This window comes from Apium graveolens, chromosome 6 (assembly GCF_009905375.1).
Source record: "Apium graveolens cultivar Ventura chromosome 6, ASM990537v1, whole genome shotgun sequence".
Lineage (NCBI taxonomy): Eukaryota > Viridiplantae > Streptophyta > Magnoliopsida > Apiales > Apiaceae > Apium > Apium graveolens.
In genome coordinates, this window is record NC_133652.1 from 294,364,964 (window position 1) to 294,437,052 (window position 72,089).

The following is a 72,089-nucleotide window of genomic DNA, read 5'->3' on the forward strand; positions in this document are numbered from 1 at the left end:
AATTTTTCCTTGAATAGAATACTTCAAATCAATATTTGTCAATGGATTGATTTCCAGGTAGTGAAGGAGACACAATGGTCTCGCTTAAGATCCACAACCTTACAAGTTCGATGAACTTGCTTTTGATAAAATCACCCCATATCGGAAATAAAGAAATTTCATATTTTATTGCATGTTTTGTAAACAGGAGAATCTCATAATCGTTTGTTCATTTTAAAATCTTTAATGGTTACAGGTTTTATCTTGTTTAGCAGGCATGGCATAAGTGTCGTATCTAATACATAAATCCTTAATCTAGTTAAGCATGCATCACAAAAACTACTCTACACATACATTCACCATATGAGCATATATATGTAAAGTGTAATAAAGTAAACATGGTTGGTTATGGCTCCATCCTATGTGATCTTCATCAAGCTAATAATGAAGATCTAGGTCACTCTAAGGTGGTAAAATAAATACAAGCTAACTATTACATGCCATCTTTTCTTGAGTTGCCTCCTTGTATTGCTTCCATGGATGACCTCCATGAAATTTTCCTTTCTTGATCTTGAAGTATTCATGTCTCCATGAAGCATTCAAATCAATGGTAGTTAGGATAGGTACCTCATATTTTGATGCAAATGATTTTCCTTCATTTAAGGGCATGAGAGCATAGTTTCTATATTCTTCACTATCATCATCATTGGTGTCATCCCAACTCTTTTCCTCAGCAGTATCAGCTTTTTCTTATTACTTCTTTAGAAGTGCTTCATACTTAACCTTATGCTCCAAGTATGATTTATTTTTCTTCACCTTTTTTGTATTTCTGCCTTATATGGCAAAGTGATCAAGCTCATCACAGTTATATCATGTAATCTTATATTTGTCCACATATATTGATTTATAGCCACCTTTGCCATTTGCATTTGTCTGAGTTTTTCCCTTCCAGTTATTGTTGTAGGATGTTTGACCTTTACCCTTGAAGTACCTGGGATTTTTAACTCTTATGTTTAAAAACTTCCTTGTCAGGTAGGCCATACACTGGTCCATCTCATCCAACTCAACAAGAGTGTAAAATTCATCCTTTTCCAACTCCAGAATGACTTGCTTTTGAGGTTCCTTGTTCTTCTTCTCAACAAGTTGTATAACTTGAATCTAAGATTCAGTTTCATCTTGAGTTATTTTCTAATCATTAGCCATCAAGGCACTTGATACATCCACAACATGTCCTTGACTTAACTTTATTGATTTTCTCTCCATCATCTCCAGCTCATAGGTTTTAAGAATACCATATAAAACCATTAAAGTTATTCTACCTAGATCTTTCCCTTCTCTTATTAAAGAGATCTTTTGTTCTAAATTATCAAGAAGAGTGAGCAAGAATTTTAGATTGACCTCCTCAGCTTTATAGAACTTGTCATGGAGCTGCAAGTCATTTATCAGTTTCTTGAACCTTTTCAAAAACCTCTGTAATACCTTCTTTAGTTTTAGCCATGAAACCCTCATATTGTGAGATCAGAATTCTTCTTTGGTTTAACCTCACTTCCTCAGTACCTTTACACAAAATCTTTATCTTCTCCCAGATCTGCTTGGATGACTCACAGTTGATAATGTTGTTGTACATAATATTATCAAGAGATTCAATGAGAATGAGTTACAAGCTACTGTCAAGTGAAACTTTCTCCTTTTCTGGTTCAGTGTATCTAGATGGATCTTTAGGATCAAAGTGACTATGAATGATCATATCACCTTCAGTTGCTTCCGATACCCTCACAATAGGAATGGATGGTCCATGCTTGAAAATTTTAAGATATAATGAATTAGCCATCCTGATGAACAACATAATTTTCTTCTTCTATAGAGTGTAGTTCACTGTTAGGGCTAGATCATGTGCTAATATTCACGCAAGTATACGTGATCGCAAGTAATATAAAATTAATTCTAGTTCATTCCCACAAGGACTGGTTTAGGTTAATTTTAATCAATGTACTTATGCAACAATGGTATGGTTATTATCCAATGCTAAGATGATTAACAAATTGAGGTTGTTTTAACTATAATTAACTAAGAGATGATACTAAATAACATAAACTAAGAGAATAAAGTGAGTTGAATACTATATGACACAAACATGGGATTCTAACTTTATTAAATACTTTATTCAATGACCTTTTCATTCTTAACCTTAGCATGTAATGCTGATGAAACTAATCAGATAACACGACACTAATAAACGCTAATTTTCATTGTACGAATGCCATACTACCAGACATCCATAATAGAGATAGAAGCTGAATAGACACCAATTATATTGAGACCCTATATGTCTATAGAATTTGACAATATAACGGTTTAATGCACAAGTTATTTATCGTGATTACATAGGGAAAGTAAGATGGTTAAAATTAACTACGAATCTTGCATATCAAATACATGAACCTATGCTAGCATGGCAAGTTTTAAACCCCAAAATTCACTTTCGATTCATTAGAGATGAACACGTTATCTTATAAGTTCACGACGCTCGTAAGACGAATAAGCACAACCAATAATAGGATATCATACAATCACCACACACTAAGGCATCGAAACAAATTAACTAAAGAAACCCATAAATAAATCCGCTAGAAGCCCACAATAATGATTAGCCCCATAATCAGACTCATCATCAATGTGGGTTTCGATAAAAGCATGGTACAATAAACTTAGTCTTTATACTGAATAAATAATAAAACCAAGTATGAAATAAGGGTATAGGTTCATGAATAAGAAAACTAGCATTAAAAGTTACAACATAAAACAAAGAATCACAAGAATAAACTGATCCTCTTCGCCTTGCTTGAATTTTGCTCTACGGTCTTCTTATGCCTTCTCCTTAAGCTCTGGTACGTCTTGTTATGAAAAATGAACATAAGTTATGTTTATATAGTAGCTCATGCAGATTAGAAGTCTTTCAGATCAAAATTAGAGTAGAAACAAGATTCTTTAAATTCGACCAGGCGCGGCCGCGCGCTTCACCAGCGCGGGCGCACTGTACTTCTGCGCGCGGCCGCGCTGACTCTCTGGAGAAAATCCCGAATTCTTCATTTCTTACTGGTTTGAGTTGGTCTTTTCACGGGCAATCTTCTTGACACCATTCTAACACCATAAACACTACAAAACACGTTAAAAAACACCAACAACTTGAGTACAAAACACCAATTCAAAGCTTTACGGAGCGTTATAAGATGACATAAATGTCACTCATTATTCACTATGTCAAAGACAGGAAACTTGATACTGCTTAGTTTCTGTGCACTCATACTTCCAAAATCTAATCTGTTTATTTTCATATTTTGCTCTGATACCACTTGTTAGGTATGAAGTGCAACACAGAGGGGGTGAATTTATTTTTTTGATTTTCTTGATAGTTTAGTATCTTAGAAATCAAGTTTTGTATAGGCTGTGGAACTTAAACAACTAGATATGAATTTGTAATGATAAGTAACTCAAATGTGTTGTTATTGAAAGAAGACACCATATGTGCTGTTAGGTTTGAACTCCAACATAGAGGAGGGTGAATGTGTTTCCTTATTTTTCCTAATTTTTTACTATCCTAAATATCAATTTATGTTTAGGCTGTGGAACTTAAATACCTAGAAATGAATGCTATAAATGAATTTGTAGTGATGAATAAATCAATGTAAAAGAAACAAGCAATTATCAACACTCACTTAATTTATATTAAATCAAATTTGTTGTTCTAAAAATATGTGTTCTTGAATAATAAGAACTCAGCTACTTCTCTCGAGAGAATACAAAATTTCTAGATCTATTTTTGTTACACCTAAAAAAGGGACATGTGACATATTTTATAGAAAAAACATGCACAGTTTATAGGAATTGCACTGAAATAGACTAACACATTTTCTAAAGCTAATTTGTCTATTTATATTTTAAGTGCAGTGAATCTGTATATAATCTTCAAGGTCTGTGACCCTCCTTTGTTCAGTTTATCTTGGCCTTTGATCTTGCACTCCTCAAGCTGCATTTATAGACTTTCTATTTCAATGATAAAATAGTGTATTAGCTGATAATCTTCAATCTCCAAGTTGTTTGCATTCTATAAATGTGAGCTATTATCGAGATCTTCATTACTGTGTAGAGATGTCTCTTGTCGATATATAGAATTACTTATCGATATCTCTAGCTCTCTCCATGCAATTTTGACTTGTCAACATCTCTACTTGTCTATATATAGTTTTTACTTGTCGACATCCCCACTTCTCTACATGCAGTTTTGACTTATCGACATCTTCACTTCTTTATATGCAAGTTTGACGTGTCAATATCTCTACATCTCTACATGCCTTGGACTTCTCTACAAGTAGAATAACATCTCTATAAGTATAATGACTTCTTTATAAGTATAATAACATCTCTATAAGTAGAATTTCTTCTCTATAAGTTATTCTCACTTCCCGATAGACATCTCTGTACATCTTGACGTGTGACTTGTCGATATATGACTTATAACATTTTTCCAAAAAGACTATTATTCAATTCCAAACTTTTACACTTCTCTTTGAGGCATGCTCAGTCTTGATCTTCTTTCAGAGTTTTTTCTTAGCCTTATGGATGTTTATTGAAAAATCTCCCAATCTAATCTCATTATCATATTTAGAGACTCAAAAGATCCAATTACAAAATACAAAATGATCATCATACAAATAATCGTAGTTGGAAGACAATATAATAAAGATCTCTATATAAAATTTAATACCTTAAGAGGGGCATATGTGATGCCCTCAATCTTAGGGTTAGGTATGAGGAACCACAACATCATTATGCTAAATAAACTATGCTATAAAAATAATACAATAAATACCGAAAATCTACAAGGTTCGAGACAGGATAAAGTATGAGATAAGATTATACAATCAATCAGAATAATCATACTTTTGGAGGTTAGGACAAAACTTTAACAAAGGTTTTGAATTTGTTTCGATGCATCAAGCATTACTTCTTAAATTAAATAATTAAGTAAAGATATTTGACTTAAAAAATATTTTATTATATTAACATTTTTTTGATTTTCAATTTAATAAAGGTATTTTATTTTTATAAAAAATATAAATTTTAACGAGTTTGACTTTAAAAATTCTAGACTTATTTTTAAAATGTTAGATATCTGAAATAATACTATTATGCTATTAGACACCAATAATAGTAGTTAAAATTATTATAATTCTATAATAATTATTTTAAGGATTTAGTGAAGGAGAAAATGAAAAAAATTAAGTTAAAAATAAATTATTATTTTTATCAATTATGAACCTCGTAAATGTTTTCCTTATTTTATATTTTTAATTAACAAAATATTTTTAAAAAATCATGTATTTAAAGAATAAACATACGAGTAATTAAATAATAACTTGACCTTGATAATAACTTAGTAGAATTCTATTGTAATACTATGTATTACTTAAATGACCCTGAGGAACCTTTGTTCTCAATCAAGTTTCACAATCTTGGTTCTCAATGTAATTTCACAAGAAATTCTCTTTGTAATCAAGCAAGTGAAAGAAGAATGTTTGTTGTTGGAGGATTTTGATAAAAAGACGATTATCAGAGATTTATTGGATCTTGTAAGATGGTGTGTTTGGTGGGTGGTTTTTCTATGATGATTGATGGCTGAATCCGAGATTGTGTGAATTGTGGCTAGCCCATATTATCATATCCCCTCGAACTTTCTATGTATCCTCTTACAAAATAATCAAGCCATTTACGTAGTTCTTAGATCTGGGACTCCTTTCTTGATAAGCCAAACCAGTTCCCACAGTTAATCCAATTTCTTCCAAGTGAGCTTCTAGTATCCTAACTCGACTGTACACTAAAAGTCCATGTTAATCCATAATTCCATGTAAATATCCATTAAACCGTGTAGTTATCCTTTAATTGTAATTTTTTATCACATTTTTAGTGATAGAAACCGATTAGGATGCCATTCCATGAAGATAAGAGTTGTTCACCTTAATTTTAGGTAGTATAGTCCAAGTTGAATACTGATTCTACCAGCAGAGGTACGCTGATGCTCCTGCATCAGTTCCTTTTTATCTAGTTCAACCTTTCTTGTGCTTCCAGAATCTCACATGTCCATTAAGGGCTGCTACCGATGCCTCTCAGCACAAGTTATAACCATGCCTGCCTACTCAAAACCAGATGAACCTCTATTGGGTAGCTTCCACTTCCTAAGGTACTCTGCACCATAGTATAAGCACCTCCAAAACCATTAATTTTTGGGCAAAACTTCCACCAAACCACATCTTAATCCATTCAAATTAAGTCGAATCTCTTTATGGACCATAAATCAAGCCCACACGAGATTTCGGGCAAAAAAACTACCCCCCTGTTCCTTGCAGCATAAAATGCAAAAAGAATATAAGAAAGACATGGTTCAATCTTCCTTTATTTATTTCAGAGAAAGTCATAGTTTCCAATATCGTGCTTTCAAGTGTACATGAGTAACTCAGCATAAGAAACATGAACCATGCTTCTTCAATAAACAACATTATTTCTGAGACCTTTGTTTGTTCACATCGTTTTCCATTGTTCCTTGATATTTCCTTTTCCTTTACGATATTGATACTCATGTAGGAATCCCTTATGTGTAACACCTGAAGTTTCAGCTGTTTATCTCTTCGAAAACGTGTACTTATCAAAATAAAAAGAAGATGTGATTTGAAGAATGAGCTAAGTAGCTCACTCAATTAACATATGTAGCTCAAACATATACAACGCATAGATACGAGTATGAATATACATGTGTAAATGAATTTGTATGTTTATATACATATAAAATCAATGATGGCTTAGCAATCAAACAGAACCATGTCGAACAAACTCTTCCTGACATAATGTCACAACTTTCAGAAATATCCAACTTCCCATCTCGATATACCTCTAAAGGTGTTATATAATTTTCCAGGGACTTTTTGAATGATGCCCATAAATTATGGGGCTTTTCCAAACCGTGCCCATATATCATTCGGCTTTTCCAAATCATGCCCACAGGGCTTGTCCAAATCTGTATGAAAGATCATAGGAAGGTTATGGGGACCACCTCAAGTTGCTGATATGTCTTTATGAGTGGTTATATTAACGGGGCATATAGCATGCCAAGGTATCTACTGACAGCCTCAGCTAGCACCTTAGAAAATATATTTTTAAAACTCAAGTATAAGACAAGTGATATTCATCGTTCAAAAATCCACTTCATGTAAATCTATGTAAGTTTTCTACCTTAAAATCATATAAAATTTGTATTGTAATAAACATGTGTGCATGTAAGATGAATAAGGAAGTTTAAGAAAAGGTGAGGTTCGCACTAAGAAACCTTTACCAAAATAATATAACAACTTTATGTATGCACAATAACCATGCTTGATAGAGTATATGTAAAAATTTGAGAGTAAAACTTGTCTCCTTTTTGTGGCATTTTTTATTCTCACGTTTGGGTACATCACTGAACCCTACATTGGAAATCCTTTTGTGGGAGCAGTTATATTCCATAACGTCTAATATCCTTCCGTACCTGTTAATCTGCTTCTTTGTTATCCTTCAGGATTCATGCTCTTGTTTGAACCTGCAATGTTACTAGTCCACATACATAGTTAATCCCACAGGTTGGGTAGCCTAACAGATAATAAAACACATTAAATGCTTAATAAACCAATCATGTTAGATTTGAGAACATGTTAGATTTCACAAATTTACATATATAAGTAATCACTATAAATATGCTACAATGTAACTAATGTATTGTATACATGCATATATAAGTTATCACATGTGTAGAGATGTTAGACATTTAATTTGTAAGAGAGTTTAATAACCTATTTTAAGAAAAAAATCACAATTCTTATCATAAAGCAATTTAAGCCATTCTACCCAAAGATAAATCAAAGATACGTATATGAATCTAAACCTCATGATTCTCTTAATTATTTTCTAGTTTTGAATAACCTAAGCCCAAACTTTGCTCTACCTACTCTACCCATTACATTAGGTTTTATCTTATAGCGTAAAATATTTTCTTATTAGCTGAACTAGGTTCCGACCTTATTCCTAGGTCTTGATTAGTCAATCACTTTTATTATTCTTAATTGTTTATCCCTGAACTATATGAATAGGTTTGTTAATATTTTTTGGTACTTACTCATTAGAATCCATGACAATTATTAACCTACAAAATTCTATTGGTACATGCTTCCTTGGAATATCGCACTCTAGCCCCATGACTTTATATTTTAAACTAAAGTTGGTTCAAACTTCTTAGGATGGCATCTATCCCCGAGTTAAATGGGTTCTAATAAGATACAGTTTTTTATAATTGTTCCAGGATCCTTTACCTTTTACACACATGTACCTAAACCTTATTAGACTAGTTGTGGTCATAACTCTGGTTTTTATTCTGCTCATTTCCTTATTGTTTAATTATCCTTAATTCAATTACTTAATATTTCTCAAATCAAAATTAGAACCTACTTGATATGTTTTTTATGCTTACAAGAGTTTAGTTACTATTTTGTAAGTTCACATATTTCCTTCTATTCCAACACATAATGTTAAGAACAGAGTTAACATCTTTTTGCAAGCTATAGCTTCCTTATATAAAACCAAAACTGTAATTTGGTTATGCTTAAATATCCATACTACAAGGTCGATTCCTCAATCTAAGTTAACCAACAAAAGTAGAATAACTATGAAGTTTTGCTCTAAGGTATAGATGCACACCTGTGACCTTATTACAACTTATACAATATTATTTTTCTTTAGAAATAACCTATTAAATGAAAATTAATATCTCAACTCTCATGTGAATATTTCAACCTAGAATGCATTTTCCAAATGAAAATAACTTTCTAACTTGTACATTTTTTTTCAAGCTAGTTACAGCTGCTAATGTTCAGGTTCTAGCACCTAAAAATACCTAACACAACTCTACCAAAAACCCTTTTAATAGTGTAAATAAAATTTAATAAGGTTAACTAAGTACTTTCAAAACTCTTTATTTTATGCACACCAATTTAACACTAATCTTATTTTGAAAAGATGCTAAGTCAAAAAGAGGTTCATACTCTGAGCTTCATATTCGAGGTACCTCATCGCGAAAATACCTCCAACTAAAGCTACAATATGATCCAAACATATAATATTAAATCTAAGCTTGCTTACTCACCATCACTTATAAAGATTTGCTCAAAAATACCTAAAAGATCTTTTTATTTTTTTTAAAATCAATTATAAGGTTCTATGGTGATTAATCACCTTATTAAATCTACTATACCCATGCAAGCAAACAATATTCAATGAAACAACTTGAGAAATAGAAAAGACCATCATTACCTCTTATCTTTTTCCGCTATCTTCTATAGTCCTATGACAACCTCTAACTCCAATTCCAATTCCAATTCTAATTCCAATTCCAATTCATATTTTATGGTTCATATTTCAACCTGAACTTACATCCTCGTAAGCCCTTGAACTTAGCAGCATTCCAGCAAGCCCCTTATCCGTTTGCAATTACCTCGCACTCTGACCATACTTATGCAAAACTTCACAGGATCTACACTAGCTCAACTTCCCTGAGATCGACATGCACCTGTGGAATTCTTATAGACCCGTATTTTCATACGAACCTATCCATCCAGGTTCACAGACCCAAGCAAACCTAATCCAGAAATCGAGTATTTACTTATATTCAGCCTTTTCCCACATATCAACATACATGGTTTTGCATAAGTAATGCCTTACTACCCAAAGGGAATCACATAGGCTAAAATATTTTAGTTCATCCCATGTATAAACCATACATCCTATATATAAACCATACACTTTTGGTATATCAATCATAAACCATTCCGTCAAGGTATGCAATTCCTTGCGTGCATCCTTCCTGATCCAAAAATTATATTCTTTCCAAATTTCCATTGTACTTCCATATCATTTATTTGACACACCATAATCATTTTTAGGTATGTATCATTAGACATACCTCCATATATTATCCATATCCAAAGTAAATTTTTTTTATCCTTTATAACATGCATTCATACAAGTAATATATCCAAGAATCCAAGAATAATTACCAAAACCTAAAATTCTACCATATTTTCATAGCCTAAACCATATATTCCATAAATAAGATTTCTATAAACCAGTTCATATATCCATGAGGTACGTTCCCATGCACTCTTCACATATAATCCATATGTGATTGTAAATCCAGGTACACAATCCTTTGCGTATATCCCAGAGGTACATTTATTCCTACTATCCACATATAATCCATATGTGGATTTAAATCCAAGTACGCAAGCCTTTGCGTACATCATCATGTATAGTCCAAACATGATATAATCCATCTATAAACTAAACCACATTACGTGATTCCAATTCCGGGCTGCAACCAAGTTGTAACCAATTCCAATTTCAAGCTACACCTATAGCTGTTTTTGAATCTAAGCTACACCCGTAGCTAAATTCCTAGCTATGTCTGTAGCTATCTTCCACGCTATACTTGTAGCTATCTTTATTTCCAAGTTATTAAAATTTGTATAATTCCTTTTGGGTGTTAAGCAAGTGAAAGCTGACATTCACTTCCCATCCAATATAAAACATGATCACCAACGTTTTATATTTTTGAGATACCAGTATGCATATGCACCTGCCAAATATAGTAGATTTTATTTTCAAATACTAATACATACATATGTGTAATCATTATGAGTGATAACAATCCAAGCCATGCATTATGTTAATACATTATTTTAAAATTTTCCATTTTAACAACATTGTCACAGGATGTGCGCATACCCACTACCTCACAGTTCCTTAACAACATGGTAACGAATTTTTACTTATTTTAGCCTGATAACTATCCATGTGCTATACCTCCTACCTGAGATGCCAACGCATGCTCGTAGCTAAAGCTGAAGTTACACTATATTTTTTTCTTGTACCATTAAATCTAAGTTAGCTTACTTATCATTTCTTACAAAGGTTACACAACTCAACTCACTAGTCTTATCCCCCCATGTCCCTCTTAACTATGAGATTTCCATATAGTCCCGAATTAAACATGTTAGAATCCAACTTATCCAAACCCGTTATGTTAATTGATAATATATAATATGCAAGCGACCGAATTATCATTATATCAGTGAGCAATCTTTTTTAATATTACTTAATAATAATCTTACTAACTAAAGGTGATGTACTACCCCCTGGGTGTAATAATAGTAATAAACCTGACCTTTTCCATTAATCCTAAGATTTTCTTATATGCAGAAAAAATAAGCATAATAAGTAATATTTAAAAGCATGAAAGTATGACTTATCTCTGCCTCTTCCATGTCGATTAAATTAAGGTTCAACCATTAAGCGTATAATGTTAAAGCTCCCTTTAGTTTTAGCTTCAGGTGAGGACCTCCTTCCAATGACTCAAGTTCCTCCATGACAGAATATTGGGAAACCTAGTTACCCCCCGAGCATCCGACTTTCCTTTGATAGGGTGTGTAAACTCCCTCTCTTAGCTGAGAACCCTCAGATTTAGGTGAAAACCATAAGCTCTAGCTTAACATCATTGAACCTATTTACCATGGGTGAATGTCGAATATCTTTTCAAAGAAGTAACTTGCTAAGGTACGACCTCTCCTAGTTTGCACCAGATGCAACATAGTTAATGGTGTTTGTGGCTTCACTTATATGTGAAGCGTCCGTTAACCGCTTCATAGAAACCATCCTTTGAGTTCTCTACTTACAATAACCAGATTTAGCTTTGAGTTGGCTCGAACCTCCAATTATCTTACAAGTGCCTCCCCTCCTCATTGTACGTTCATGTACTTCTTTTTCTTCATCTTTTATAGGTGAAGCTGCCACCAATCACACCGTCAGGGAAGGTACCCCTTGAACAACAACAACCTCTTTTAAAATGATTTAAATGTCTCCTTCCTGATTTTTTTCTCGTCATATTCAAAATCCGAGTCTATTTCAAATGAGATTCTTTGTTTGCTCCATTATTTCCCTAAATCTTTCGCATCTCATACTCTTTCCTTGAATGAGTTCATAAATTAACTTCACACCAACCTTGCCATTTACCTAGAGGTCATTTTATACCTCTTTCTTTCTGAACCTTAAGCGCATTACGAAGCTCCTAAGTCATTACCTGAAACAGTCAGCTTCAACTTAAACCTAATTTCAATGAACATGCAGACATGAAGCTGCAAGGTACATAATTCATGGGTGAACATGGGGGCTATTATCTCTATGTAACTAGCCAAAATGTAGGGGATCTGCAAGATGTTAGTGACATGTATTTTTTACATATCAAGTAGAAGATGAATGAATCCTCATCCATTAGTATATGCCATTGAACCTGTTAAGCTCAAGTGAGCTTTACCAAAACCTGTGAGATAACTATGAATGCCACTGAACTTGTGGATCGTATCCCGATTTCAATGCTCCTGTTATGATAGAGATTCACATGCACATCTGAACACACATATATTTTTCTAGTTGCTTTCACATGTTTGCACAACCAGTTAGATAGTATACAAATGAGAAAATACCATAATATCATTTTACACTTATTCTAGCAAGCATGCCTCTAAAGATAGGTATAGTTATCCAAATGAAGATATTCAATACCCACATTCATGTGTTAGGGCAAAAACACGCGCTAATATTCACGCAAGTATACGCGTTCACAAGTAATATAGAATTAATTCTAGTTCGTTCCCACATAGACTGGTTTAGGTTATTTTCAATTAATGTACTTATGCAACAATGGTATGGTTATTATTCAATGCTAAGATGATAACAAGTTGAGATTGTTTATAACTACGATTAGCTAAGAGATTATACTAACTAATATTAACTAAGAGAATTAAGGTTGATTTCCTTATATAACAGAAATATGGAATTCTAACTTCATTACTACTTCATTCAATAGCCTTTTGTTCTTAAGCTTAGCATGAAATGGTGATGACAACTAATCAGATAACATGACACTAGTAAATGCCAACTTTCATTGTGGTAATACCCTACTATCAGACAACCACAAAAGAGATAGAAGCTGAATAGACCCCAATTATATTAAGACCCTATATGTCTATAGAATTTGACAACATAACGGTTTAATGCACAAGTTATCTATCGTGATTACAAATAAGATGGTTAAAAATATCTACAAATCATGCATAACAAATACATGAACCTATGCTAGCATGACAAGTTCTAAACCCCTATATTCACTTTCACTTCAATAGAGATTAACACGCTATATTACAAGTTCACCACGTTCATTAGGCGAATAACCACAACCAATACTAGGATATCATACAATCACCACACACTAAGGTATCGAAATATATTAACTATTGAAATCTATAAGTAAATCCGCTAGGACCCCACGATAACGATTAGCCCATAACCGAACTCATCATCACCGCGGGTTTCGATGAAAGAATGGTATAATAAACTAAGTCTTTATTAAATTGAATAATGAACAAAGTACATTAAACAAGAGTAATAGGTTCAATAATAAGAAAACTAGTATCCAGGATTACAACTTAAAATAAAGAATCAAAAGGAATAAACTAAATCCTCTTCGCCTTGGTTGTATTTGTGCTCCTAGGTCTTCTTCTTAAGCTCCGTTATGAAAAATGTCTTTAAGTTGTCTTTATATAGCAGCCTCAATTAGCATAAAAGTCCAGAAATCAGTCTTCTATTCAAATCATGATTCTTCAGTTTTTGACCCAGCACGGCCGCGCGCTGTCCCAGCATGGGCGCGCTGACTTTTTGTTTCTTTGGCGCGGGCGCGCTGACCTACTGGAAAAACTTTTGATCTTTATTTTCTTTGCTGGTTCTTGACGGAGATCCATGAGCAAACATTCCTAGTACCAATTTAGCACCAAAGCAATGCTAAATCTCTTTGATCCTTTATTTATGCCTGAAATGCAAAACACTACAAAAATGAATCAAATACACAAAATACTTGAGTATAAAAAACCAATTCAAGCATTTATAGGACGTTCTAAGTGGACATAAATGCGACTTAACACACCCCCAAACTTGAACCGACGCTTGTCCTCAAGAATAAACAGATTCAAAGAACAAGAAATAAAAATGTATGAATGTAACTACATGAATGCAACAATCCCCTCAGAATAGCTAAACCAACAAATAAGCAACATCTCAAAAAATGTAGCTATTCACATAAAGATCAATTAAATCCCATAAATCAACTCACAAGCCAGAAATGTGTGTGTGTGCAAATGCTTAACAGATATACTATCACAACTAGATCAATATTAATCATGACTCACTACTCACCAAGGCAATCACAAGGTTATAGATAGAATAAATGCTAAACTCAAAATGACTAACAACACTTCAATTTTATTAGAGTAATACATGGATTCATGCTTTTATTCATAACATGTAATCAATACAAATATGCTTATTTGACCGTGCAATAAGTGGGGTCCACCAAAGACTTATGCAATAATACCCATGTAGCGAGCGTTCGGTTAGTGGATCCCAGACCATAAAACCCTTAGGTCACTAGGCACAAATTCTCCTAAGAACTTAATAACTTGAATATTAAAGAGCCCACTCGTGATCAATTATGCATCAATATATTTTTTTAAAATTTTTCTTTTTTTTCTTTTCTTTTTTTTTTCAAATTCTGTACGATTGCGTTTCGCTCCATCTCGTTCAACCCTAGACATATTCATATATATATGAGCTGGCTACTAGCCATTTGACACCTAGCCACAACAACTAGCAATGAAATCCAATATTTTTCTCCAATTTTTAAATATCCATGTTATATTGCCATTAAGAGAATAGAATCTGTATTGCTCCCTCGCAAAAACCTCAATATACCCTGATAAATCACAGACCCCAAGTCCACATAATCTCTCTGGAGAATACCCATAACAGCTTTTCCCGGTCCACCATAACATCATGCACATGTGATGAAGGCATAATGTTAGCACAAATAAAAGAGTTCCACGCACGGGTATACCTGTTCATGCACGAGGCAGGAAAATTGGCATACTCGTCCGTGCCTTTCTTAAATTTCCAGTGAGTCTCAGGAACACACAACATAGCAATAATAAAGTCCAAATTAAAATCATCGCCTGTCTTCGTCACCATATCATCCTAACCCAGTTGTCTCTCGGGCTAATCTTTCAGCCGACAAATAGCCTCAGCACTGTAATTCATAGTTAACCCCCTCACCACACTAAACCATTCTTATCCGCCTTCGCATTCACGTAAAATTCGCAAACCACACTCATGGGCACAGCAGCGGGTGTCTCAATCTCCAGAATCATCCCAAGCAACTTACCATCCCTCCCTGATGGTAGAAATTCTCTCTCCTTGGATATCGGCTTCGACAACAACCTCGTATACTCCCCTTCAGCCTCTGGAGAAGAAAACCTGGGCCTTACACCCCCAACACTTGAAGAATCGGTGGTGCTACTGCTAACTTGGGTTCGTTTTCTCTTGGGTACCATTGAATTAGAATAAGTTTGAGAGAAAAGATTTGTTTAAGAGAGATTTATGTGTTTGAGAATTGAGAAGTGATGGAGAAGATTGTGGATAAGTGTATATATATAGGGAATTATGAATTAGTTTTGGAAAATAAGTTGCAATTGATTATGGGAATAATGGGAGTAATGGGGTGACAGAAACTAATTTGGAGAGGAAAATATGGGAAGTGGGAGAGGGAAATTCGGTTGGAATATGATTTTGCAATGAATTCCCGATTTTCTTCCCTTTTTTCGGTTACAGGGAGCCAGCGCGGCCACCCTGCCTGGCAGTGCGGGCACGCCATGCTTCTGGAAAATCAGCACGGCCGCTCCGCATACCAGTGCGGGCACGCGCAACTACTAGACTTTCAGTGTGGCCACCCAACTTCTTAGCGCGGGCGCGCCGTACTTCTGTAGTTGACACTGAATTTTTTTCTTTTTCTGATTTTTTTGATGTTTTCTTCTTATTTTCTTCCTCCTCGATCTACTAATGTATAAAAAACTTGGGTTGCCACACAAGAAGTGCTTGGTTTATGTCATTAGCTTGACGTAGAATCTCGAGATCAAGTTGACAATAAAACGGCACTAACCACCTCACGGTTTGCCGTATCTCCAAAGTAATGCTTCAACTGCTGTCCATTCACCTTGAACGCTTGGCCTGGATCATTCTCGAATATCTCCACCACTCCATGTGGAAACACAGTTTTGATAAAGAACGACCCTGACCACCTCAACTTCAATTTTCCAGGAAAAAGATGGAGACGAGAATTAAACAAAAGAACTTGTTGCCCCACCATAAATGATTTGAGCACAAGACCCCTATCGTGCCACCTCTTGAATTTCTCCTTATACATTTTGTTAATATCATACGCTTGAAGTCAAAACTCATCGAGTTTATTCAATGGAAGCATCCTCTTCTTACCAGCTACATCCATATCAAGATTCAACTTCTTCAAAGCCCAATATGCTTTATGCTCGAGCTCCACAGGCAAATGACATCCCTTACCATAAATAAAATGAAACGATGACATGCCTAACAGAATCTTGTATGATGTTCGATATGCCCAAACAGCTTCATCCAGCTTCAAAGACCAATCCTTCCTTGATGGACATACAACTTTGTCTAGAATATGCTTGATCTCTCTTTTAGACACCTCATCTTGACCATTAGTCTGAGGATGGTAGGCTGGGGCAATGCGATGATTCACATTATATCGCTGCATCATAGCAGTGAACTTGCGATTGCAGAAATGCGATCCCTCGTTATTGATTATGACTCTTGGAGTCCCAAATCTTGTGAATATCTACTTATAAAGAAAATTAAGCTCCTCCTTTGCATCATTCGTCAACAAAGCCTTGACTTCAACCAATTTCGAGATATAATAAACCGCCAACAAGATATATTGATTATTGCAAGATGAGACCAATGGCCCATGAAGTCAATTCCCCAAACATCGAAGACCTCAACCTCGAGAAGCACATTAAGGGGCATCTCATCCTTCTTGGACATATTACCAACGCACTGGCAGCGATCACATTTCAAAACAAACCGATGCGCATTCTTAAACAAAGTAGGCCAGAAGAATCCCGCTTGAAGGATACGAGTTACTGTCTTCTCTCCACCATAGTGGCCTCCATAAATAGTCAAATGACAGTCTCACAAGATACGCTCTGTCGCGCAGTACGGAAGACATCTCCTGATGATTTGGTCAGCTCCTTGCCTAAACAAAATGGCTCATCCCACATGTACCACTTCACCTCATGAATAAAATTCTTCCTTTGAGGAAAAGACAAGTATGGAGGCATAATATTGCTCACAAGGTAGTTCACAATGTATGTGAACCACGGTTCTTCCTCTTGCACCCCAAGTAACTCCTTATCGGGAAAAGACTCATTAAATAATGTCATATCTTGTGAAGTCATATTTGGATCTTCTAAACGAGAGAGATGATCAACAACTTGATTCTCAGTCCCTTTTTTATATTTAATCTCTAACTCAAACTCTTGAAGTAAAAGAACACGTCAAATCAATCTAGGCTTCGAGTCCTTCTTCAAGACGAAATAGCGAATTGCAGCGTGATCAGTGAAAACTGTCACCTTCGTCCCAAGTAAATAAAATCGAAATTTCTCAAAACCGTAGATAATGGCTAAAAGTTCCTTTTCAGTAGTAGTATAATTCAGTTGAGCACCATTGAGGCTCTTACTAGCATAGTAGACCACATAAAATATATTGTTCTTCCTCTGCCCAAGAACTGCTCCAACTGCATAGTCACTTGCATCACACATCATTTCAAAAGGTTCATTCCAATCAGGTGCAGTTATGACAGGTGTCGTGATTAAACTCTTCTTTAAGATCTCAAAAGCAGCTAGGCACTCATCATCAAACTTGAAAAGGACATCTTTCTCTAAAAGATTGCACAAGGGTTTAGAGATTTTAGAGAAGCCCTTGATGAAACGCCGATAGAAACCTGCATGGCCAAGAAAGTTGCGAACTTTCTTAACAGAAATTGTTGGAGGAAGGTTTTCAACGACCCCTATCTTAGCTTTATACACCTCAAGATTGATGCCCTGTTGCACCATAAAATGACATTTCTCCCAATTGAACACTAGATTGGTCTCAACACACCTCTTAAGAACGGCACCAAGATTTTGCAAGCACTCGTCAAAAGAATCACCGAACACAGAGAAATCGTCCATAAACACCTCCACAATCTCACCAATCATGTCAGAGAAGATAGCCATCATACATATCTGAAATGTGGCAGGTGCACCACACAAACTAAAAAAAACTCTTCTGAAGGCAAAAGTACCAAACGGAAAAATTAAGGTAGTCTTTTCCTGATCCTCTAGAGCAATGCAAATCTGATTATAACTCGAGTAGCCATCCAGAACATAATAGTACTCATGCCTAGCCAACCTGTCAAGCATCTGATCAATAAAAGGAAAAGAGAAGTTATCATTCCTTGTCGATTTGTTTAGCTTTATGTAATCCATGCAAACTCTCCACCCCGTGACTGTTCGAGTAGGAATGAGCTCATTCTTCTCATTAGAAATAACTGTGATGCCTCCTTTCTTCGACACACACTGAACTGGACTCACCCAAGAATTGTCAAAAATAGGGTAGATTATCCCTGCATCTAGCCACTTAAGAATTTCCTTCTTCACAACTTCTTTCATGATCGGATTAAGCCTTCTCTTTTGCTCAATGGTCGGCTTACTTCCTTCCTCTAGTATAATTTTATACATACAATAAGATGTTCTGATTCCTTTGATATCTGCTATAGTCCATCCAATTGCTGATTTTAACTTTCTCAGAATCCTCAAGAGCTTTTCCTCATCACTACCTGAAAGTTCAGATGTAATAATAACAAGAAATATAGATGCATCTCCTAAAAAAACATACCTTAAGTGATTAGGTAATGGTTTATGTTCGAGTGTAGGATCTTCCTTAATAGATGGCTTGAGGTACTTTAGAGAATTTTTCAGCTCTTCCAATCCAAGAGATTCAAATGGCATATCCAGTCTTCACTTCCAAGGAGAAGCATTTAAATATTACAACTGATCATCACCTTCATCATCTTCACTTTCTGAATTTACCAACAAGGATTTCTCTAAGGCATCAGACCTTATCATTTTATCAAGTTCTGAAGTAACCACATAATCGACCAACTCCACTTTTAAGCACTCTTCATTATCAGTAGGGAATTTCATGGCATTGAACATATTAAAAGTCACATCCTGATCCAGTACTCGCATAGTGAGCTCACCCTTCTACACATTAATCATGGTCCGGCCCGTGGCCAATAATGGTCTTTCCATGATTATGGGATTCGTCTTATCCTCCTCGAAATCAAGATTTACAAAGTCTGCAGGAAAGATGAGTTTTTCCACCTTGACCAAGACATCCCCCACAATGCCTCGTGGATATGTAATAGAGCGATCAGCCAACTGCAAGGTCATATAAATATGCTTCGGATCAAGTAAGTCCAACTTCTTGAAGATAGACAAAGGCATCAAATTGATGCTAGCCCCCAAATCACATAAGCCTTTGTCAAATAACACTTTTCCGATGGTACAAGGAATAGTGAAGCTTCCAGGGTCTTTAAGTTTCAGAGGCAACTTTAGTCGCAGCACAGCACTGCATTCCTCCGTGAGAGCAATTGTCTCTATTTCATCGAGCTTCACTTTCTAAGAGAGAATACCTTTCATAAACTTCGCATATCTAGGCATCTGTTCAAGAGCTTCAGTGAAAGGTATGTTGATAAGAAGTTTCTTGAACACCTCCAGAAACTTCACAAATTGTTTATCCAACTTCTGCTTCTGCAGCCTCTTAGGAAAAGGAGGTGGAGGACAAATCTGTTTCTCCCCTATATTACCCTCAAGAGTAGTGTGTTCCAGAGTTTTATTCCTCGGTTCCAGTTCTGCTTCCTTCTGTACTTCTTTTTCAGCTACATCTTCAGATTCTGGAAATTGAGATTTTTCGGGATTTGGAACCTTCCCAGACCTCAATGTAATTGCCTTAACCTGCTCTTTTGCTTTCTTCTTGCCTGGAACTTCTATATCACTAGGGAGTGTACCAGGTTGTCGATTCAGAAAGGCATTGGCAATCTGCCCAATTTGATTTTCCAAGGTCTTAATAGAAACCGCTTGACTTTTTCACATGAGCCTCAACTCCTCCAATTCAGATTTTTCATTAGATTGTTATAGTTGGAGTTGTTGTCTTGGTGCATGTTACGGTTGCTGTAAACCAGGAGGGTTGTATTACTTTGATGTATACTACCGATAAGGCTGCTGCACCATATTCTGAGTGTTTCTCCAGCTGAAGTTAGGATGATTGCGGTTGTTGGGATGGTAGGTGGCTAGAACTGGTTGCTGCGACCTCTGAAAGTTGCTCACAAACTGAGTTCATTCACTAGAAATAGCACACTGCTCTGTCTCATATGCACCAGCACAAAGCTCATAGACACTAGTGATCTAATTAACTCCATAATTAGCCAAAGAATCCACCTTCATCGTCAAAGCCTTAAGCTGAGCAACTATAGAAGTAGCTGCATCTACCTCCAGAATTCCCGCTACTTTGCCTTGAGTTATTCTCTAAGAAAGGTTCCGGTATTCATTAGCAGCCATTAGTTGAATCAAATCATAAGCTTCATCATAGCTCTTAGCCCATAAGGCTACACCTGATGCTGCATCAATCATGGGTCTAGAATTCGCACCCAAACCATTATAAAAGCAGTTGATGATCATCCAGTCAAGAATCCCATAATGAGGACACTTTCTCAGCATCTCCTTATAACGATCCCAAGCTTCACACAAAGATTCTCCCGATTGTTGCATAAATTATGTAAGAGCATTCCTGATTACAGCTATCTTTGTCATAGGGAAAAATTTAGTGAGAAACTTCTGAGCAAGATCTTCCCACATGGTGATAGAGCCTTGTGGTAGAGAATGCAACCATCACTTAGCTTTATCCCTCAGAGAGAATGAGAAAAGCCTCAACTTAATAGCATCTTCAGAGATATTGTTGAATTTGAAAGTGTCGCAGATCTCAATAAATCTCTAATATCCATATTAGGATCTTATATGGGATAACCCCCAAACTGGACCGAGTTCTGTACCATCTGAATTGTGCTAGCCTAGATTTCAAAAGTGTTATCCGCGATGGCTGGTCTGATAATATCATTAATTTTCGGCTGAGAGTAGTCCATCAAAGCCTTTGTATTCGCCTCCAGTTCACCCATTGCAACAAGAGTTTCTTCTTTAAATATCTCCTCTTCTACAAGAACATATTCCTCTACTAAAACTTCTTCCTCCACTTTTTCCAGTGTTCTCTTTCGAGATCGAGAACGCATTTGTATAAACTCTCTTTAGAGTATCAAAAAAAGCAACAAGAAAACACGTAAGTAAAATATCCGAGTCAGTGAACTTTAACGACCACTGATGTCAATCACAAAAACTAAAAATTAACACCAAGTCCCCGACAGCTGTGCCAAAAACTTATTTGGGCAAAAACACGCGCTAATATTCACCCAAGTATACACGTTGGGAAGTAATATAGAGACTGATTTAGGTTAATTTCAATTAATGCACTTATGCAACAATGGTATGGCTATTATTCAATGCTAAGATGATAACAAGTTGAGATTGTTTATAACTGCGATTAACTAAGAGATTATACTAACTAATATTAACTAAGAGAATTAAGGATGATTTACTTATATAACATAAACATGGAATTCTAACTTCATTACTACTTCATTCAATAGCCTTTTGTTCTTAAGCTTAGCATGAAATGGTGATGACAACTATTCAGATAACACGAAACTAGAAAACACCAACTCTCATTGTGCGAATATCCTACTACCAGACATCCACAAAAGAGATAAAAGCTGAATAGACACCAATTATATTGAGACCCTATATGTCCATAGAATTTGACAAGATAACGTTTTAATGCACAAGTTATCTATCGTGATTATATAAGGAATGTAAGATGGTTAAAATTACCTACGAATCATGCATTACCAATACATGAATCTATACTAGCATGGCAAGTTGTAAACCCCTATATTCACTTTCGCTTCAATAGGGATTAGCACACTATCTTACAAGTTCGCGATGCTCATAAGACGAATAGGCACAACCAATACAAGGATATCATACAATCACCATACACTAAGGTAGCGAAACATATTAACTATTGAAATTCATAAGTAAATCCGCTAGAACCCCACGATAACGATTAGCCCATTAACAAACTCATTATCGTTGTGGGTTCCGATGAAAGCATATTATAATAAACTAAGTCTTTATTAAACTGAATAATAAATAAAGTACGTTAAACAAAAATAATAGGTTCAACAAACAAGAAAACTAGGATCCAAGATTACAACTTAAAACAAAAAATCACAAGAATAAACTAGATCCTCTTCGCTTTGGTTGTATTTGTGCTCCTAGCAAATATCACAAGCAAACATCCCTAGCATCTTCCTAACACCAATTTAGCACTAAAGCAATGCTAAATCTCCTTGATCCCTTATTTATGTCTGAAATGCAAAACACTACAAAAATAAATCAAATACATAAAATACTTGAGTAGAAAACACCAATTCAAGCCTTTATAGGACGTTCTAAATGGACATAAATGGCACTTAACATCATGCATAGATGATCACTATAACTTAGCAAATGTTAACATTCACATATCAAGTAGAATATGCAAAAGATTATGACCTTATTCCTATAAAATACCCCATAGTATAAATAAATTCCACTATGATCAGAGAATTAGGTTAATGTATAGCCCAATTATAAAAAAAAATATGCAGACCCGTTCCTTCCAAATCCAATTAAATTTCAAATTTCCTCTAAAAATTTATCCATTTTTAAGTTATAAATGTATGGGTAATAAACCTACTACCCCCTGAGTTCTTTAATATAATCCAAACTTATAGTGAAGAATTAGGTTCAAGCATGAAGTAGCACTCCAATATGTATATACACATACAAATTATATAATTGACCTAAACCATGTAGAGTATACAAAGGAGCAGATAATTAAATCAATTATTAATATATTAGCATTGTGAAGCCACATCATATACTATGAGCATATTAAACCCCCATGGTCATGCAAGTTGTTCAACCGATCGAACATATAAGCATATAACAATCTCAAACAATAAAATCAATTATCCGACTTACTACATAAAATCAAACTCATACAATATAAGAGGGAATATAAAATAAGATAACTGTAATATATTTAGGTGATACATGAACTAGAATCTGTACCTCAAACCTTGCCCATTTATGCCATAAATATCACAGAAGAGCTTCTATGCCTTGACCTTTCATGTAGCATTGGACCTTCCTTCCATAACGCCAATGAACCTTCAGAGGGTAAGCTCGAACCTTATTGTTGAAATACCTTCGAGTCTTGGGGTTATAAGCAACAAACTTTAGCTACCAATTGGCTTGAACTTTTAAATATGGATTAAATCCTTCAAGTCATTGTTGTATGACCTTATCTCCATCCTGTGTGTACAAGGCATACTTATTCCTCCTCGTACTGGTATAAACCTTCATGGTCACCGTTTCTGATACATGTATGTACCTGAACTATGCCGAGATCAAAAGATTCACATGAACCTGCCTCTTGCGACTCCTCCACCTGATAAATCTTCATTTCCATGTCCAAATGGTTCATAGGCATGCACCTCTTCTTCCTCATATTCGTCACTTGAACCTCCGCTTGAATTGTGAGCTAAACTCTACTGAAGAATAGAATCTCATCCATCCTCTTATGTAGTAAGTGCCTTATCTAATTATATTTCTTTTGTAAGAACTTTTATAGTCCATAAACTTGTAGAAGTTGAACCTTCCTGATGTCCTTCGATGAACATGCTTTCATGTCATCCGGACCTATACCCGGTTCATACACATGGACCCTTACTTTAACCATTTATTTAGTTTCATGGATGCACATATTTTTTGTAGTCATCTTTCTAGTTCTTTGAATCCGTATGATGATTTAATATCCTTCAAATTTCCCTTGTTTGTCTGGGATACAGTCAAAAGTTTGTATTACAAGCATCTTTCACAACGCGCTGTCAGCCTTAATCCCATGTGTCATGTATAAATATTTTAACTAGATTTATGTTAATGCATGATATAGAAAAATATAAATGATCCATAGGAAAATAATAAAAAAAAACTGGGCTTTGGTTATTGATAGAGAATTCCAGCATTATATGATAATCTTTTTTGCTTCTTTATAAGCTAATGAGGTTCCTCTGCTCCTTTTCTGCTCTTACAACTCTTTTGATAGTCTCATCTGCTATCGTAATTCCAGCACATATGTTTCTTCTCTAGTTAAATTACCTGAAAAACGTGCGAGGAAAATTACAAAAGAAAACTAAAATATATGTATAACGCCGAAGAATAAAACTTAGTAGGACCCCATGTGTTTCACAACAGCTTCCTTTACGTGGTCACCTGGTTTTTCTTTATTTTTGCACTTGGCATTATAACTTTTATTCACTACAAAAAAACGGGTAAATACGACCGTCCAAAAACGGGTCGTATTTAGTTAAAAACGACAGTTTCTAGTCATATTTAACTAAATACAGCCAATTTTTGGATCGGTCGTATTCGGTCGACTCATATTTAGTAACCGGTCGAATTTAGTATATGGAGCTGCTAAATTCGATCGCTTAAATTTCAACGAAAGCGGTCGAATTTGTTTTTCACCTGAAATTTAAAAATCCATCCCAACAAATTGAATTTTTGAAAATATTTAAAATATCTGCCTAAAATGTAAATTCGATTGGATATGATTAAAAATATTTTCCTAAATTCCACTGAATGCGGTCAAATTTACGAGCACCAGATTAAAAAAAAATCCGTTGCGAAAATCAAAAATTAACATGTCCAAAAACTGCTAAAAAGCTACTAAATTAACATGGAAAACATATTTTTCGACGATCTATTCCATCATGCTTTTAGAAAATTAAACCAAACAATGTAGCACTTATCCGGCGGCAGAAATCCGGCCAACAGAAAACTCGAATCATAGCCTAATAAGACTTCACAAGAAAGCAATAAAATTTATGAAACTTTTACACCAGATTGATTTTTCAAATTTATGTGGTAGTAAAACTAATGGCAATAGAACAAAAGAGATCAGTGTGGCTGGTATTGTGATTCTTGCGGAACACAATGGCGTGAAATGAAAGCAAAGAATTCAACCAGATTTCGGGGCTTTTATTGAATGATTTGAGTTTTTTCCTTATGCTTAACCCCCTCCTGCTACTAGATTGTCACTTTATGGGCTCACTTTTGTCATTCATGATGTGTTCTAACTTCTCTGGAGTGTTTACGTGTGTGTATTTGCTTTGATTTAATTATAAAATGCAAACGATCAAAACTTGAACAAATTCTGTTTATGCTAGAGAGAGAGGTTTACTTGAAAAAATACAGGGGAGTGGGGTTGCTGGGGGCATGTGAGAGAAAGTGGGGGTTGTAAGCAATAGAAGTTGCCAAGGGTTAAAAACTACTCGTATAATTATTTTTGATTATATATTATTTCAACCGTTGGATCACTAGTGTAGAGGTTGAATAAGGTACGATAGATCTAAATCACGCACATCGTTGATGTGTCACTAAATTCATTTGTCGTTGGTTGTATTTAGGAGTGTCAATTTATATATTTAACTGAAATTTAAATTTTTTAATAATTTGTATATTAACCTAAATTCTTTTTTTTTAAAACATTTACCCTTTCTCCTAATATCAACTTACTATAATATATTTTCCTAAAAATTACAATTACCTTATTAAATATATTTTCATCATTTATAATATACTACAAAATTTCTACAACATTTTCCATTAAAAAAATTGATATATGTATAAAGATCTTGACTGTATAAATATCAAACCAAATACATTTATTTTTTTCTAAATTTTTTATCATATCATTAAACTATATATATCTTGACATCAGTAAGGTTGGATCATTCATAAATATTTTTTAAAAAACCGAAATATGAGTATGAGACTAAAGTCTAGTGAGAAGTACTGGTCAAACTACTGGTTGACTATAAAAATAGAAAACCAAATACATTTATTTTTTTATAAAATTTTTATCATATCGCTAAAATATATAGATTTTGAAATCCGTACAGTTGGATCATTCATAAATATTTTAAAAAATTCAAAATATTAATATGAGACTAAACACTAGTAGAAAATACTAGTAAACCAAATATATTTTATTTCCTAAAAATTTTAATATCTATTTCGCGAACAACTCTAATTAAATCTTTGTGCACTTTTTTTGATCCAACGGTTGTAGTACAAAGTTACCCGTTTACTCAATTATTTTTTAAAAAAATAAAAATCTAAAAATAATAAATATAAATGAATGTAGTAATATTAGATATAAACAACTGATTTCTACTAAAATTATAATTTTCCGAAAGGCGGAAAATTTCCCCACACTTTTACGACTAATTTTTTAAAAGTGGGGCAAATTTCCTGCCATTTCAAAATATCATATTCGACCGAAATCGGTTAAATTCAACTGTACACAGTCAAATGTAACATTGCCCCCATTTTTTTGGTAAGGCGAAATTAGACCGAATGCGGTTAAATTTAGGAGTACTGCTAAATTCAACCGCATACGGTCGCATTTGTTGCTAAATTCGACCGCGTAAATACGATCGTAAATAAATATGACCGTATGTGGTTGAATTTAGCCGCGCCCCTTAAATTCAACCGAAAGTGGTTGAATTTGACCCCGGTTGTATTTGTGTCGTTGTATTTAGCCTAATTTCTTGTAGTGATTCATATGACTTGAAATATTTTTTTTCTTTTAAAAATATTAAATATAAATATGTACAATATAAATAATACAAATAACCGATGTATTAGATATACTAAGACATCGGTTAGTAATCAATGTGAAAAACAAGAAACGATGTCAATTGTGCCTATACAACAACGCTTTCATAAATTGAAATGATGTATCTCTTCTATATATAACAAGAGAAAATGGGGATAATATTCATGAGATTAAAAAGTCTCATCTTTACATTCACAAGCACATCACCTTACCAGTACACCACACTGTTACTTAAGTTTTTTTATGATACACATAATATGTGAGTGTCGTAAATAGCGACAATTTATTTAACTTTAAACATGATTACTAAAATATTTGTAGAGTTAGTTTTGACAATTGAATTTGAGATATAATGTTAAGCATAATACATAAACGGATCATTCCCTTATTTATTAAACAATTTTTAATTTGAAAAGTATGTCTCATACATTTTTAATATATATTTTTTAATAAAAAACAAATTGTACATATAATTAATTTTTTTATATGTTGAAAAGTAATACACTTATATAAATAATATGTATGTCTAGTACATATTTAGATAAGTTATAATTAGCGTATTTCGATTTATTTCGAATTCAAAATTAGAATTTGACCCATTTTTCAAAAAATACTCGAAAATTTGACTAAATGATTTGCCCCTAAATACCAGGTCACTACCTAGGTTTAATTAAAATTACGAGTTCGACTAGAAAATCTTACCAACAAAGAAAATTTTTGTGATATCATATGTTGGTAAAAATTAATATCGTTGAGATCTTTATAGAATCAAGTCAATTGATAATATGTATCAAAATTACTAGCTTCAAAATCAGAATTTTACCCATTTTGAAAAAATACTCGAAATTCGACTACATTACCTAGGAGAAAATACATCATCACTATCTAGGTTTAATAAATTTAAATTACGAGCCCAATAAGGATAAATTTAATAATAACTTATATTAATAAAAAATAATATTTTTGAGGTTTTTATAGGAACAAGTCAATTGATATTATGTATCAAAATTACTAACTGGCTGGTTTTACATTATTACATCTCAAACAACTACAAAGTAAAATTAATAATTTTTATTAACATGTTATTTGAAAAAAGGTAAGACATTTAATGCTTCCTCATAAAAAAATAGTTTATTTATTGCATTATTTAACTAAAGAAATTTTTATATTCAAATATATTTGTGAGACAAATCCTAAATTTTATATTATTCAATTTGATATGGTTATTATAAGTAATCATATACATAATGTCCCTATTTTTTGTGGAGTTCTGTAATCCAAAATCCTAACTTTATATTACAATTCAATCTAATGGTTCAAGTTTTATATTTCTAATAATTTAAAAATTAAAATAATAAATTACATGATATAAACGTGTGTTATGTTCTTATATCATTAATGTTCAGCAAGTTGAATATTTACGTGTTCTACAACGTGAATACGTATGTTCTTCAAACTTTTCATGTTCTATAAAATCACATATTATGTAATGTTCAACTTGTCAAATATATGAGATTTCAAAGATATTTATTAAAATATTGATATTTGTAAAACATGATTCACATTATAATACGTTTTATAAAAAAATTTATACTATTTTTACTTGTAGAACATATATCTACTCCCATACTCAACTAAAAACAAGGACTCAATAGAACATAACTCATATATATATATATATAAACTTGAAAAATTATAGAATTCAATATTTTGAAAAAAAATATATTTAAAATTAGCAATAAAAAATTTACAAAAAAATATTTAGTGTTGGAAAATATTTTACAGCTATTTTGAATTATTTGAAAAAAGGTCAAAATTATAATCTGTTGTACTATTTGATTTAATCCAAGTTATTCTATTTAAATAAAAAAAATAATATTAGTCGATATTTTGAAAGGATTTACAAGTTCAACTAATATTTAAAAAAATTCATCAACTTGAAAATATTTAATTTTAGAAAAATAATATACAATGTTATCAAGTTAATATAAAAAGAAATAATGGAATCATAAATGAAAGAAACTTTAAAATGAGTTGAATGATGATATTAGTACAAATTTATTTTCAGATTATTGAAAAAAAAAACTTCTAAATATGAGTAGTTAGTCTTTAGGATATATGAATTATTTTTATGTCACATCCATGACTGATTCTCTGTTGAGTAAAAATTGATATTATTTGATTGTCACTGCTACTACCACTACGATATATAAATAATTGTAATTTATTTATTAAATAATTATAATTTTTGAATAATCAAAAATACATGTTATTTAAGTAATTTAATGAATAACAATTACATGTATACATGACCAAGATATCTAGCATATAAATAAACCAGACCAACATAATTTACTCGAAAATATAATAAATAATAATTTACATACATATGTGACTTTATCTTTACCAATATTAAAAGATTCAATTTTAATGGTGTATTTCAGAATTATTGATATATATACTAGAAGAAAATAACAAAAGTCTTTTATGTTCTGAAAATAATAATGATCAACTAAATTTAAGTTTTTTTTAATGTGTTAAAAACTAAATAGATTATGTCAATTTTAATTAATGAATTGACAATTATCTGACATCTTATAAAATTAACATTGTATAATAGAGAGGATTAAAAGCTAGAGATCAACTTTAGTTAATAAATTAAAACGTTAGCAATGATATTAAATCAATATAAACGTTGAATTAAAAAAATAACATTTTTCTTAAAAAATAAACTTATATTAGTTGTAGTGTAAATTTACTTTGTTGAATATTACGATTGCAGGTATTGACCACTTTAATTATGCATTATTAATCCTTTTAAATTAAGCAAATAATTATAAATTAGTAATGACTTTAGTAATAAAATATATCATTACTTCGGGTTTATTTGACCAAAACTCAAAAAATTTACCAGACTCTCGAATATACATATATGTTAATTTTTAGTTTATTTTTATAAATATATTGACAACATTTGATAGATTAACGTCAATATTTTCCATTTAGAGGTACAGTGACTAACCTGCTTGATTTAGTAAAAATAAATTACACACACAAAAAAAATTGTATTATGAATAATGAGATATATTAAAAAAGATATGAATTACATGAAAATCATATACATTGATAAATATTGTATTTTATATGTTTTAGACGTTATACAATATTTATCAATAAAAAAACGATGAAATTTTTTACTAATATAATCATTAACTGATGTTGTGGTTACATATTTACCTATTTTATATATAATACATATATATATATACATTAAAATACCAAAAATTAAAACAAGTAAAATGAATCGCATCTAAATAACCACAACTTTTATTATTATTATTATCAAACTAATACAAAGAATTCCAATATACATCATTGACAAAATCAAAAACGTAATTGTCAAATCTAAACATTATCAAGTCAAAATGAAATTTTCCTACTAGTCTTCTATGTTGAAGCAGATCACCGCCTTTTACTAGATCATATGGAGACTATTCCACAACAACCCATTACAGCAGATCATATTCCACAACAGTATATGCAAACAGTTCTATGTTGAAGCATATCATTGTCAGCCTGTTACTACAAATACCAAGAGCCTCTGTTTCATGCACAATTGACGACTCTGTTTCATGCACAATTGACGACTCTTTTACTAAAAATCATCAAATCAAAATATATATGGAAAGATCAGTGCAAACATCCAAACAAAATTACAACTCTGTTAGGTAGAGCAAATTCTACCAGGATTGTGCATAAAAAAGAAGAAAGATAATGTGCCTTGAATTTATTTATGTTGCCTATCTTTACAATCAGTGTCATACGCTTTCCCAAAATAATATACAAGACAAGTTAAAAAATAAATATAACAGTTCAATTCACATTCTAAAAAGCTAAAGAACCTGGTTTCTTGTGGGCTGGAATTGTAAGAGCCTGCATTTTCTGGAATTAGACTTGACAAATAAGTTTCACTGCATCTAATGGCTCAGCTTGCACAAAATGTATTTTTGTATAACAAACTCGAAATATGACTAGACATTGATGAATGATAATACCGGAATGTCATTATCAATAGTTTTTGGGATCCCTGCAATTGCAACTTTCAGACCACGCCGTCTACCCTCCTGCAATGAGATTACACTATCAGAGAAAAAGATCACATTATTTTACATGTAAGATTCTAGAAAGATATCATATCATCTACGAGGCCAAAGGAAAGTATCAAGTAACTTGTGTACCACATTTACTTTATCATTTGAAGAGCTAAATTTTAACTCCTCCACGTCTTGGCAAATAACCGGATCTAGCCGCAGCTCGGTCCGCATGGGACTGATCTAATACTGCAATAAAAAATAAAATTTAATCAACATCATATGTTCATCAATTGTTTGTAGTTTGTACATGACATCTTCTTCACGAATCACTAGGACAAATATATGAAAAGTACTCAGGAGAAACAAAATGTTTAGCATGAAACTTCTGTATTGGTATAACAGAGATCATATCTGCTACTTCCTGTGCTAGTTAATTGATTCTCCGGACATATAATCAACAAAATAAATTTCATCACGATCATGAAACAATTCAAAAAATTCCAAATCTGTCCCAGTAGATATTGCTAACTAACTCTTAACATCAGCAGGCCTTAAAGTATACTAATTTGATCTTAATTGAATACCACATGTAGCAAAATCAAACAAACAGAACAATTTTCAGTCCAAAATTTATGATTAAATGACAAAAACAGTGAATAAAATTAGTAAAATAAGAAACACAGGCCTTACCAGCTGAACAGAAAGGAAGTCTGTATAGCATGTATCACACACATCACCTCCATTAATTTATCTGAATCACTATATACAATCAATTCATCAATATTCAGCATTAAGTTAGTTAAAAAACAATTAATAAATCCTCGAGAACCTAATTAAATACTAATAACAAATACATAAATAAAGGTCTTTGATACGTTAATAATAACCGTAATTTTAAAAAGCGCTGAACAATTGTTTTCACTATTACATTTTCTCGAGCTAAAAATGTTGTCCACCGGGCACTGTATATAAATAAAATAAAGAGAGAGATGAAGCGAACATGAAGAAAGCACAGGTGGAGAGGGTGAGAGAGAACGTGATGTGAGTGATCTAGTTCACTATTTTATCTTTGTGAAATTTGAACAGTAATACCTAAAGTACTTAAAAGAAATTGTCAGATTCGACTGGAGAATGGACTTTGAGATTGGACTCAGCACTGAATGGCCTTCGATTAAATGGTCTTATCAGCAACTACTCCTCCAAGCTGCAAGTAAAAATATAAACATTAGAGCAGAAAGTAGATGCACAAGTGACATCTTGAACTCACTGATATCTATCGAAAGTTGATCAATACATAAAAATAAGGAAATGATGAGAGCATTTGTACATACGTACTAAATATCCCATTACATCCCTATAAATCGAAAGTAGGTGTAATTAGTTTATGAAAGTACTTCCAGAAGGTATAAACATTAGTAGTTGCTGCAAGACTTCAGGAAAAATACCTCATAGACTTCACATTTTTTGTAAGCTTCACTGTAAAGGAAACCTTTTACATGCTCAAAGGAATTTCTATGTTCTGATCAATCAATCCTCCTGATTCATCTTCAGCATATGTAATAAGACTAAACCCTGGTTTGTAATTCCATTGTAAACCAACCAAGTAGTTTTTATTTGGCCTAAGGGCATATACTTTTGCCCTTTACAAAAACAAAGGATAACAATTAAGAGTCTACACAGAGCAAAAACTGGAAGCAAAAAATAGTAGGTGTTGAGAATCATTAATCGCAATGATCGCAATATTTCCCCTCCTCCCTGTCCCACTAAATTGAAAACTCGTGGACCAGAAGGTACATCTTTTCTGTGCTTAATTATCATGAGCCTAAGATAAGATGATCTAGAATAGAAGAAAACCTAGTTCTAGAAACATAAAGAAGTTTCTTATGAACCACGTACTCGGTGATTGATTAACGAATTACCAACCAGAGAAATGAAAAGAGAACTCTATTTTCCTTGCGCAACTTATTTCCTTCTCAGACTAATTTATGAAACTTTGAATATTAATAACTTAATAAATTTCTCAAAGTTATTACTAATTAGTTCTAAGTAGCATAATAGCCTGCGGGCTGTTTTCTGGAATATCGGAATTCCCCTTATAAAGTTTTAGAATTTTGTGAGGATGATGAGCATTCTCAAATTTTATTATATTGAAAATTTTAAAATTTTGGGAGAATGTGAAATTGAAATTTGAATAACTCCGACCACATTTGAAGCAAAAATAATCCTGTTCGCTCGAATTGGATTCTTGTAATTGAGATAGATAGTGATTGTTAGATTTTTTATGTGAATTTTTCATTTTTTAAGAAAAAATGGTCAAATTTTAATTTTTTTAAAATCGAGGAGATTACGATGTTAAGTTCAAAATAACCCTAAATATGTTGGTCTAAATCAAAAATTGAATAAATTTATAAATTATGTGTACATCTAACATTATTTCATTTATCCCATAATTCTTGGCTTATTTGTTTTTTTGTTGTCAATTTGGTCAAATTACCAAAAATATAGCATTTTATTTTCTTAAAATTATATTATGTATACATTCTAACAATATAATTTTTATTAAATAAAAACACATTATAAACTTTATTTGTTTATTTTTTTATTAGTGTGAACTTGATTGTTTTACATTGTTAATTAATTTTAATATATAATGTCATATAATTTAACAAGACGATTACTTGGAAACATATTACATTATTTACCAAATACACCTTATATCTTAATTTATTTATATTATTCGTATAATGCTTATCTTTATATGTTAGATATTTATCAATATTATTTTCTAAATTATAACTTTAATTATTTAGAATTATATAGCTAACTGAATAAATATATATGAACGAAAAAACATGACTAAAAAGTTAATTTCATGAATTGCAATAGGAATCTGAAATTTTACTCTTTAACGACACACACATATTAAGTGTTTGATTAAAAACATAAAATACATAGTGACATAGTGGTATTATAGTGTTAAAACTAATGTGTAGATTATGGTTCCATTCTCGACAATAATTTTTTTTAATATTATAGATACCGGGGCAAATCCGTTATTTCACTTAGAATAAAAATTCTCACTTTTTATAGCCATGTTGGGCTATTATATATAGAAGAGATGTGTTAAAACTTATTATCACAAAGGTGTCCAAAGTAGTTGTAATGCAGAATGCAATATTTGGAGACAGAGAATCAACTAAAAACACATAAAAAAGAGACAGGTATTAAGCCCCAAACCTCTTCCCATGGTTCCTTTTAGGCAATAAAAAAGGATGGAATGATTTTTTTTACCACCATGATCAAGCAATAATCAATACAAAAGAAAGTAAGCCAGAACAATAAGCCCTGTTTTTAACATTTTATTCGATGTCAATTCATATACTAAATTATATAGAGAGATAACCATTAACTTTTCCTAAAGTACCAAAACTTGGATTCGTGAAGTTGAAAACTTGTAAATTTTGCCATATGAAGAGACATACCTTATGCTCAATATGTCAACAATCTTCATCGTATCATGCCCCCCACGAGATGTCCCAAGGACTGTCCCACCACGCTTGTGGATGTCATTTACAATTTTTGGTGACAAGGGAATGGTATTTCTTGAATAGAAACCCGTATATCCTCCCTGCACGGCATAATCATAGACGATCAGAAAGCAATACAATTTTGTTGAGTGCATTGACACCTAAAATAACACCACATCAAATTTCAAAATCCCAAATACAAAAATAACAAAAAACACACATCAACAAAACAATCAAGAACCAAAATCAAGCAACCCATTTCACAAAAACAAAGAATTAAAAATCGAAAATTGAATTTTGAAAAAAATAATTATAACAACACTTACTAATTACAGCAGATTCGAGCTAGGGTTCAACCTCCTTTGCACAAATCGACCAATGTTCAACCTCATTTGCACAAATCGACCAAAACTTGCAGCTAATCGGCCATTTTAGTTGAAAGTTAGGGTTCGATTACTTGAAATGTAGGGTTCAAATTAGGGGTTTCAAACCTATAGCTCTAATTAAGGTTCTATAAGTTAGACTTTCAATGTCGAAGGCTGAGAGTGAGTGAGTGAGAGAGAATTGGGAAAGAGAAAGAGATGAAGGAGAGAGGCTGGTGAGAGAGAAGAAAGAACAGTGAAATGTTTCTAAGGGGGCCGAGACATTTTTTTAGGAAAGAGGGGGGAAAATGTTTTTGTTAAGGGGTTGTGATCCGCGTATTTTTTTAAAAAGGAGTTAAACATTAGTTTTGATTTTAACTGATGTAAAAAATGGTCTTCAACATCGTTTTCGAACAAACTGATGCTAAAAACATTTTTAACATCGATCCTTAATGACAGCGATATCTATGAGGTAATGTCTATTGTTTTTTCTTGTAGTGATAGTACAAATACGTTCCCTTTTCCTCGAGTCTGCGCATTTTTGAACAATAAAAGGGGACGCCCTTCACCCGGACCTCGTTATATTCCAACCATATTTTGTATGGATATCCTCATGACAACTTCGTTTTCGCATCCTTATATCCCAAAGCTCCTGAATCTTTTTTATTCTCGTCGTGGTTGTGCACCTTAATGACCTTCTCCTAGAACTTGCATTTAACGCCAAGAATCGCTCAACACAAAATCTGATATAGAAACAGTCACAAATACCACCATATATCTCTCACATATATGAGTCCTTATAAACTCTAAAATGCCAAGCGGCTGCCAAAGATAAGTAACCCTAATAATCCAGCTTTATGATCACGTTTGTGGGAAACAACCGCCAAGAACATCTTTGTGAAGCAACTCTAGAAATCCATAAATAACCACATAGATTTTTCTCTCTCATCTGTAATCTCAGCAGTGTTCTTCTCCGTTTACACCATGAGTACAAGTTGTAAGGATCTTGTTATTATGGGATCTTGATTCGTCCTAAACGTGTAACCTTAGTAACCACCATATTCATGTGTAGACCTTCTGGAACAGAGCCGCCATAAATGCCTTCATCAAGAAATCTTAATATGACTATGAATAAACACCTATAACAATCATTTTTCCTCCACAAACGAACAATTCAAATCCCCTCCTTCTAGCGCCAAATATTCTTGGAGGATTTTGATAACAACACGATTATCGGAGATTTGTTGGATCTTGTAAGATGGCGTGTTTGGTGGTTGGGTTTTCCATGATTATTGGTGGCTGAATCCAAGTGTTTGTGGGTTGTCACTAACCCATATTAGTATATCCCTCTTGAACTGCCTAACTGTCCTCTTATAAAGTAATCAAGTCATTTACGTAGTTTCTAGATCTGGGACTCCGTTTTTGATAAGCCAAACCAGTTCCCACAAATAATCCAACTGCTTCCAAGTGAGCTTCTAGTGTCCTAACTACGCTGGACACTAAATGCCCAAGTTAATCCATAATTCCATATAAATATCCATTAAACCGAGTAAATATCCTTTAATTGTAAGTGTTTATCATGTTTTTAGTGATAGACCCCAATTAGGAAACCATTCCATGAAGATAAAAGTTGTTCTTTTTAATTGTAGGAGGTACAGTCCAAATTGAACACTCATTCTTCCAGCAGAAGTACGTGGATGCACCTGTATAAGTTCCTTTTTATCCAGTCCAACCTTTTTGGTGCTTCCAGCACCTCGTATATCCATTAAAGACTGATATTGATGCATGGTCAACACTTTTTATAACCATGCCTGCCTACTCAAAACCAAATAAAGTTCTTGGCTAGCTTCTGCTTCCTAAGGTACTTTGCACCATAGTATAACCACCTCTCAAACCAATCATTTCTGGGTCAAACTTGCACAAACCCACATCTTAATCCATTACAACTGAGACCAATCTCTTTATGGGCCTTAAATCGAGCCCACACAAGATTTTGGGCACAACAATACATGCAGATCTGTTCCTTCCAAATCCAATTAAATCCATTTTCAAGTTATAAATATATGGGGTATACACATACTACCCCCCCCCCCCCTTGAGTTCTTTAATATAATCCAAACTTATAGTGAAGAACTAGGTTCAAGCATGCAGTTGCACTTCAATATGTATATACACATACAAACTATATAATTGACCTAAACTATGTAGAGTATACCAAATAACAGATAATTAAATCAATTGTAAACATATTAACATTGTGAATCCACATCATTACTATGAGAATATTAAACTTTCATAGTCATGCAAGTTGTTCAACTAATCGAACATATAAGCATGTAATAATCTCAAACCATAAAATCAATTATCCAACCTACTTCCTATATAATATCAAACTCACGTAGTACAAGAGGGAATATAAAATAAGACAACTTTAATATATTCATATGATATATGAACTAGAATATGTACATCAAACCTTGCCCATTTATGCCACAAATATGGAAAAAGAGCTTCCATGCCTTGACCTTTCACGTAGCATTGGACCTTCCTTCAGAGGGTGAGCTTGAACCTTATTGTTGAAGTACCTTCGAGTCTTGGGCTTATATGCAACAAGTTTTAGCCATGAATTGGCTTGAAGTTTTAACTATGGAGTAAATCCTTGAAGTCATTGTGGTATGACCTTATCTCCGTCCTTTGTGGATAAGGCATTCCTATTCCTCCTCGTACTTGTATAAACCTCCAGGGTCACCATTTCTGATACGTATATGTACCTGAACTATGCTGAGATCCAAAGATTCACAAGAACCTGCCTCTTGCTGCTCTTAATTTTATACATCTTCATTTTCATATCTAAATGGTTCATATGCATACACCTCTTCTTTCTCAGATTCGTCACTTGAACCTTCGCTTGAATTGTGAGCAGAACTCTGTTGAGGACTAGAATCTCATCCATCCTCTTATGTAGTAAGTGCCTTTTCCAATTATTTTTCTTTTGTAAGAACTTTTATAGTCTATAAACGTTTAAAAATTGAACCTTTTTGACGTCCTTCGGTGAACATGCTTTTATGTCATCTGGACCTATACCCGGTTCATACATATGGACTTTTACTTTAATCATTTATTTAGCTTCATGGATGCACATATTTCTAGTAGTCATCTATCTAGTTCTTTGAATCCGTATAATAATTTACTATCCTTCAAATTTTTCTTATTTGTATGGGAAATAGTGAAAAGTTTGTATTACAAGCACCTTCCGCAACGCGTTGTCAACCATAGTCTCATGTGTCATGTATAAATATTCTAACTAGATTTATGTAAATGCATGGTATAGAAAAATATATATGATACGTAGGAAAATATTAAAACTAAAAACTTAGCTCTAGTTATCGACAGAAAATTCAGGCATTATAGGATAATCTTTTTTCTTTCTTTATAAACTAATAAGGTTCATCTACACCTTTTCTGCTCTTATAACTCTTTTGATAGTCTCCTCTGATGTCATAATTCTAGCACATATGTTTCTTCTCCCCTTAAATTACCTGACAAATGTGCGAGAAAAATTGCAAAAGAAAACTAAAATATATGTATAACGCCGAAGAGTAAAACTTAGCTTTGTATGGTATAGAGCTTTTAGCTTGCTTAGTAGGACCTCCCTGTGTTTCACAATAGCTTCCTTTACGTGGTCACCTCCTTTTTATTTATTTTTGCACTTGGCATGATAACATTTTATTTATATGACTTGAAACATTTTTTTCCTTTAAAAATATTAAATTTAAATATGTACAATATAAAAAATACATATATATATTTTCAAAATGTGTAAAATATGTATATTAATAATACATATTTTTTAAAAAATATTTATCTTGCACAAAATTGTCCAAAATATTAATAAGATATTATTAAAATATGCATTTGCAAGAAAAATATAATATACGCATTACAAAATTGTAAAAATCAATACAATAAAGAAAACTACTTACCCAGTACAAATGATTTCCCTTTTTTAACAACAAAATGGGACGTCCATCACCCGCACCTCGTTATATTTCAACCATATTTTCTATTTATATCCTCATGACAGTTTCATTTTCGCATCCTTATATCCCATAGCTCCTGAAGCTTTTTAATTCTCCTTGTGGTTGTGCACCTTAATGACCTTCTCCTAACTTACATCCAACACCAAGAATCGCTCAATAGAAGACCTGATGCAAAAACAGTCACAAATACCATCATATATCTCTCACATATATGAGTCCTTGGACACGCTAGAATGTCAACCTGCTTCCAAAGACAAGTAACCCTAATAATCCTGCTTTGTGCTCACGTTTGTGAGAAACATCCACCAAGAACATATTTGTCAAGAAACTCTAAAAATCCACAAATAACCACATAGATTTTTCTCTCTCGTCTGTAATCTAAGCAGTGTTCTTCTCCGTATACACTTTGGGTACAAGTTGTAAGGATCTTGTTATCATGGGATCCTGATGCGTCCTCAACGTGTACCCTTAGTAACCACCATATTCATGTGTATAGTCCTTCTAGAACAAACAAACAAATAATCCAAATCCCCTCCTTCTTGCGTCATATTTTATTGGAGGATTTTGATAACACAATTATCGGAGATTTATTGGATTTTGTAAGATGGTGGGTTTGGTGGGTGGGTTTTCCATGATTATTGGTGGCTAAATCCAAGAGTTTTTAGATTATCTCTAGTCTATCATAGCATATCCCTCTTGAATAGCCTAAGTATCATCTTATAAAGGAATCAAGTCATTTACTGTAACACCCTAACCTGAGTTACTTAACAAAAGAAAATATACTACAATAACATTTCTATTTCAACATATAAGCTTCAGCATTTTTTTTAACTCCAACAAAACCACATTACCAACATATAAAGTCTACTTTTATTCTTTAATACAAACCATACTTAAAAACGTACTATAAAACGTGTCATTACTAGGTGACATATAGTAAACCATATAGATAGGCCATTTACATGTCAAAGTAGCCATATGTACATCATCCACCCAAGGTTCTTCTTCAGCTTAGTCCCAATTCTACTTATTTTTATCTTTACCCTTGCCTGCAATACAAGAAAACTATGAGCTACTTCGCTCAGTAAGTAAAGTAACTAAAGATAAATAACACACAAAAGTAACTCATCATGTATAAGTGCATTTCATCTTATCTTTATTATTTATGAATTACGAGATATTTAATTAGTTCACCATGTTCAATATATTTGCCTGCAGGGCTTTCTCATAACATAATATCCCATGGGAAACCTCCTCTGGCGCCATTACCAACAGAGTGGCTCGTCGTATACCTTATTCCATGGTTGTCCCATCGAGCTCAAAACCTAAGGCGGCCTTGCTCTGCGATATCCGATCACATAGATCATAAATCACATAGATCATAATCACATGGAGGAGGCAAGATCAATTCATATTTGATAATCGAACCTGGCCTACACATAATGGACTACCCTTACTAGCCTACAAAAGACTTGGTAAAAACTCATCTTCTCGTAACAGTGACACAATTCAATATATATTCATATTCCCAATTGATCATATGCACAATTTCATATATATAGCAACATATGTTATCAAAATTTCACGATAAATATACGCATCAAATCTCGTAACTACAACCATTTCAATCATCACAAAGTAACAACAAAATTGACAATAACCAAGGATAGATTCAAATAAGTAATCTTGTGTTGCGGTTAAGTACTTTACTTACCTCAAGTCTAGCTTAAACAACAAGATACTTTCGATCAAGGTCTTTTAGAATCACCTAATATCATACATATTTTCCTTTGTCATAAATCATTCTCTATTCCACCTATATAATTTATAACTTTGGTTAAGTTAATTAAACTATGATTCAACCTTTAAATAACTACTTATAATATTATAATTACTATCTAAGAAGTTAATAAAATATTAAAATATTATTCAATAAAACAAGTAGAAAATACACAACTTAAAAGAAGTGAGATAAGTAGTTACCTCAAAGTTGAGCTTAACTTTGATTCCTACTTCTCTACTAGGGGATGACTTCCCTCACTTATATAGATGAGAGTTTGTCCCTACTCACGTACTAATTCGATGTGGGACATTTGAGTTGATTGAAATAAAAAAAAGTGGACTTGTGACATTTACTCCAACAGTTTGTTGTCTCCGGCGCCTATATCATTTGTGCAACTAAATTTTAAATGTATGCTTAGTGGTACTATATAAATAGCAGCCTACTATTTATATCCAACTCGATGTGGGACTCTAGTATGATTTTGAAAACTTCCAACACTTAGGGTGGAACTACACCACCCTCAACATTTCAATAGTTTGCTTTCTAATTCATTTGTTCACATTCACAAACTAACATTTTATAGACACAAAATTATACTCTTTTAATCACTTTGTAGGATCTTGGGAAAAATATTTCTAATAAAGAAAATCCAAGTCATCTTTTAATTTTAGTTGTGTGGACCAAGCAAGATGCTCAAAGTCCTAAACAACACTTACTTTCTATTCAACTATTTGAAAACTATCATGTTTTAGTAGGCTCTTTAAGCCTTGAACTTCCACACCTTTTTGATATGGGAGGAAAACTTGATTCTTCCAAACATTTTCATGATATGTATAGGAGTTATAGCTCCTTTCATCTTATTTGGTATCAATGTGGGATACTAATCCTCCTATAGCACTCAAAATTATTCAACTTATTATACACAACACTTCACTTGTTTATTGTGCTTGGTAAGAGTGGCATCTAATTGTAACTAGTCTCTTTTAACTAAGTTTAGTAAAAAAAAATCAGCTTGCTTAAAGAAAATGGACGAATAAAGCAAAGGCTTTAAGTTCATATAAACTTGAACTCATGACATAAAATGAGTTTAAATAATGGGTTGAGAGTCACACATTTCCTCTTCTTCTCGATGGGGGTAGTAGAGAAGAAAAGTTTTAAACTAGAAACTTATTTATTAAGTCCTTTATGTTAAAAAATTCAGCACATCCTTCTACTTATATAGATATAGGGCTACCATCTTTACCATTTTATCTCGATGTGGGACAAAAGCCAATACATTAAAAGTTAAACTAGCACTTGTAAGTACATACCACAAGTTTGTGCCTTCATTTATAGTTTAAGGATACTTCTTTGCTCACATTCTCACCAATGTGGGAAGTGAGCCAAGTACCTATCACACAATTTAGACCCAATACACTCCATACATATTTAGAGCAAGAACAGTTTCCCCTCTTATTTCGAATCAACGTGGGACAATAATCTAAATAACAATACACATTAATACCCTAATATTAATTGGAAAACAAAAATAATAAAAACATATCTCACATGATGAATAAATTTAATTCACACATATCTCAACGACTATTATAATAATACAAAATAAATATCTCATATTTTATTATATTGTCAAACCTGGATATTATATTTACGTAGTTCTTAGATCCATGACTCCCTTCTTGATAAGCCAAACCAGTTCCCACAAATAATCCAGCTGCTTCCAAGTGAGCTTCTCGTGTCCTAACTCGGTTGGACACTAAAAGCCCATGTTAATCCATAATTCAATGTAAAAATCCATTAAACCGTGTAATTATCCTTCAATTGTAAGTGTTCATCATGTTTTTAGTGATAGAAACCGATTAGGAAACCAATCCATGAAGATATTAGTTGTTCTCCTTAATTGTAGGAGGTACAATCCAAGTTGAACACTCATTCTACAAGCAAAAGTACGCTGATGCTCCTACCTCTGTTTCTTTTTATCGAGTCCAGCCTTTTTGGTGCTTCCAACACCTCGCATGTCCATTAAAGACTGCTGCTGATGCATGGTCAACACTTGTTATAATCATGCGTGCCTACTGAAAACCAAATGAACTTCTTGCCTAGCTTCTACTTCCTAAGGTACTCAGCACCATAGTATAAGCACCTCTAAAACCAATCATTCTTTGGTCAAACTTGTACCAAACCACATCTTAATCCATTCCAACTGAGTCCAATCTCTTTATGGGCCTTAAATCGAGCTCACGCGAGATTTCGGGCACAACAATGTTACAGAAAATGATAATAAGTTAAATAAGTCATAAGAAATAGAACGAGAATTACGTGAAGTTGTTGTAATATTCCATAATTTTAAGAATTAAATTAATAATATAAGAGTAAAGTTCTTTGGAGTCCACCTTTTAATTGGAGTCCTCGGAGTCCATCTATGTTCTACAAATAAAATATCTTTTAAAACCTGTTATCTTGCAAAACATATTTAACGAATATCATTACTTCATGAAAATCATGCAAAACGCATATATTTACAAGTACAATATGTATGTTCTGCAACATGAACATTTATGTTTTGTAAACTAAGCGTGTTTTGTATAATTATATATTTTGTAACGTTCTACTTGTAAAATGTATGCAATCTGCAAGATTTTCAATAAAATTGTGATATTTGTAGAATATCATTCGAAAAATAATACGTTTTGCAACAATTTAAGCTCTATTTTACTTGTAGAACATATATGGACTCCAAGGACTCTAATGAAATAGAGGACTCCATAGAAACTAACCCTAATCATAAAAAAGTATTAAACTTAGACATGGACTAGGAGTTAAAATTTGAATTAGACTAATATGCATCAAATTCGGATCAGATTCTAATATGGATAACTTGTAGGGTAAAAAATATGGTTTTGTATTGTTATAAATATGCCATATTCACCATCCTGTTTTTAATTGACAAAATTCGTAGGGCTTCTAAATAGAAAAATCAGCAGTCTTATAAAATTCATAGAAAATTTATCATAAGTCAGAATTCATTGATTCTGGAATTTTCAGAAGGTCTTTTTATTTTTTACAACTTTGATATTTCGTGTTTTCCAAGAAAACGCCATTTAGAGGGTCAAAATTGAGTAATTTCAGATCTGGTCAGATTTACAAGTAAGTTTTTGATCAATCTTGCTAGTGTTTTCAAAATTGTATGTTGTGCGTTTATACCTGATACCAAAACTTGGCCTAAGGATGATATTTTTAAAAAATTTATTTGTAATAGTATATGTATAGTTGCTTTATTGTATATGTGTGGTGTATAGATGATAATTTTGAATCTCTAATTTATATCATGATTTGTGAAAATATCGAATAAGAAATAAGAATCGTAGTCACCGTATTGTAGTGATAATTTTCAAAACATTTAGAATCGTTATCATCATGTTGTAGTGATCGTGGCATGGATTACAGATTTCGAATTATTATTGTTATGTGATTGTATGTATTGTATGCATCGAATAAGAATAAGAATATATCTTGAAATAACTTATTTCATTTATCATATCGTATAGATTATCGTTATTTGTTATATGTTACTTATCATGCTAGTTGGATCGACTATTTTCTTACTAGGCTGTATAGCTAATTACACTACAAGAAAAACTTGGTAGGAAATGGTAGAGCATTTCCTACCAACCCGTAAACTGGTAGGAATTGCTCTAGGTGGGGCCCAGATTGTGTACACGCAAGCACCAAAACCTACCAATATTGGTGGGAAATTCAAAACCTACCAATATTGGTAGGTTTTGACCAAAATTTGATACCGAAATGGTCCCATCAACCACGTCATCAGCCCTCACTTATTTTATTGTTTAAAATTTTTTATGAAAAAAGAAATAATACCTTAAATCTGAACCATTTCCTACCAAGTTTGGTGGGAAAGTGTTTCCTACCAAGATTGGTAGGTTTTGGTAGAATCTTATTATGAAAATAACCCCACCGACCACATCAGCAGGCCACATATTATTAAGAATATAAAACATTTTTCTGAAGTATAAAAAATATTAATAATTCAGGTCATTTCCTACCAATATTGGTAGGAAAAGGACATCTGGCCGTGAAAAGCATTTCCTACCATATTTGGTAGGAAAAGGCCTAGAATTAATAATATTTTAAAAATGGACCCACCAACTTTTTAGTTTTGTTTTGGGTGGTGTTAATAGAATGAAGATAAGATGAAAATTTAGAAAGAAGAAGAGAAAGATAAGAAAGAAGAAGAAGAAGGAGAAAAGGGAGAAGTTTTTTTTCTTCAAGAATCACTTTCATTGTAAAGGTATAATTTGATCTCATTGTTCTTTATTTCAATATTGTAAGTTTTTTTTTGTTCTATGTTAGTTAGGATGATATTGTGTATGATTTGAATGTATAATTTGTATATGCTTTATAATTGAAGAGAAAAAATGTGAAGTTAAATTGAAATGGTGTTTGTTAATATTGTAGATGGTGAGAAAGATGTTATAATTTGTATGTTAATAATTTATATATGTTTGAAATGTTAACAATTCCAAAAAGTGAAGTTAAATTGAAATGTAGTTTTGTTGATATTGTAGATGTCAAATGTAAACCGTGGTTGGATGTCACGTCGTATGAAAAGTGATCGCATTACGTTAACGGATGAGTATAAAAATGGTGTGGAAGAATTTTTAGATTCGGCAAAAAGGTTTGGGTTGACAAAAGATAAGACGTTGTGTCCTTGTAAGAATTATGGGAATGGTCATTGGGAAAATTTAGATACCATAAAGTTTCACTTGTATGCTTCCGGATTTTTTGAATCATATACCGTGTGGACTTTGCATGGTGAGAAAGAGCCAACAACGGAGTCTCGACGGACATGTCATCGTAAACGACGTGCACCACCAATTGTGGAACCACCAGTGGATATGTTTGGGTTGTTACGAGATAGTTCCGGGCAAGATTTTTATAGCTTCAATGATATGAGGGGTAGTAATAGTAGTAGTATGAATGATGCCGAAGAATCTCCAAATTTTGATGCTTCTCAATTTTACACCGATGCCAATGAGTCGGGAGCTCCTATTTACCCCGGTAATAAAAATTATACAAAACTCTCTTTCACTACGAGATTGTTACATTTCAAAGACGTATCTCGTTGTAGTGAGAAATCATTTAATTTACTACTTGATATTATTGGGGAAGTGTTGCCACGAGATCATAAGCTACCGGTTTCTTATTATGCAATGAAGAAAATGGTGAAAAAATTGAAGTTGGGATATGAAAAAATTGATGTATGTACAAATAATTGTATGTTATTTTATAATAACGACGAAAAAAAGTTGTTTCTGACATTTGCAAAGAGGATCGTTACAAAGATATCATGGGAAAAAATGGAAGAAAAATACCAAAGAAGGTGTTAAGACATTTTCCGCTAATTCCCCGTTTACAACGATTATACATGTCGGAGCATACGGCTAAACATATGACTTGGCACAAGAAAAGAGAAATAAAAGAGGGAGAGCTAAGTCACCCCTCGGACGGAGATGATAGGAAAAATTTTGACAAGCGATACCCATCTTTTGCTAAGGAGTTTCGTAATGTTCGACTTGGATTGTCAAGTGATGGTTTCAATCCATTTGTAAATTCCGGAAATAATGTATACACATTGTGGCCGGTTGTAGTGGTCGTCTATAATCTATCTCCTTCTATGTGTATGAAAAGACCGTTCATATTTATGACACTACTAATTCCCGGTCCGGATAATCCGGAAAAAAATCTCAATGTGTTTCTAAGGCCGCTTATGAACGAATTATTTATTTTGTGGCAAAGCGGGGTTGAAACTTATGATCAACATTTGAAAACAAATTTCATCATGAAGGCGGCACTTATGTGGACAATTAGTGATTTTCCCGCTTTAGGTATGCTTAGTGGTTGGTCAACAAAAGGGAAGATGGGATGCCCAGTTTGTGTTGGAAATGTACAAGGTTTCCAACTCAAGAATTCCGAAAAATGTTGTTTCTATGGAACATATCGAACATTTTTGGATAAAAATGATCCGATGCGAAAGAAAAATCAAAAATATGCTACAACGGAACTTAAAGTGTTTGATGGTCGTACCAAGGGTGAGAAATTACTATCTTCTTTATTGCAAATAGATTTCGCTCCACCCGGAAACACTTTTAGTAAATTCAGCCTAGGGGCTATGGAGTAGATCATCATTGGACCCACTTTTCAATGTTTTGGGAACTACCGTATTGGGCATCTCATGATCTACGACATTGTATTGATGTTATGCATACCGAGAAGAATGTGTTTGAGAATATATTTTACACAATTGTAAATGATCGTATCAAGACTAAAGATAAAAAAAAATCAAGGGCGGATTGCAAATATCTAGATGTACGACGTGATTTGTGGATCGATGAAAAGGGGATCATGCCTAAAGCACCTTACACAATTACTAGAACTCAACTCCGGCTTTTGTGTGATTGGATCTCTAAACTTAAACTTCCCGATGGATGTGTCTCGAATATATCCCGTTGTATCAAATGGGATACTTTAAGAATTACCGGTTTTAAATCGCATGATTGTCATATTTTCATGCAAAAGTTAATGCCAATTGCTTTTCGTGAATTTTTACCATCTTATATTGTGGAAGCTCTCACCGCTCTTTCAAATATTTTCCTTGATATTTGCTCATCCGTTTTACTACGTGAAGATTTGGATGTCTTGGAAAAACGTGTAGTGAGGACAATGTGTGTGCTCGAAACCGTCTTTCCACCGGCTTTATTTGACATTATGGAACACTTACTTGTACACTTGATTGAAGAATGTAGACTCGGAGGACCGGTTTACTATCGTTGGATGTACCCTTTTGAGCGATTGTTGAAGCATATGAAAGATAAGGTCGGCAATAGAGCACGGGTGGAAGGTTTAATTGCGGAGAGATATGTTGAGGAAGAAATGATCAATTTTTCTTCATTTTACTTTCGCTCTTCCATAAACACGGTTCATAATACCGCACGTCGTAATGAAGTTGTGGTTGAAGCACAAGAAGAAAATGTTTTAGAAGTTTTTAGATATCCTCTTCAAACTATTGGGAAGCACGTTGTTGGGTATTTAAATAAAAGTGATTTGATGATTGCAGAATATTATGTGCTACTAAATATGCCGGAAGCTCAACCGTACATTCGGTAATTTACTACATGTGTCTTTTGTAATTAAATGTTAATTTACTACATGTGTCTTTTGTATAGTGTTATATATAATTTACTAATTACTTTTGTATTTCAGGGAATTTGATGCCCACATACGTGCGAATGATCCACATATATCAAATGAAAGATTGGAGTCGCTCCAAAAAACCAAATTTAAGCCTTGGTTTAGAGAAAAGGTACTTTCATTAATCCGCATATTATATGGTACATTTGATATAAAAATATTCTAATATAATACATATTTTTATTGTATATAGGTTGAAAATGGTGTAAACTATGATTTTTTCAAATATTTGATTGATGGGCCGGTATGCGATATTTTCTTTTTTCAAGGTTGTTTGGTTAATTGATATAAGTTTCATGTTAATGATGGGGTTTTTGTTAAAGGCACTTTTCACAATGATGTTCTTGTTAATTATTATGGTCAAATAGAAGAAATTATTAAGCTTATCTATGGAGGAGGAAATTTTGTTTATTTATTTAGATGTCATTGGTTTGATAGTGTTGGAAATGGTGTTCGGGTTGATAAAAATCGTGTTGTGACTATTGATGTGAAATCAAGGTTGAAGTCGAATGAAATATTTATTTTGGCTAGTCAAGCAATTCAAGTATACTATGCTCCCAGTGTATTGAATCCTCGGAGCAATTTGTATACCGTTGTGAATTGTAAAAATCGCCCTATTGATGAAACTACCAATGAACCAAATGAAGAGGCTTATCAAGAGAATGTATCAAATGCGTCTTCATCGTCCTTTTTATTGATTTCGCACAATATGATCCCATTCGAATTGATCGAACTCAAAATATGGAAGAAGAAGAGGAAAGAAGATGAAGAATTACAAGAAGACGAAGAAGTTGAAAGAAGTAGAGAAGAAGAAGAAGAAGAGAAGAAGAAGAAGAAGAGAAGAAGAAGAAGAAGAAGAAGAAGAAGAAGAAGAAGAAGAAGAAGAAGAAGAAGAAGAAGAAGAAGAAGAAGAAGAAGAAGAAAGAAGAATTGGAGAAGAAGAAGATGAAGAAACCGATGGTTTTGAAGATATTGATTGATATGTATTTTGAAATTTAATTGTACTAGTAATGAATTTTAATGGTGAGTTTTCTATATTTTTTATATTGGTAAATTTTCTACATTCTCTATATTTAAAATGTTTCTTAATCTTCATTATTATGCTGATAGAGGGAAATAACTGGTTGTAAATAACCTCCAGTAGGAAATAACTAGTCGGAAATAACCTCTAGTAGGAAATAACTGGTTGGAAATAACCTCCAGTAGGAAATAACTGGTTGGAAATAACATTTGGTAGGAAATATGTGGTAGGAAATGGCGGTTCCCAACCTTCTGTTTTAAAACCTACCAAAAACGGCGTATTTCCAACCAGTTATTTCCTACCAAAACTAGTAGGAAATGGCTACCACCTATTTCCCACCAATATTGGTAGGAAATGTGAGAAAACTATTACGAAAAGAAAATATTAAATATGAAAATGGTTCGATAAATTAAAACTTTTCAAGTGAAATGTCATTTTACAGTGAAATAAAACTCGGAAAAAAATTTGGGTAAGAAAACAATTATGACTAAGAAAATCGTTTAGAAAACGGAACGTCAAGATTGTTCGAAGATTGAGTTAGGTTTTCAACTCAAAGTGTCGGGGATGAGTTAGACATTTAAATTTTTTTTAATAATCCAACCTTACGGATGATTAGATATATGAGTTTTATACATGTAATCGAAGTATAAAACTTTTAAAAATTAAGCTATTATGTATTTATAATAGATCTATAGAAAAAAAATATAAGAAAAATATATTTTTTGTACTGTTTGCCCATAGTTTGTCACATTTCCGTTGATCAAACTCTATAAACATAAACATCTATTCATTTTAATAGTGAAACTCTAAAAGTTAGTTGATCACACTTACATCCCGTATTTTCATTTGTTTTTTGGATAATTATAATTATTACGAAAAGAAAATATTAAATATGAAAATGGTTCGATAAATTAAAACTTTTCAAGTGAAATGTCATTTTACAGTGAAATAAAACTAGGAAAAAAATTTGGGTAAGAAAACAATTATAACTAAGAAAATCGTTTAGAAAACGGAACGTCGAGATTGTTCGAAGATTGAGTTAGGTTTTCAACTCAAAGTGTCGGGGATGTTGAGGATTACACACTTGGATTTTATTTTTTTTTAATAATCCAACCTTACGGATGATTAGATACATTAATTTTATACATGTTGTCGAAATATTGAATTTTTAAAAATTAAGCTATTATATTTTTATAATAGATATATAAAACAAACTTTTAATTCCTACCAAAATTGGTAGGTTTTGCCCAAAAAAGTTGTTTGTCCTTTTCCTAATAGGGTATTTCCTACCAACTGTGGTATGAAGTACACCTAAAAACTGGTAGGAAAAGGCAACACCTGAAAATAATAATTAAATTATTATTTTAATAATTTCGTAAAATATTCGATTTTAAATAAAAATTATCCAATTTTTTTAACTAAGATATACTTGTTTGTGTCAATTTTTTCAGAAAAAACATTTTGGCACAATGGTTAGTATATTGTAAATGATTCTGTGGGGTGTGTGTTCGAATCCCACCTCATTTTTTTGGCGTTTCCGCCAAATTTTTGGCGAAAAAATTCAATTTACCGCGCAGGTCAAAACCCACCAGTTTTGGGATCAAAACCTACCAATATTGGTAGGTTCTGATCTTACAATAAAATATTAAAAAATTAATTGGGGGTTAAACACATATACCCTACCAACATTATTCTTTCCTTTCGATACTCTCTCTCACCATTTCTTCACCATACTCTCTCTCTCTCTCTCTGTGTTTACCCTACCAGTTCATCATCTCTTCTTCATCTCTTCGTCATCTCTTCATCATCTCTTCGATTGGTAAGCTTTCTTCATCTATTAATTTCTTCAGCTATTCGTTTATGTATTTTCCCTTTTGTTATTATTCATTTTTTATTCAATTTTATATGATTATGTGTGTATATGATCATATGTATGCATTATTGTGTATTGAGTATCATGGATTAGATGTTTATTGTGTTTGGGGTGTTAACTTTTGCAATTTTAAAGAGTATCGGGTGTTAAACAGGGGATTTTAGGCTAGATATTGGGGCTTTTGGGCAATATGCATGCAATATTTATGGGTTGTGTTTATTATGCATGCTTTAAATATGGGTTGTGCTTAAATGTGATTTTAAGTCCATCAAAATTGATTTTTGATGAAACTATGCTTTGACTATGGGTTTTTCAGTCATTTTTTACTAAACTATGTGCTTAAATATGTATTTTGATGTTTTTGATGTTTATTTAAGTTTACGTATTAAGTTTTAGGTATACGTATGATGTTACAGTGAATTAGTATTGTAATATGCAGTGGATTCACATACACATAACACATACACTTGTGTAGTAGTCATATATAGTTGTAAAATAGTGTGTGTTTGGTCGATAGTGTGTGTTTGGTCAGTCGACAAAATGTGCGTAGTGTGTGTCTATTGCTATGCCAACAGACATATATGTTGAAGCTTAGTCCGTTAGGGTTGAAGCTTAGGAAGATATTGTTTACAGGGTTATTGTTTAATTTACTACTTGATATTGTTTTTTACAGGCTTAATGGCAAAGGTTTTCCAGGGTAAGAGTCCTGTGGCATCTGTAAAGAAAGGCAAAAAAGTTCCAGTGAATAAGAATGGAAAGATCGCTAAGTCTAAGAAAAATGCGAGTTCACGCAAAGGAAAATGCAAAGGCAAAGTGACGGCAGCATCAAAGGCAAAGGCCAAAGCTTTAGCGATATCACAGTCTTATCCCCGCTGGAAGACAAGGGCAGAATTAGTTGAGTGGATGGGTCCAAGAAAGCGAGCAAACTCCTCTGGACTATTTGGTTCCACACCTCCAGCAAAGCCGACTCGTATTGATATTTCAAATGGAGTGTAAGTCTAAATTTATAGACTTTTGCATTTTATTCTTTACTACTTTACCTAACTTTAATATATGTCCAATTAGTAACGATTATTATTTTTGTAGCATAATGCATGATGAAGCAAAGAAGACAATTCTGGGCATTGTTCGCGGGTTCTGGCCAGTGGGAGCTTACACGTGGACTGATATCAATGATATGTATCCTAAATGGGTTGAGAAAGTTATTACTGAACTCTATGTAAGTATCCATCGTCTTGAATTTGATTTACTTTCAAATACACATGTACTTTTAATTGATAGTTTAGTTGTTTGCTACTGTGTTTGTGTTTCTGTTTGCTCCAAGATTTGGCAATTAAATCAGAATGAAGAGGCAAACGCTCCTCCGTTTCAGTATTAGTATTACAGAAATAAGAGTATTATTTTAGGACAAAATTGGTTTCTCAACTTTTTGATGTTTATTTTATTATCAAACTATAGGTAATTGCTAATTTAAATGTTTTAAGAGGAAAATGTTATGTTAAAAGGTGGCATTACATACTTATTTAAACATTTTATTTGTTTACTATAATCATTTGCATGTAATTTCTGCACTATTGAACAACTTATGTTTATATAAATTGCAGAAATATTTCAGACATGAGAAGGGTCAATGTCGTAAGGAGGCTTATAGGACTATTGCTGGGCATCTCAAGGCATTGATTAAGCGAACAGTGCATGAAGAAAAGGAGCGAGCTTATGCAAATTCCGAGAAGTTAAAAAAGCCACTGCTGGAAGTTAAACCTTCCTACTTCAGTGATCCGGTATGGGAAGGGATGGTTCATTTCTTGGAGTCGGATGAACACAAGCTACGATCAGATAAGGGAAAAGTAAATCGTCAAAAGGTGACTACCTTGCACAGCGCTGGTGCAAGATCTTTTCAGCAAGTGGAGAAGGTAACATTCACTTCATAATCTAGTAAAATAGAACTTGGATTTAGAATCTTGTTTATTAATATTAATTATCTTTATGCATCTATATGTTAGATTTTAACTGAGGAAAAGAATGGCGTTGTGCCAACTCGCCTTGAAGTGTGGGACAAAACACACACTCGCAAGGAAACGGATGCTGATGGCATGCCAATTTACACAACTGAGGCTGCAAAGGAAATTGCGGTATGAAATTAAAATTGGATAATTTGTTTTATATAACTTATTAGAAGTAAATGACAATATATCTGAGTTTTTAACGAGTTTGATTATGCATTTATATGTTGAAATACAAGTTAGGTTTTCTATGCATATTGGAATTCATAATGCTGGATTTTGCATAAACTCACTGTGTAGCCAAATCTTGTGAACTCCAGAAATTAATCAATGTTCTCAGTGTGTAGCCAAATCTTGTGAACTCCAGAACGTTATTAGACTTTGCTCTATACAGTTTATATAAGCAATTAACGTCCCACGTATTTACTGGTATTTCTTTTTTGGATTTTTTTATTAGCCGGATAGATGATTCTACCATATATCTCAAGATGATTTTGATAGTGAAATTTAGGCTTGTTTCATAATGCTGGATTTTGCAAATGTGTCTTAATGTTTATTAGCCAAATCTTGTGAACTCCAGAACTTTATTTGATTTGCTCTATACAGTTCATAATGCTAAATTTCGCAAATGTGTCTTAATGTGTCTTAATGTGTCTTAATGCAAATTTAGGCTTGTTTCATAGTGAAATTTATCAACATCTTATTTTTATCTGAGTTTGTTTTATTTATCTGATCTGAACGAAGTCTCTTGAATTATATAGCAAAAAATTGAGATGTTGTATTTTAGGTCAGAAGCTGTAACACTTTATTTCCAAATCTTTTACAGCTGAGCTATGCAAAGATACTTGAAGAAAATATCTTTGATCCTACAGCTGAGAATGCCGTGGAGCCATTTCAGTGGTGGTTGATGGCCACAGTACCTGCTGGTGAAAAGCCTAAGAATAACAGGCTTGTTGGTTTTCCGAGAACTTCCGCCCGTCAACTGATCAAAGATTTGTCAGTCCAGTATGATGAAGAAGCGGAGAACAGGGCTGAAACTTCTGCTGCGGGTGCTGCTCGTAATAGAGGTGTCCCTGCCAAGTTATTCGCAACTGTGGTAGGTGGAGTTCTTGAGATCCTGAAAACCAATCCTTCTACCTATCAGCGACAACTTAATGAAGAAGAGGTTGAGAATCTTGCTCGAGCTGCCCTTGATCTTAGCGATCCTGGAAACCGAACTGAATTCACTCAGTTTGTTTCAAATGAAGTGCTGCATCTCGTGAAAGAGCTTGTGGAAGATATGTTCAAGAGGTATCAGGAGAAGGAGAAAGAGGTAATTTTCTTTTACAATTTTCGTACCAATCTGCCATTTATTCAGCGTCGATGATTTATCGCGAATCGCTTATGTATTGCAGGTTCTTTATAGTTCTGATGAGGAGACTGATGTAACAGACATCTCTGACGATGAAAGCGATGTTGAGGCTGCTGATGGGGAAGGTCAGAATGCTAATGGGGAAGAAGGCGCATCTGAAGGCGAAGATGAAGAAGGGAATTTTGAAGGCTCCAATCGTGAGGATGACTAAATCTGCTCCCCTAAAACTCTTTGTTTTATGAAGTTTGTCGTTAAAATTGTTAGACTTAAATGATTTTGGTTAAAATGCTTTTGGTTAGACTTGGATTGTTTTCAGTATTATGCTCTTGTAAGCATTATTCGGATAATGATGAATTTCTAAAGTAGGGATATTGTTGCCGGAAACTTAGCTTTTGTTTTAATTATGGATGGTTGGTCAATCCTTATTGTCCGGTAACTATGTCCGGAAATGATACAATTGTTCGAATTATGAATTAATCATGTACTAAATTCTATTTTGTGCTTGTTGATTATGTATTTGTATGTTGGTTACTTGTGTTTTGGTTTGTGTTTGGCTTTAGTTTATGGTAATGACCAGAAACAAATAATTTTTTGACAAATAAACAATAAAATCCTACCAAATATAACCTACCAGAATGCCCATTACAAACCCAGAATGGTAGGTTTTGGTTCTTGTATAAACTAAGATATATAGTAGGAAAAGGTTGGTAGGAAATATTGATCAATCAAAGCCTACCAACGTTGGTAGGAAAAGTGACACAAAACCTACCAATTCTGGTAGGAAAAGGGCTTGACTTTGTCAAAGGGACATGCCACGTGGCATGCCACGTATCTGGGCCCCACAATCCAAATCATCAACTGGGGTCCATATTTGAGTGACGTGGCAGGTGACGTGGCAGGTGATGTGGCGTACTATGTGGCAGGCCACATGGACTGACACTTGGCAAGTGGGGTCAATTGAAATACAAGCATCAATTCCTACCACAAAGCAATTCCGACTGGAGCAACTCCCACCAAGCCTTTTGGTAGGAATTGCCCCCATTTCCTACCAGAAATAGACCATTTCCTACCAAAATGCTGGTAGGAAAAAGCCGTTTTTCTTGTAGTGTTACTTACAAATATCGTATAAGATTCCAGTTGATAGAATTGGAGTTCGAGAAATTAGAATTATTAGAATTATAGTAAATTAACTTTTCAACTTTTGCTTTTAGCTGCTCCTTCATATTGTAATATTTTTAATTGAATTTTGGATTATTAACTTTATTTTATTTTAGCTTGGGTTAAGAATTAATGGTGTGCATGGGAAGTCAACAATACTATATAATGAAATCACACAATAGCAAACCGAGTAAATTTATATTCTAAAATAACATTAGAACATAGTCAATCAAGTGTTATGTGAAATCACTTTACAACCAAATCGGTTAATGGAGTTAAAATATGTGGTGAAGTCACCTTATAATTAAATAAATAAAACCCTACAATAATATGGCACCTTATTGCCAACCGAGTTAATCGGTCATGTACTTTGTTTATCATATATTTATATTGAAAAATTCAGAAAAACAAATACTTATATAAATCACAAATACTTTCGCCCCTATGTATTAGCAAAAAATAAAGTTGATGTTTTTTACACACTGGACTCATTTCCTTATCCCACCTTTTAGTATAACAAATCTAACTACAAAGTTAAGTTAAAAAAAATTTCAGTTCATTTACTAACATTTTTGTTTACCTTTTACTTTTTTTTAAAGTTTGCTTCACTTTTGTTGAGTGAGCAAGAACGAGTTTCTTGAAAAATTTGTTCTAAACTTGTCACTGGCTTATACTAATTTTTTATGCCACATGTACATTCACATTTTTGGGATCACCAACACCAGTTTTATAGTTGTTAATTAGACATATAAATAGCAAATATCTTTATATTAAAATTTGTCATCTTTCAATCTATCCTCATGGTAAAACTTTTAATTTTCAACTCTCATGTGTTTGAAAATATTTTTCAGATGAGAGTAGGACAACTGGTAAAAGAGTATTTGCTCTTGCTGGTATCCTTTTTTCATTCTTTGCCCTGTTAAAATCCATCCATATTGATAGCTAGGAACTGCAAGTAATGAAAATTAAACATATATTAAAAATTAAAAAATGAATAAACTCTCAAAAAATTATTTAACATCACTAATCATGGCAAACCTCTAACTAATTCTCTTATGTGGGTTCTTATAGTATGAAGATGAGATAAGTCATCAGTTTCATGTTAACTTTTACATCATTTTTACATGCCACTTTCTTAACCTTAATATTGATAATTCTCTCATTTATCATCCTTTATAATGTATAAACTCTTTTAAAACATCCCCACCATTTAAAAAAAAATTGAATACTTCTAATGTCGCAAATAGTTTAAAACTATTCGCTATCAAAAATGATTTATTTAGTATTCACAACCACAAAAATGAAGCAAATTTGTTTTTGAATTAATATTGTATATTATATGTAAAAAATGAGAATTTTTTAGGACATTTTAAACATGATCCTGAAAGAATGTGCCAAAGATGTTAAAAAAGCTATTTTTTTATAAATGAGATTCATGCTTTTAGTCATTAGCCGCTTAACATTCATGGACTCAACTACTGTGATTACCTCCATTAACTTATTCTTACTTTTAAATACAATGTTTGTTTTAGATGTGAATTCATGTGTATAGACTTAATTGAGTTTTGAATGGTAAGTTTTAAAAATTCTTAATATTTAAATTAAAAATAGAAAAAATATGTTTTTCTTTATAAACATATAAAACATGAATTTATATTTCAATACCTTTTTAGCTATCCACCACAATCATTATTAGAGATTTATAAATATTTTGAAATTTGATTCTACTTTGAGGTATGCTCCAAATATCATTATTAGAGGCATATCAATATTTTATTGTTTGATTCTACTTTGAGATATGATTTGAAGAATATTTTGACCATCTCCTCTCTTCAAAGAAGGTTACAGGTTGGTTGTGTATGTTGTATGTGATGCTAATTTATTTTTTTTAGTTTTACTAGCATAAAGTTTATTAATTAACAAAATCATTCATTGCATATATGTGTTGTGGTTCCAATTAGGGAAAAATTTGGTTGAGCACAAGACTCTATAATCCTCATACTCATTTATAGATGTGAATTTGACAAAATTAGCTACTAATAAGTTTCTTTCCTAATGGCACTCCACTATTTCCTATAAAACGACTTGGAAGCTGCTTGTGCATGATTTTTTGAAGGTGCATATTTATCTTTTATAATTATTTAGCATGTGACCATTGACTATAAAAAATAGTCAGTCATTATATATGGTGTGGGATGGACGTTGTTACTTATCCTCCTAAGTAAGATCAATAGCCTACTATAAGGAAAACACACGTGTACTCATCTTTAAAAGAGTTTAGGGCCCGTTGAAAGGTTTTGGTAATAAGGTTCTTATAATTGGTTAGGGCGGACATGTTTTGATATTCAGGTTCTTATAATTTTTTATTAATATAAAATATTTAGATCAAATAGTCATTTTATCCTAAGCTTCCAATTCTACTCGTGTAACATTCACTGACAACCAAATATCCAATCATACTTATTTATTCTTTGTGTACAAAAATCAACCTATATCCATATTTCAAATTAAATTTTGGGGAAGAAATATTATCCTAAATACAAACTATCTATACATCTATTTCTTACATAATTTTTTTCCATTTTTCATTTGGTTATGGATCATTTCCGGTCAAGAACAGGTCAATTGATATCAAATTGAGGAAAAAAATGAAGGATTAGGTGCAACGCACAAAGGGAGGACGCTCCCTATATGTAGGACGTGTCCAATATTGGATAAGCTATGCAATCTAGATTGTTTGAGATTAAGGTTACAATGCAATGGGATGTGGAGGAAATCTCAATGCATCGATGACGTGTCCAGGCTGTCGGACGCCCCTTCACGGAGTGGAGGGAATGATATTGATTGTCCACGTGTATGAGTCACAATATAGGGAAGGGGTGTGCATTCCATACGGTGATGACGCGACCTAGCCTAAAGGAATGCATGGCTTTGGATTTACTTAGGCATTATGTGCTTCTTCTCATTTAGGACAAATGCAAGCATTGAAGGAATAATGGAGGATTATTTTTACTAATATATTTATTGCAAGTATTCTTTGAAGAATTCCATACTTAAGTCAGTTTAGGAGGGGGATGTTCGTGAAAAGTTTGAAGGCTTCTAAGGGTATGCCTGATGATTGACTTGGTACCAATAATACTAATTAGAAAAAATCGCATAGTTATAGAACTCACTATATTTACGTACACAAGATATTATTACTGGAGCCAAAAAAAAGGAAACAGGAAATTTTACAATAACCTAATTGACATTAACACTAGAGAAACTGACTTGCTGCTCAACATTGATGAACCAGGTATTTACTTGCTTCAATTATTCTTCTTGCACCTTCTTCTTCTTCAATGCTAACAAGGCCCTTTTTTTCTTCTTTTCCCGAAGCAAGTCTTTGGCAGCTTGCTTTTCAGCATCTATCACAGCTACCACCTAAGGGTAAAAAGGAGTGATGTATCTCATTTATTTTTAATATAAACAGAAGCAAATCAATACTTCTGGTGAAGTAGCCCTATAATTATATTATTATTTCTAGTACAATTATATTAATTATTATTATCATCATTATTATTTCAATTATATAATTATTTCTAGTACTTCTGCAGACAATATGGCCTTGATTATGAGCTTACTTATTCATAGCGAAAAGCATTTTCTTCCTGTAGTCAATTTACAAAAACTTCGTAGTGGTGTCAACAGTGTATGTAAAATGTCAATTGTCTAATCCACCACCATATAAGATCAATTTAATATGTGTTCTCACTTCCAAGTAAACCAAATCAAAAAAATGTGAGTTGAATAATCTGGTTTCTATATATTCCATGACAATTATCTCGATTTTATAGTCTTATAGATATTAGGGAAGATCATTTCTCGAAATTTATGTGCACAAAAACTTTACAGTCTAGACTCAGTCTTTGAAATTATTGTGCACAACACAAACTTTGGGTCTTGATAAAAAGATATAAGATGCAAATTGTCCCACCAATTTGCATATTTAACAAAAAAAAAGTACCCGGGTTAAAAGACTACACACTCGATATCGTTAAAGTAATGTCATTGAGCTTGTGCACTGCTTTGAAAGTTTGTTAAATGCTTCGAGCAAATGTCCATTATAACTTGTTGGATCTGAGATGGAATCAGTATAAATGTTAAGCTATTCTTTTCTAAATAAGATCCAATATAAATAAATAAAACCAAGAAAGGAGATATGGTACATGTAAAAAATATATGAAGAAGGAGAAGATATGGTTGTATAAAGGCAGCATGCTACCTTCATCTCCCAGTACCAAAGAAAAATCAAGTTGATCCAAAATGTAAGTAAATTTCCACAATGTATAGACTTCTCTCGGGTTAACAAATTTAGAAATACGTGTTATTTAAATTAGGTGTATAAACCTTGAAGACCTTCTCTAGTACTTGTTATAAGATCAAGTTCCAGGAGATCAAGAAGGCGGCCTTGATCAACTCCACTTGTCCAATTCTTTGGTTGCAGAATCAATAACATAATTATCATTCGGAAGAAGCAGTGCAAGAGAACTTAGCAACACAAACTTGCTTTAGAAAGATTAGTAAAGATGATCGAGTTAAAAACCAACAATAACTAATCAGCTACTTGGACAGAACGAGGAAGACTATGATTTAGTTTAGGTATAAGGTTGTGCACCATATGCTCTACTTTTGAGTAACTGAAAAACACATGCTAAACAGAGAACAATGTAGTGTCATCTTCCATAATCTCAATTCAAAACCAATATTTTCAACAAACTTCTTTTAGTGAGAAATGTAGAGGTCAATTTCCATGGGTACCAGCCTAACAGCATTTGTCTTTTGAGCAATCTTATATTCCAACTGTGCAGTAGAATACTAGAATATACAGTTGTTAGAACTAATACATATGTGACTTGAGATTAAGTACCTGGGTTTGTTCCAGCAAAAATGCCATACCACAGATCATCTGTTATGAAAGATGTTGCTCTCTCAACAGTACCCAGATACACCCCAGGTCCAAGGCTTGGTGGCAAAGGATGAAACATTTTCTGGTTAGGGTAATCCAGGTCAACCGCTACATGCCGATTGGTTAGAAAACCAACCTGGCGATTTCCGGTTCGACTTTTCACAGTAGCACCCAATGTTCCATATGTCTCTTGGCTAGCAACCTAGCTTTTAAAAAAATTGACTTTATAAAGACGTTCAACCACTGTGAGTAAGTAATGTAATTAAAAAAATTCACCATAAATGATTCTGTAAAGTTCATTATTTATTACTGAAACAAGGAATTAGTTAACACGTGTCTTATATAATTATATTTTCAATCATTTCTTGAAATAAGATTCTTTCAGAAGCCATTGAAAGACTAAAAAGATTATATAGATCAGCAGAAAACAATTTCCTTCTATTTTGTGCAAGTGTTGAACTGATCCTGTTCCACAAATTTATTAATTCCTCTGCAACTGGCTTTTCATCCTCTGCTGACTAGCCAAATACACAAATTTTCCAGCTTCCTCCTAATCACTGAAGAAGCATTCTATAACAACCAAAGTTAACACATTACTCTTTCTAACCACACAAGCTAACTTCCTTCCAAATTAATCATCTGAAAGCAAGTAGATTCTTTAAATTAAAAATTAAACAAGAATAGGTCACCGAATCAAGTAATTCGACATTCACCCAAATAATCACAAACCTCGGTTTTAAAACCCCTAAATCCTCTCTATCCTAAGAAATTCTGAAATTTCTTCTTTCGTCAAATTTCAATACGTACAAATACAACATATACATAATTGCACATAGACTCACCAAATGAAGTAGTAGAAGTAGTAATATAGAGTCCCATCCTAAGAAGAATAGCAAAGGAGCTAATATAAAAAACGATACAAGAATCGCAACAACAAATACATTTCCAGAGGCTCTTTTCCTCTATATTACTCTCTTATTCGCCATCAACATCACGAAAACCTTGCAAAATCAACAATATCGAAATCAAATACACGCACACATAAACATATAAACATTAATATATTATCAAGGGAGAGAGAGATTGTAATTAAAAAAGAGTAGAGATGGACAATATCGTTGCGATGTCTAATTGGTATACGTCGGCAAGATAATCCAAATGAACATTGTAATGAAATTCCGGCGAGAGAAGTGAACAGACGGAATCGGATAAAAATTACGATGCAGATTTGAGGAGTAAAATTTGGTAGAGATTGACGAAATTACTGTGGGTGTTCTTCAGAGAGAGGAGAGAGTGAAGAGAGTGAGGGAGAGAGCGTACTCGAGATTCGAGAGAAAAGGGGTGTTGTGGGTGTTCTTCAAAGAGAGGATAGAGTGAAGAGAGATGTTTTTGAGTTTTTAGTTTTTATTTTTAGTTTTATGTTTTTAATGTTTTTTTTTATTTTTAATTGAAAAGAGGGGGAAAATGTGTGTGAAAAGAGGGGGAGAATTTGGCTAGGGGAAACATGGAGTGAATGAAATATTTGTTAAGGGGGGAAAACAGGGAAGGTGGGATGATTAATTTTTTAAAACAGACATATAACATCGGTTCAGCTAAAACACTGATGTTTATAAAACCAAAAGACAACGGTTGCTCAAAACCGATGTCTAAAACACCTTTTACATGGGCGCCAAAAACAACCGATATCATTGAGGTGATGTCTATTCTACTATTTCTAGTAGTGTTTCAAAAGCAATGACTAAGGTGTATAAGAAAAGTATCCACGTATCAACGCAAAGGAGTGGGTGAATGAAGTTTTTAAGCTTGCAAAAATGTATCATAAGAGATGATAAGATTTAGGTTCGGTTCGATATATAAAGGAAGATGGTGACCATGTTTTATTGCATTATTTAGTGAAATCAGAGGACGTGGCTTTGTCTTGGACCAAGAGAAGAATCCCATTATGGAGACTGACATCGGTCTAAGTTATAATGAAGTGAGACCAGCCTTGTGCATGATGGGTAGGGGTAATGCAGTCATTCTGGATGAGATTCTGATTAAGGTATCGCCCAATTTGGACGAACATAGTATCCGATGGTTGACAAATCTTTTTAATGTTATATTTTGAATGGCTAAAATATCGAATGATCGACGGTTGACTGTTGTGGTAAATTTTTATAAATACAAGGTTGGTGCTCAAAATTGTAGTAAGTATCATTGTATTAAGTTGCTTAATTATACAATAAAATTTTGGGAACATGTTATTGAATTGAGACTTAGAAATGTCAAAGAATTTTCAATGAATCAATTTGATTTCATACCGGGTAGAACAACAAATGAGGCCATTCATCATCTTCGTAGTCTTATGAAAAAATATTGAGTGTGTCGTAAATATATTCATATAGGCTATTTGACGTTGTTTATAAGCTCAAGGGGTTTCTCATTTATATGTACCTATTATACAAGATACATTCGGGGGATACGAAAATGTGTTAAGAGAACAATTTGAAGTACTCTTTATTTTTCGGTTAAGATATGACTTCAACAGGGATCAATGTTAAGTCCGCTGTTATATATAGGTATTTTGGACATAATTACTCGTAATACCCAAGCTACTGTGTCTTGGTGAAAGGCTTTTGCTTACGCCATTGTTTTGATAGGTGAGTCCACAGGCGAGGCAAATGCAAACTTAGAAAATTGGTGCAAATTTTTGTGAGGCTTGCGGCTAAGCCGTTGTTAGAATGACTAACTTTGGGCTAATTTTTGTGGGGTAACTAATGAGGATGATGTTGTAGTATGTATTAATAAAGATCAAGTTCAACTCGATACTCCTTCTAAGTATCTGGGTTAGCTTATTGATAACCATGTGGATATTGTTGTGAATGTTAGGCATCGTATTAAGAGAGGATGTATTAAATGGAGAGTGCTACAAGAGTGGTTTGTGATAACAACATAATTTTGAAGTTGAAAGAAAAATCTTATACAATGGTAGTTTTACAAAAATTTTATAGGGCAAAAAATTTATCGGAGAAATGGCCGATTTTTACAACCATGATCATAATTTTTAATTTTCTTGCCATTGTGGATGTGTTTGCACTTATGTATTTCAAAACTTACTTATTTCTTACTATATCTTTATTTGGGAAGACCAAATGTATGAATCTTATAAAATTTATTGATAGGTAAGAACCTAGGTTCACTTTAGTTTTTTGTAGATGTATATAGGTAATTTCGGTGAGTAATGACCTTGAGTAGTATCATCAAATGGTTAGAATAAGGGTATCCTTGTAGTTATAACTGTTGTTTGGATAATCTAAACTAGTGTGGTTCTATTTATGTTTGAATAAGTCAGCTACGTATTTATAGCTGTAGAAGTAGTCGTTCAGAGAGTTAGAGAAATAATAGGGAGGTGGTGCTATTTTGTAGCAAACCACATCTTCCAGTTTAGATAAAAGGTAGTACTTGTATTTTCTGTTTTAATAACTAAGTCTGTATGTGTGTATCTATCTTCTTGCAGTAATACAAAATCGAGTTCACGCTCAATCAGTTTGACTCTTTCATACATTAAGCTTTATATATTCAACATTGTGGTATCAGAGCCACAATTCAACACTCATTAGACACTGCTGCACTTGGCGTGAATGGAGACGGGGAAAAACAAAGAGGGTTCAATTGGTCTCAGTTACCCTATGCTCACGAAAACGAACTACACCGCGTGGGCCATGAAAATGAAAGTCTTTATGCAGGCTCACGGGGTGTGGGAAGCAATTGAGCCTAAGGATCCTAAGGCAGCAATCGACACAAAAATTGACAAACGAGCGATGGCTATGATCTATCAGGGCATCCAGGAGGATTTGATGCTGACTCTTGCTGAGAAGCAAACTGCGAAGGAAACTTGGGAGGCTATCAGAACAGTATGTCAAGGCGCAGACAAGGTCAAAAAGGCCAAGGTTCAGACACTGAAAGGGCAATTTGAAGCTTTAAATATGAAGGAGACAGAGCAGATCGATGAATTTTACATGAAATTGAACGGATTGGTTACAAATATCCGGGCTTTGGGAGAGAAGATTGAGGAGACTTATGTTGTGAATAAACTACTGCGAGCAGTCCCATCCAAATTTTTACAAATCGCTTCTGCCATTGAACAATTTGGAAATTTGGAGGAACTCACAGTGGAAGAAGTGATCGGGTCTTTGAAGGCCCATGAGGAAAGAATCCGTGGACAAGTTGATGTCAACGAGGGAAAGCTGCTGCTAACAGAGGATGAGTGGAGAAAACGGGAGCAAACTGAGGGCCAGCTTTTGCTCACCAGAGAGGAATGGCTTAAACGCCAGAGAGATGGGGCTCGAAACAGTGGTGAAACGCGAGGAAGAGAGTGGGTGCGAGGTAACCGTGACCGAAGCAAGATACGGTGCTTCAACTGTGGGGTGTATGGCCATTACGCGGCTGAATGTCGAAAGCCCAAAAGAGACAGGGATAATAAACCTGAGGTGAACCTGACACAGGTCGATGATGAGCCCACTTTGTTATTAGTTAAGGTTGGAGAGGTCAAGGAGGATACAGTAATGCTCAATGAGGACAACGTGTTCCCGGTCACTAAAGGTATTGGAACGGCTAGTGAGACAAAAGGTGGAGAAGACTCTGACGTCTGGTATCTGGATAGCGGGGCAACAACCCATATGACGGGGCAAAGATCGAAGTTTAAGGAGCTAAACAAAACTGTAACTGGACGTGTGAAATTTGGTGATGGATCCACCGTGATAATTGAAGGAAAAGGGAGTGTGGCGTTCCAGTGCAAAAATGGCGAAGAGAAAATACTAAATGAGGTATACTTTATCCCCACTTTACGCAATAATATAATTAGTTTGGGAAGGCTGTCTGAAACAGGGATGAAGGTAATTTTGGATGGAGAATTTCTGCGAGTGTACGAGAAGGATGGAAAGCTGTTAATGAAGGTCACAAGGTCTCTCAATCGTCTGTATAAAATTAATATCAAGGAAGCCAGTGGCATGTGTCTGTTGAGTAAAACGGAGGAGGCTTCGTGGCTGTGGCATGCTCGACTTGGGCATGTCAATTTCCAGGCGATTCAATTCATGTGCAGCAACAAAATGGCACTTGGTTTGCCACCACTGGTTCAACCCAAGAAGGTGTGCAACGGCTGTCTTCTGTCTAAGCAAACACGACAACCGTTTCCTACACAATCAAATTTTACTGCTAAGGAAGCTCTACAACTCATTCACGGAGATTTATGCGGGCCAATTGCACCGCCAACACCGAGTGGAAGCAGATTCTTTTTTTTGCTGGTAGATGACCACACACGGATGATGTGGGTGTTTGCTTTAAAATCGAAGGACGAAGCATTTGGGGCCTTCAAGAGATTCAAAACAATGGTGGAAAAGAACAGAACGCAGAGAATTCAAGTGCTACGCACAGATAGGGGGGGAGAGTTTAACTCTCACGAGTTCACTTCATTCTGTAAAGATAATGGAATCATGCGACATCTCACTGCACCTTACTCGCCACAGCAAAACGGCGTCGTTGAACGCCGGAATAGGACTGCTTTGGCCATGACTCGAAGCCTACTGAAGGAAAGAAGTCTCCCATCTTACTTCTGGGGAGAGGCACTCAGACACGCCATTTATGTTCTAAACAGGGTACCAACTCGGGCACTCTCAAAAGAAACACCTTATGAAGCGTGGCATGGAACAAAGCCTCATCTTGAACATTTGAGAATTTTCGGTTGTTTGGCTCATATGAAGGTGCCCGCAGTTCATCTCAAAAAGCTCGATGATAGAAGTAAAACTGTGGTTTACTTAGGCAAGGAACCAGGCACCAAAGCCTGTCGCTTGTTTGATCCCATCTCTGGTGCTGTTCACGTTAGTCGTGACGTGGTATTTGAAGAGGAGAAGGCTTGGTCGTGGCAGCAAGGTGGAGCTGATAGTGCACATACAAATGTCATTTCCTCCGTAATTAACTTTGATATACCTACAGAGCCTATAAACCATTGTGAAACTGAAAGTGAAGTGGACAGTACAAGTAGTAATGTCGAACAGAGCAATGATGACATGTCACCACCACAAACACCTCAGTCATCGAGAACAGAGTCTGACAGTAATTCTCAGGAACAAAGCAACACTAATTCGAGCAGCAGCAGAACTGATGGTGGACCACAGAGATTTCGCCTCCTGAGCGATATCTACGATGTGACTGAGCAAGTAGAAATTGAGGAAGAACTGTTGCTCGTTGGGGTGGATGAACCAATAACTTACCAGGAGGCTGTGAAAGAAAAAGCATGGCGTTCAGCGATGAAAGAGGAGATTGACGCAATAGAGAGAAACGATACTTGGGTTTTGACTAATTTGCCCGAAGGACAGAAACCCATCGACTTGAAGTGGGTATACAAACTCAAGAAGGACACAGACGGGAAAGTTATCAAGCACAAAGCCCGTCTAGTAGCGAAAGGGTACGTTCAACGTCTTGGAGTTGATTATGAGGAGGTGTTCGCTCCTGTAACGAGAATGGAAACAATCAGACTTCTTCTAGCGTTGGCTGCAAAGAATGGTTGGCAGATTCATCATCTTGACGTGAAGTCTGCTTTTCTGAATGGAGAGCTTCAAGAAGTTGTTTATGTGACACAGCCAAAAGGGTTTGAAAAGGAAGGTGAAGAACAGAAAGTATATCGGCTTTACAAAGCCCTGTATGGCCTACGTCAAGCACCAAGGGCTTGGTATATACGACTAAGTAAGTGTCTCACTGAACTGGGTTTCACGAAATGCCCGTTTGAGCATGCAGTATACATTAAACATGAAGGAGGTGAGTCACTGATTGTTGGCATTTATGTTGATGATTTGTTAGTTACAGGTACTAGTGTCTCAAACATTGTAAAATTTAAAGAACAAATGAGCAGGAAATTTGACATGAGTGACTTGGGTAAACTTTCTTATTACATTGGTATTGAAGTCTATCAAGGGCGGGGTTTTGTGGAACTGAAGCAGACAGCCTATGCCAAGAAGCTGCTCGAGAAACATGGCATGGGGGAGTGTAACCCAGTTAAGTATCCTATGGAATCAAAGATACAGATGCACAAGGATGAAGGCGGAAAGCTGGTAAACTCAACTGAATTCAAAAGTTTGATTGGGGGGCTGCGTTACTTGGTACACACAAGACCCGATATTGCATATTCTGTTGGTGTGGTTAGTCGTTTTATGGAGAAACCTACTACTCTCCATCTTAATTCTGCAAAACGTATACTTCGATACGTGCGAGGGACACTAGAATATGGCTTGGTGTACAACGAAGGGAAAGGTGACTATCTGTTGTCTGGTTTTTCTGACAGTGACCTTGCAGGAAATTTTGAGGACAGGAAGAGCACGGGGGGCATGGCGTTTTATTTAAACGAGAGCTTGATTACGTGGGTGTCACAAAAGCAAAGATGTGTGGCGTTGTCATCTTGCGAGGCCGAATTCATGGCAGCCACAGCAGCTGCGTGTCAAGGAATCTGGCTGCATAAGGTTCTTAGTCAGGTAGCAGGTATTCAACCAGGTCCAGTTGTTCTATACATTGATAATCGATCTGCAATCGACCTGACGAAAAACCCGGTATTTCACGGTCGTAGTAAGCACATTGATGTGCGTTTCCATTTCATCAGAGAGTGCGTAGAACAAGGTTCAATTGTTATTAAGCATGTTAAAACTGATGAACAGAGGGCTGATTGTCTTACAAAGGCGCTACATGCAGTCAAGTTTGAGAAAATGAGATTGCTGTTGGGTGTGAAGAATTTGCAGTCATAGTTTAGATTATGGGGGAGTGTTGTTTGGATAATCTAAACTAGTGTGGTTCTATTTATGTTTGAATAAGTCAGCTACGTATTTATAGCTGTAGAAGTAGTCGTTCAGAGAGTTAGAGAAATAATAGGGAGGTGGTGCTATTTTGTAGCAAACCACATCTTCCAGTTTAGATAAAAGGTAGTACTTGTATTTTCTGTTTTAATAACTAAGTCTGTATGTGTGTATCTATCTTCTTGCAGTAATACAAAATCGAGTTCACGCTCAATCAGTTTGACTCTTTCATACATTAAGCTTTATATATTCAACAATAACAACTGTGGTGATTTTTTCATTACTTGACCCGATTAAGAAGTTATAGTGGAGGGTCTTTAAATTTAAATTTATAGTTATACTCATGTAGGATGCTAGTGGTATTTCATACAGAAAGGTACCTGCTAAATTTTGCGGATTGGAAGGCGGAGTGTGGAATATTTGTTTAAGCTCATTGTTAACTTTTTCTTTATGTCTCGGAAGCTAACCCTCAAGTGGAATGCTTGGCAAAAAAAAAAAAAAAAACCCTCAAGTGGAATGTTGTTTGCCCATCTACAACTGTGTTGCACAATTGTTTCAAAAATGATTAGGAAAAAGTTGACAAAATAAGAATTTAAAGTCAATTAAACTACTTACTTTACTAATATTAGGAAATTTAAATCTTAATTTGGGAAGATAGGATTTTCAAGTAATTACAAAATCAAAGTATTAAGAAAGTAATAAGCTTGTAATTATTTTCATTTCAACCAATTTAGGTTCAAGTAAATTATTCTTGAGTTGAGTATACATGCTAGCAATTTTGGATTAAAGGACTTAAAAAAGTTTATTACAAGCTACAATAACAATAAAGATCCCAAGGGTTTCTAGTAAAAAATGAATTAAGACTAAAAGGGGTCAACCAAAATATTTCGTTAATCTGTGTCCAGTTATGCAAAGGTAAATGATATATGGCAACAATAATGGCATATGAGTATTGAAAGAGGTATTCTAAGCCTGTGCATTATTACACCAATCTGCACAGTCCCACAATTTCAAATCTTAATTAGGATCCCCTAACAGTCAAGGTGACCTTATGTGCCTCAGATCTATAGCCCTACAAAATTTTTAATTGGTTTAGGAGGAAATTGAATTAAAAATTCACACTCATTGTACATAAAGAAGGCATAGCTGCTAGAAAACATTATTAAACAAATTTAGTCCTGCAATGCCAACATGGTCCTTCTCTTCCCATGCCCATGCTGTCAAGATCGAGGGAAAAAGGTAAAACCAAGAGGGAAATGGATACTTAAATCTTAGTTTACCAAAGTTCTACTCAATAAAATAACTGCAATCAATTGATTAAAACATGGTTGTATCAACGGCTTACAATAATGAAGATTATATTTTTGTTCTTTTTTCTCTTTTATTTTTAACTTTTCCTCATTGTCTAATATTTATACATATCTTTTTAAAAAAATTGGAATCATTATGTCTTCTTCTATGTCAAATAAAAATTGAAAAACCTGAAAAGAAAAAGGCATACCTAAATATGAGTTTTATCAAATTACTACCCATGTAAATTTATGCATAAAATGATTTAAACAATTAAATATTAAATAATAAGAGATAACAAAATGATGAACACTTATTTCTCTTCTTTTTTTTAATCTTTTCTTAGGTGCCTAATTTACTGTTTCTCAAGTGGAAAAAATTGAAAAGCTTAATTTAATAGGGAAACTCATATCCTTTTCTACAATTATAGTCAATTTCAATACTTTTTTAAAAATAACTAATTTAAATTGAATATCCTCCACAAACATATGAAATAAATTTTTCAATCCTTAATGATTTCTGATGCTTAAAATTGGTAATACAATTTAGATAAATTAGCTTCAAACATATATTTTACTTTCTTCCTTTTATAGCTGTTCATAGGTACTTAATTTTCATTTTCTGTATCTAATGTTGAAAAGCTTAATTTGGTGCCGAACTCATATTCTTTTAACAAATTTAGTGAATTTTAATTTTTTTTAAACAACCAACTCAAATTAAATAATATCCTCCATAAAGATATGCATTAAATTTAATAATCTTTAAAATGACCTTATATGATTTTTTGTGCATTATAGTGGTAATACAATTTAGGGAAATTAATTTCAAAAACATGTACCTCTCTTCTTTTCTTTTTTAGGGTTCTTAGATGCCTAAGATTCATTTTATTTTTACAAAAGAAAATTTGGTGGGGTTAACACTCAAATATTTTCTTTTTACAAATTTAGTAATTTTAAAAAAAACTTAAAACAAAAATTCAAATCTAATGTTCTCCACAAATGCATATATTATATTTAATAATTTTAGCTTATCTTTAACTTTATAAAAGCATTCAAATTGGAGAGCTTTATTCTATTTCCTGGTTCGGGTATTATTGATAAAGTCAGTAAATTCTTCTCATGTACTTTAAAGTACGGAAAGTTTCCTCCATAAAAATATATGGGAAATCTTATATTCTCCTCATACAAGTAATGTAGAGTGGTGAAAGTTTTCTTTATAAAAACACATGTGGAATCTGTTCAAGCTAAACACCTTGAATTAAGAAAGATTGTAAAAACCTTTTGAGGAAAGGAAAGTGACATTAGACAAGAGGTATGACACTATTTCTAATCAACTGAGTGAAGGTCTTCCAACACAATGGATCTTATAATTTTGTTGGATGATGATGCCAAACAGATACCAAAAACAAGGCTATATTTGCTCAATCCACATAAGCCCAAAAGTTATCCTTCCTAGCCATGATGATGCACCTGATGAAGACAAAAAAGGTGGCAAATCACTTTGAAGGAGAAAGAATGGGGACATACAACCCACAAGCTAAACTTCCTAGCTATAGCCATGATGATGCAATTGATAAAGACAAAAAATGTGGCAAATCACTTAGATGCATAAAGAATACAGATGAATGTATTGACCCTAGTGCACTTTACCCAAGTCCACTATCAAATCTAAAAGAGGTAGAGTTGAAGGAAAAAGGTGGAAGATGAAGAAGATTAATCAAATCTCTTAATGTGATTATAATAACTCAAACCACTCAAATTGTAATAGTCAAACTCTGATTAAGTTAAATGCTGATGAAGCAAATCAATTCATGTAAACTCCAAAAGTGAGAGCTCGAACACAACTCTCTACTACAAAGATCCTGAAATTCAATAGCTAAAAAGATATTTGTAGAAAAAAAATCATGAAATTGACTAAGAGGAGATCAAGCATTGAAAGAGATATTTGATTTACTGAAGGGCCAATCAAACATTAATGCCACATTAGAAGACATTGAGGTTCCTACCACAAGGAGAACTCAAATACCTAACAAAATGAACCTTTTATTTAAGAAATTAGTGATTTACCAAACTCTACTGTGGTCATAACTCTGGTTTCATGATTAGTTCCTTAGTGTTTAATTATTATTAGTTCAATTACTTTATATTTCTCAAATCAAAATTATAACCTAGTTGATATGTTTTTATACTTACAATAGTTTAGTTGCTATCTTGTAAGTTCATATCTTTCCTTTTATTTTAACACATAATGTTAAAAATAGAGTTAACATTTTTTTTAATTACGTTATACTTTCCTTATACAAAACCAAGCATGTAAATTGGTTATGCTTAAATATCCATACTTCTGTTGGGATTTAATTTGAACAAAAGAACTGTTGGTGTGTTTGTGCGAGTCTTTAGCTACTGGCAGTTGTGGCAATCCAGCATGGAGATAATATAGGAGTGCTGCAGAATAAATATGTTGGTGATGTAGTTTGTTCAGGACTTTCTGTTTAGATCCTAGTTTGTAGGAGTCAATTATTAATCTTTGTTGTTTAAGTCTATATAATGTAACCTTAGTAGTAATAAAACAAACAGTTCAGCA

General features: G+C 33.5%; 1 long non-coding RNA gene and 1 other non-coding gene across 2 annotated transcripts; one reads left to right on the forward strand and one right to left on the reverse strand.

Annotated features, from left to right (window-relative positions):
- The first annotated feature begins 20,820 nt into the window (after positions 1-20,820).
- Positions 20,821-20,927, forward strand: LOC141669002 (small nucleolar RNA R71). Its single transcript, XR_012553304.1, has one exon. It is a non-coding gene; the product is annotated as a small nucleolar RNA R71 (small nucleolar RNA).
- A 9,859-nt stretch (positions 20,928-30,786) lies between these two features.
- On the reverse strand, positions 30,787-35,226 carry LOC141668605 (uncharacterized). Its single transcript, XR_012553109.1, has 6 exons — positions 34,918-35,226; positions 34,547-34,692; positions 32,157-32,268; positions 31,755-31,823; positions 31,218-31,310; positions 30,787-31,094 (listed from the first exon to the last, which is right to left on the reverse strand). It is a non-coding gene; the product is annotated as an uncharacterized LOC141668605 (long non-coding RNA).
- Between the last annotated feature and the right edge of the window lie 36,863 nt (positions 35,227-72,089).